This window comes from Salvia splendens, chromosome 14 (assembly GCF_004379255.2).
Source record: "Salvia splendens isolate huo1 chromosome 14, SspV2, whole genome shotgun sequence".
Classification (NCBI taxonomy): domain Eukaryota; kingdom Viridiplantae; phylum Streptophyta; class Magnoliopsida; order Lamiales; family Lamiaceae; genus Salvia; species Salvia splendens.
Window position 1 is genome coordinate 19946035 of NC_056045.1, and position 72089 is coordinate 20018123.

A 72089-nucleotide genomic window follows, 5' to 3' on the forward strand; every position below is an offset into this window, starting at 1 on the left:
ACTTATATAATGGTAATACTTGACATATTCATCGGCGACATAATACCGTAAGGCAGTTGATCACAAGTGACATTATCTCAGTTAGATAACTTAGCGGATCCGTTAACGAAAGGTTAAACCGTGATCAAATGCATAAATTGCTAAAAGGAATGGGACTGAAAACCACATCTTAAAAAGATGATTATATTGGTAACCCAACCATAGGATTGGAGATCCCATGGGCTTGGTTCAATGGGAAAACGAAGCTATATGAATCTAGCTATAACACTTGGAAGATTTTAATCTTTGCCCATTCTTTGGAAAGCACTGAGTGTTGTAACCTGTACGTGGTAAGAGGTCAAGTCTTTGACTTTTAATGATTCTTGAAATCTCAAGGAGATGTAGTATGACAGGATACTCATGAAAAAATCACCTATATCCGTGAGAAGTGGGGCCGATTCATGTGTGTGTCACTTATGCATTCCAAAGAGGTGTTCCAAGGCCGAAATGGACACAAACGTGAGAACTGATGGAGTTGAGACAATATTGTGTTGATGCTATTGACTAGGCATACACCAAGGAGGAATAGTTCAAGGCATCGTGTCCACTAGCCCGCCGGTATGTCCGATAGTGTTGACTATGGAAGGTTCAAAATCACAAGTTACCTCTCCAAATGTTGTATCGCTTCTCGAGAACTGAGCAAAAGAGTCTGCATGCATGCATACACGTCTTGTGTTGGTTTGAGCTTGCAGTGCTCTAACCAATGTGTGAGATTGTTCAAAACGTGTTAAAATAAGAGGCTTTTGGCCTTTCATGTGGCTAAGTCCTTTGGCCTTTCACTTTGAGTAACCCTCAAATTCTTTATGTAGTGTCTTAATGTCATGATCTTTCATGTCTCCATCTCTAGCCTATATAAGGCATGGATTTGTAGATGGAAAACATACCAACAACAAATATTCTCTCTACTCTCTCTAGTCTCTACATTCTAGTGTGCATCTTAGGAGCATTGCATTGCTCGGTTCTTGCTTCCAATTCAAGTTCGCCGGAGCCTACGAGTTTGAGGAGCTTCAACTAGATAGGAAGAAAGTCGTTTCATCTTTGGGGACATTACGTCAATCCGTGAGCATTAGCCAGGGCGTATTTCGTCTTGCGGAGAGAGGTTCACCTCGACTCGACTTGAAGAATACTATAGTTTGCATCTCTTTACGTTCGTTGTAATTTACATTGTTACATTTACCTTCCAGTTTTGTTCTTTTGTAATAGCAAGGGTTGTCCGTGTAAAGGCTGCAATATTTCCAACAAACACAGTGTCAACTGTGTGACACTGTGTTGACATCAAAATCTTGAAATTTTACAATATTTTGACACTGTGTTGAGGAGTTTGGAGTTTGTTCAATATATAGATTGCATTTTATCACTACCCTACACAAAATTAATTGATCTTTGATTTTGAATGATTTATAGATTCTACGTGGACGAGATTCCGATTAGGGTGTATAGAAACAAGATAGACATTGGGGTCCCGTACCCGAACCAGCCAATGAGCTTGCAGACCAGCTTGTGGAACGGAGAGGATTGGGAAACAGATGGAGGGTAAACAAAGATCAATTGGTCTAATTCACCTTTCATTGCCCATTTTAAAGGTTTTCATTTTGGTGCATGCCCATTGCCTAAAACCGCAGTAGATGTTGAGCCTTGCTATCAAGATATTTCAAATTATTGGTGGAATCGTAGCAAATATTGGAATTTGAGTGGGAGAGAGCAAAGACAATTCAATGAAGTGAGACAAAATATTTGAATTATGACTATTGTGATGACACAAGCAAGCATCCTATTCCTTCCCCGAGTGCCAATTCAATAAATAGTACTACTACTAGTAATTTGTATTTATATATATGTGTGTTTATCTTGAGAAGTTATTACCTTCTCATCTTGCATTTCACTCCTTGAACTCATTTTTATTATCAACAATCAACATGTAAATTTCTACCACTGTCCATACAAGAAGGAAGATACTTGTTACGAATTTGTTACCACCACATTTTGTAATAACTATCACATCATATGCTCCTACTTCGTTAATGACTCACTTTCCTTTTTTATTTGTCCCAACTAAGATAACTTATTAATTACTAAAATTAGAAATACATTTATCAACTTTATTCGTTCAGTCTTACTTTATTCTCTCCACTTAATACACAAAATAAAGCGGCGTAAAATCTTATTCCGCCCAAGAAATGAGCCATCTTCCTTGGGATGGATGGAAAACTAAATATACAATAGCCAAGGACGGACCTAGCGTAGGCCAAGCCACCGCTCCAGCGAGGGCTTGGCCGGCGCCGGACCAGTATTCCGCCATGGTTGCCCGTAAAGTGTGCGTGTGTCTGTGAAAGAATTGAAATGGAAATACACGATGAAGAAGAAGAGAAATGGAGAAGTTTTAGTGGGAAATGTGTAAAACTTACAAAAAGTAAAGCTAGATGATGTCAAATCATATATAGTCGGCAGCTAGCAGTACAACCTAATCAATCCAATAAATTTTCCTATTTTACTCTATTCAATTCAATTACATTGGTCACCATTTTCGATCAGTAATTCTAGTTATTCTAATTTACCAATCCAATTTTCATTAAATAAAACTATATAAATGCGCTTTCCCCTTTAATTAAATAATCAATTATTTAGGTATTATAAATTAAAGCTGAATATTTTATTTATTTATTCAATTTAGGATTGCATTTTTGTAATTATAATAATGATTTGTGATGCTTATTAATCCTATTTTTGGGAATAGAAAGTTAGAAATGTAGGTAGTAACTTGTGATTATAATTTATCATTAATTTCAAAATGGAGATTTATTGAATTTTTGTCCATTATCTAGCATTTCATAAAAAGTGTAAGACATTATTTATACAAATGAATAATTATTATTATTACTCCCCCGTTCTGTGGTAGTTGAGTTATTTCATTTTCTGCACTCGTTTTGCAAAAATGATACTCCCTCCGTCCCAACTAAGTTGAGTCGTATTCTTTTTGGGATATCCCAACAAAGTTGAGTCATTTCCCTTTTTGACTAAAAACAAAACATTCAATCACTCTTACTTTATTTTCTTTACCTACTTTACTCTTTCTTTATTTCTCCTAGTACTTTTTTCTCTTTCCTATTGTATTTTACTTTCATTTAATCTATTCTACACAATTTCTTAATCTCTGTGCCTAAAAGTTTTGTACCAATATAGTTGGGACGAAGGGAGTAATAAATAGTTTAAATGGAAAGAAAGTAAAGTAGGTGACAAAATAAGGTAGATAAGAGTCTTATCTACATTATTCTCTCTCTTAGTTTATTTTTTCTTCACTTTAACTATTTATTTTGATTTTGTTAAAACGAGTGCAGAAAAAAAATGACTCAACTAACGCGGAACGAAGGGAGTATTATTTTAAATTTCAGCATCGGCTTCTTAATATTATTTCTGGTTCCGTCCCTGACAACAGCTACACTCTATTAATTTTAAATTACAAAAATGCTGAAATGATAAAATGCAACTCGACAACCACGATAGATTGTCATTTCTTCTGAGTGAAATTTGTGTCTGAGTTTATTCTTTTTGAGTACTACATAAAAAGTCTCTGACGTTTCCATTTGTGACACTGCAAGCCCCTAACAAAAAAAAATATCGCCACAAGACTCTAACCTTAAACATAATCACATATCTTGTATTTGTAGCCAATTTTTGGACCAAAATACCCAAATGCCTTGAAGGGCATTTCAGTCATATTACCGCAACTTGCATGCCTACTTTGCACACACCTGCACTTTTGCAGACATTAGCTCTGCACTTTTGTCAAATCAAAGTTGGTCTTTATATTAGGTGTAAGTACATCAATTAACAGTTTATAAAGTTAGCTTCCAAGCTATTATAGTTTAATTGTTTGAGTTGATTTATTTGTTTTCAAAGTAAGGTTGTTATGGATGTCATTTATTGAAATAAACCTAATTTTTTTTATAATTTTTCATGACATATTACTTATCTTTTGTATGAAAATACCATAAAAAAATTGGTAAGATTTTGAATTTGATACACAATTAATCAATAGATATTATAAATAAATATAATAAACCTGCACAAATTAAATGTATTATACTCCTAACAGTTAAGAAATTAAATTAGGTGTTAAAATATTAAATGGTACTATATTGTTCATTACAGAAGGTAAACATTTTTTTTCTCCTCTAGTGATAATTAGATAATCAATGCAAGAGCTTCAAAACATTAAAAAAAACATGTTAGAGCAAGATTAGATAAATTGGGGAAGAAGACAAAAGTAAAGAAGACTATCTAGTACCTATAAAATTAAGTGGGAAACATATAAATAGGTTGTTGGAGAAATAAGTAATGTGAAGTTGGCATAAAATTTTGTGTGATATGACATAGGTCGGTTGGAATTTACCAAAAGGATAGACTAATATTGAGTATATAAAATTTAGAAGAATTATTTACAATAGTTTAGTTTACAATAAATTAAAGGTTATTAGGAAAAGAAATAATTATATAATGAACATGGAATTTAAACCAAGTCATGATGTTAAATTCAAAGTATCTGCCTTTTTAAATTCTTTTTAAAATCCATTATTAATAGTAGTAAAAACTACAACAACCTATTTTTTCACTTATTTATTAGGTACTTGCATGTATACGTACAGACCAAGTGGTATGGTCTCTGAATGTGAATCTGTACAGCTTGTCCTTCTACAAATATATATTTAAAATAATGTAAAACACTAATTATTTAATAGTACCATATGAATTATTATTCGACCTAACTCGTAAACATACGCATAAATCAAAATTGATCAGAGAAATACTAAATGCATACCACTGTTTAATGGAATGAAATCTGAAAACTGCTAAGTCTTTGGAAATGACAATTCATTAGGCCAAAAAATAAATGGGGCAAAATCATTTTTCCACTTAAAATTCAATTATTATTTTCCACTTAAAATAAATGGATTAAAATAATCATCACTTGTGCCAGGAACAGTAGAAGTCACATCATGCAGGTCGGCCGCCACTGTCAGAATATTCACTGAAATGACCAGAATGCCCTTTTAGGGGTTAAGAGCATCCACAACGCGTGCCTTCACGGTGCCGCGTTCCGTGTCTGCGGAACGAAACCGCGGAGACACGCGTTGCAGCCGCCCGTGTCGTCCCCATGTTGTGCCCATGCCATGCCGTGAGTCGTAGCTGCGAGACGCGGCACGACACGTCTTGCCACGCGCCGAGGCGACGTGGCGAGCTCCCAGCGCATGCGTGACGCCCACTCGCTGCCCCGCGAGTGGGTTTCATCACGGTGGCGCAATAATTCATTTTTTTTAAAAAAATGAATTTTTAAAAAAATATTTTTTATTTATAAAAAATTATTTTTATATTTAAAAATAATTTTTACAAATAAATGAATACAAGAAATTCGTAATAGCCCATATATATTTGATGGGCTTGCGAATTTATGAAACTCATTCTTGGTTGTTTCTCTTTTATAGAGGCATCCTTGAATGTTTTATGTTCCACTTTCGATGTGGGACAAACTCACTCTTGGTTGTTTCTCTTTTATAGAGACATCCTTGAATGTTTTATGTTTCACTTTCGATATGGGATAAACTCACTCTTGGTTGTTTCTCTTTTATAGAGACATCCTTGAATGTTTTATGTTCCACTTTCGATGTGGGACAAACTCATTCTTGATTGTTTCTCTTTTATAGAGACATCCTTGAATGTTTTATGTTCCACTTTCGACGTGGGACAAACTCATTCTTGATTGTTTCTCTTTTATAGAGACATCCTTGAATGTTTTATGTTCCACTTTCGACGTGGGACAAACTCACTCTTGGTTGTTTCTCTTTTATAGAGACATCCTTGAATGTTTTATGTTCCACTTTCGATGTGGGATTTTAATTATGTCTTTTTCTATTTTTTTAAATTATGTCATTTTTTTAGGATTTTAATTATGTCTTTTTCTATTTTTTTGAATTTTAAGTTGTAATGTTATTTTAATTTTAATGAAGTGTGTTTGTTTTAATTGAATTGGGTTGGAAATAAAAATAAAAAATGAAATTGAATGAATAGTAATTTAAGGAACGGATAAGGAACGGAGGGTTGCAGGTTCCGTTCCTTAGTTAAGGAATGAAGTAAAAAAGTACAGTGGGGTCGGCAAATAGTAGTTTAAGGAACGGTATAGCAACAGCGTTGTGGATGGCATAAGGACAATATAGCCAGAAAAAACACGATATGTGATTATGTTTAAGGTTATGGTTGTCTGGTGATATTTTTTTTGTTAGGGGCCTGCAGTATCATAAATGGAAAGAGACTTTTTAGGTAGTTCCCTCAATCTTTTTTACCTTTCCATGCTTTGTACATTTTGCTTTCTTGCTTGTACATATTCCATTCTCTAAGGCCATCCACAATAGGCGCCCAGCGACCGCCCAGCCGAGCGCCGGCGCTGGGCGGTTCGCTGGGTGATCTATTGCAGCCGCCCAGCGGGCGATTGGAGAGAGAAACCGCGCAGCGCTGGGCGGTCGCGTGGCGCTGGGCGGTGCGTTGGGCGGTCCGTTCGGCGCTATTGCAGCGCCCGGATCGCCCAGCGCACAGCCTAGCGCGAAAAAATAAAATTTTTTTTTTCGAAACACTATATATACGCGCTTTGTTCGTCATTTTCATTCGCACCACTTGTTTTAACGAGTATTCTCTCTATCTTAATTTCTGTTCAAGATCAACAACGGTAAATGGATCTCAACAACGAGCCTAGTTCCGGAAGTAGCCGGTCACAAACTCCGGCGACAGCGACGGAGGCGGCGACGACGGAGACGAGGAATGAATTGTCACTCCTTTTTATTATTGTATTTTTTAAAAAAATTATGTACTTTTTTTTATTATTGTATTTTTTTTAATTAATGTACTTTTTAAATTATTGTACTTTTTTTAAATTTTAATAGTATTATTAAACTTTTCCCGTATATGTCTCGTAAATTAAATTTCGCATATTGTGTGATTGTTAATTATTTCATTTTGTATATATTTGTTAATAGTGATGTGGATATTAGTGGCTAGGCTATGGCAGGGCTATTTGCTTGTTTTGATGATGTGGCAGGAGGATTTTTAGTGCTGCTGATGTGGCAGTGGCTGGGCTATGGCTGGGCTATTGCTGGGCTATTCCTATTGTGGATGGGCTAAGGGGTGTCAAAAGCACGTGCAGCAAATTGGCAGGAAGAAGGGTCTGCTGTTGTAGAAAAACACATCAGCATGTATTAAACTATTAATATACTCCTATTAAAATGACGTCAGATTAACATAAAATCTTGATTAGAATATTGCGCAAAATTACGTTTAATATAGTTGTGAATTGTGATTGATATATAAATGATTCACTTTTCACATACAAGAGTTTATAATACGTAGGTCTTAATTTTTTGAAATATGAACGTTTTTTAATTTTATGGAGATTCACACAATTATCATTGAAAACGTTATTACGCCTTCATTTATTTTTGGAATCTTAGTCATTGTTTAGGAGTTGACATGCTTATGGTCAATGGTAAAAGACAAAAATGGCCAGCCGGCAACTTTTTAATTTATTAATTAAATAAGTGCAACCAAATTTTATTAAATAAATAGGTACACCTAAAAATATTAAAAATGAAAATGAACTTTGAAATCTAGATCAAAACGCTCATCGTAATCAGACAAACACAAATACTATTGTCCATAAGCTTACAAATGATATAGTAGATGAAGATTGTTTGAGATAAATTTGTTTGACGACGATATGATCTTGATAATTACGAGTTTTTTGATACTAGTACTACATATAATTAAGACTCATAAATATACAAAACAAATAATGAATTCAAATTGCAGTTAAGTTGTACATATATGTTTTATTTTACCTAAAGAATATATCATGCATTTATGAACTCCTCGCATATGAATATATATTCCCTTCATTTAAGAAGCAAATGTTTTTAAAAAACAAAAACAATAATTTAAAAAAAACAAATAAGATTATTGTTTGAAATAGCAATCCAGCCACCAAAACAGTAATCATTAACCGGTCAAACCAATCACCGGTTGCTCAATTCAGCAACATTTCGCCTTACAAGTTACGACTAAAATAGCCAAATCAATGGAATTGTTTGGAAGCAAAATATTAAGTAAATTTCGTTTACCTCAAAATATTGATTCCAAAAGAAGACATCATTGTTTACTTCTAAAATAACTCATAAAAGAAATGAGCACGCAAAATTCCTCGAGCTTTGTTTGGTTAAAAGTTCAAAACGAAAAGTTCAATTTTGGAAAAAAGAGAATAGTGTGTAAATTTTCAATCTTAATTTGGTAATTTTAATTATTGAGAATGCATGCAAAAATAATTAGTCTTCACTTCAAATAATATTTAACTAAAATAGGGTCTAGGAATATGCATATGTTGGTTGAAAATTGATTGACTGTGATACAAATATACATTAATCGGGCGTAATACAACCCAATGAAGAACGGAGAAACTAAACGGAAATAAACTGAACTGAAATAACAAATTAGAAACTATAAACCGTAGATATAATTTGTAAGCCGAGTCGAGGAGTCCTTTTTCCGCAAGAAGAGATACGCCCTGGTAGTGCTCTTTGTTTGGCGTATCGTCCCCAAAGATAAAACGACTTCGTCTCTGTAGTAGCAGCACCGCTAGCAGCAGAGCTCCGGCGAACGGGAGTAAGGCGGGAGAAGAGCTTCGACGGGAAGACTATGCAAAGAGGGAGAGAGCTATGCAAATGATATGAGTTTGTTGTGTGTTCAATGATTTGCAATGCATGGAGTGACTGCCTATTTATAGGCCAAGTCCACCCATTGGGCATTGATGGAGTCAACAGTCATTATGTGTGTCATGATGGCTTTACTATAACCGCCGGGGGTTACTGACTGGTGCACTAGCCATTGGGAGCTGAAGAGACACGACGCATCTGGACACACTACACGACGGGATACACCATGGACCGTCGGGGTCTATCGGGGACCTTTTGTCTCCCGTTATGCGTCGGGGTCCAGCGGGGACCTTTTGTCTCCCGTTATGCGTCGGGATCCAGTGGGGACATGACGTGGACCAGGACCACCATGAGTCGGGGTCCGTCGGGGATAGCGTGGAGTTTGAGGTGGTCTAAAAAGAACAAGCGGGGCTTGAACCACGCTCAACGACCAGCTCTAAAGAGCAACCCAAAGACCAATTGCCAAGGCACAAGGACAAGACAAAAGGCACACGGCGCTTGGTGCACAGGGCACGGGTCATGGTGCGCGGCTCGCGGGCTGGCAGCGGCGCGTGCCATCTTATTCCACGATAATTATTACACATAATAATTCATCTTATTAAATACTTCATCAAAGAAGTTTATCATCCCCGATGTGGGATAATTAACACTCAGTTAATTAATCCCTTAGTTTTTCTCATAGCTCATTTCTAGTTTATTTCTCACTCACCGGGAATCGGATTTGAGAAAATGAATATACTACGGTCATCTACTCGGAACGTAGATCGACGCTATTGCATTTAATTTCACAAAATTAAATGTCTTGTAACATTTATTATTTGTCAAAGTCGTTTGACCAAGCACAATTCCAACAGCATAAATAATTGTAATTATAAGGCCATCAATAATGGGGCGGATGATAGCGCGCCCGATGCATCGGGCGCACTATCGTCCGCCACTGTGGCTCCGCGGACGACGGACGATGCGTTGTCTGCACCCGATGCTTAGTCCGCGGACGAAGCGCGGACGATGCAAGCGTTTTTTTTTAATTCAAAATTTGTCTATTTAAACCTCTATTGTCATTCCATTATTCATACGAACATTTCTCGCATCAGTTCTCTTATCTCTCACATCTCTCCAAATCTCACAAGCCAAAATGAACCACCACGACGACCGGAGTTCCTCGGAGGACGGTAGTCCGACCTTGACTCGAGCCTTAAATGCAGTCATGCACGACGCAATGGTGGAATGCTTAGACATAATTCAACGCGAGGAGGCGGCTGCGGCTGCGGCGACGGAGCAGATCTCCAGGCTTATTCGACGTCGGAATTCTGTCCGACGCGATCACACCGCAACTCATGAACGTCTATTTGCAGACTATTTTGCCGAGCAACCACGGTGGGGCCCGACTGTTTTCCGCCATCGGTTTAGAATGCGTCGTTACTTTTTTCTCAGCATTGTCCAGACGTTGCAGTCACGCGATGAATACTTCCAGTACAGGGAAGATTGCATCGGCAGACCCGAGCTTACGCCGTTGCAAAAGTGCACAGTTGCACTCCGGCAGTTGGCCTACGGCACTAGCGCTGACATGTTCGAGTATACAACAGGCCGCGAGTGCCTGAAGAGATTTTGTAGGGGAGTTGTCGAGGCCTACAGCGACACATATTTGTGAAAGCCGACGGCTGTAGATTGCCAGGGCCTAATGAGAATGCACGAGACGGCGCACGGCTTTCCTGGGATGCTAGGGAGCATCGACTGTATGCACTGGGAGTGGAAGAATTGTTCGGTGGCATGGAGAGGCCAATTTACTAGTGGATACAAGGGCATCCACCCGACGATGATCCTCGAAGCCGTCACTGACTATCGGCTCTGGATCTGGCATGCTTACTTTGGTGTAGCTGGGTCGAACAACGACATCAACGTCCTCAACTCATCCACCCTCTTCGCCGAGCAATGCAACGGCAACGGCCTGGCCATCGAGTTCACTGCCAACAGGCGCCAATATCACATGGGGTACTACGTGGCCGATGGCATATACCCACGGCGGCCTTTTTTTTAAGACGATCAGCTGCCCAATTGGTGATAAGAGAGTTTTCTTTGCGCAAAAGCAGGAGGCGGCGCTCAAGGATGTGCAGCGGGCATTTGGTGTGCTCCAATCACGGTGGGCAATAGTGAAAGGGCCGGGGTGTCTCTGGTTCAAGCAAATCCTCGCCGATGTCATGTATGCGTGCATAATCTTGCACAACATGATAATCGAACATGAAGGTGGGAGCATCATCGATTGGACCAATGACGAAATTGCATCTAGCTCCTCCAGCACGGCGACCGCGCCCCCCTGCTCGAGGATTACCGATGGGCTTCAATGAGGTTCTATCTAGACAGGCCTCAATGCGCAACCAACACAACCATGCGCAGCTCATGAACGACATGATTGAAGAAGTGTAGGCCCGTAACCGCCGTCGCTGAGGTTGCGTATTTTTTTGTAATCCGTATTGTAATGTATTAATTTTGTAAATGAAATGAAGTTTTTTCACAATTTTTGTAGTTATTTAAATATTCAAATAGAAGAAAATGCTTAGGGCGCCCCACTGCTGGTGGAAGGGCATGAGGATAAAATGCTGACGTGGCGGTGCATAGGGCGGGCTTTAGGACGTGCCTTAGAGCATGCGCAGCGGTGGCGTCCGTCGCCACCGCCGTCCGCGCCGCTGGCACGGACGCCATCCGCCGCCGCTGCGCTCGCGCCGCTGGCACGGCGCTGCTTGATGTATCGAGCACGTCCGTGCCAGCGGACGCACACGTGGCGCGCTCCCATTCGTCAACGGCATAGCCATTGTGTTTAAATATTTTTTATTTTATTTTTTTAAAAATCGGTTTTTTTATTAAAAAACTGATAAAAAATAAAAAAAAAATCACTTCCCCAAAAAAATATATCCGTTTATAACCGTTTTTTACACCTTTTTAATTTTTTTTCATTTTTTTTACCCCAAAAATACACACTTTCATCTATAAATACCCCCAATTTCACCCCAAAAATTCACATCAAACTACACAACTCTCATCATCATTCTCCAATATCCATTCTCATCTCCATTCTCTCATATCCATTTTCATCTTTATTCTCTCATACCCTACAACATCACTATGTCTGGCCAAGACGATAACCCTTCGGGCTCCCACGGTTGGAACCCCGAATGGTTCGGTTCACAACCGTTTCCTAGTCCGGAAACGGAATATTCGGCCCCTCCTCTCACCCAAGATTCGGGCGTTCCGGGTGGCTACCGGCCATACCCAATCGACGATCAAGGTGCCTCCGATGGGCGCTACGGGTGGACACCGGAGCCTAGGCCTCGCGCCCCTTCCCAAATGCCGACTCCTTCATCTCGCGCCGGTGTCCGCACACCGTACTCACTGGCGGAGATGGAAAGATTGTTCAAGGCGTACTTGGAAATCTCCGAAGATGCGGTGGTTGGAACGAACCAATCCGGCGATCACTTTTGGTGGCGCGTCTCTAGCCGGGACAATGCAAACCGGCCGCCGGGAACGATCGAGCGCAACGAGAGTATTGTGCGCAACTGCATCGGCCGAGCCAACGAAGAAATTGGCAAGTTCAACGGCTATTTCATCCAGGAGTCCCAGAATGCCGGGAGCGGCCGAAGCGAGGTAGACATCATCACCGCCGCGCTGAGCACCTACCAATCCATGAACGGTAAGTCGTTCAAATATCTTAATGTTTGGCAGGAGACGCGGACGCACCCGAAGTATAAGGGAGGCATAACATCCTCCTCTAGCGGCTCTTCCAAACGATCAAGGTCGGTAGCCCTATCCGACTCCGGCTCGGAAGAAGTGGCTAGCCAACTCGCCGGAGCTAACTTGGGTAGCCCCGACGCCGGACCGAGCGGTTCCCAACGCCGCCCCCAAGGAAGGAAGAAGGCGGCGGCCGACCGTCGTCGCGGCTCGACTCCCGAAGCCGCTCCCGCTCCCTATGTGCCACCTCCACCCCCGAACAACTCGCTGTGGATGCTCTTAAGCCAACTCAATATGGCCGATAGGTCATCTATGACCCCCACGCAACTTGAAACACACGAGACCATGATAAAAGGTCTCCAAAAACAATTGGGGTTGATCCCGCCGGATGCGTAGTCTTATTAGGAGTTTAATTATGTAATTTTTAATTTTTAGGATTTTAATTATGTAATTTTTAATTTTAAGGAGTTTAATTATGTAATTTTTAATTTTTAGGATTTTAATTATGTATTTTTTAATTTTATTTGTAATTTGTAATATTTATTGTGGTTTTTAAATGGATTTTAATATTATGGAAATGTTTTTGTTTAATTGAATTTTATATTAATTGTGCTCGTCCTTGCGGAAGAGCACAGTTGTGGGTGTTGTGCTCTTGCCAGAGAGCAGGCATGAATAGTACCGCCCGGGTCCACAACCGTGCCGCTGACAAGAGCACGGTTGTGGATGCTCTTAGGGCGCCCCATTGTGGATGGCCTAAGGACTCCTATTCCATGTTAATTGAGTTATTTCTATTTTTATCAAAAACTATTCTTTTTGTTACTACTACTTAATTATCTCTACATCTCTTTTGTATTATTTACTATTCATTTAACACACTATTTGTAATCTATGGGCCAAAAAGAAGCGTTTTATTAATAAGAAACATCTCTATTGTTATTGCTATCTTTTTAAACAAATTAATATTTGATTTTGCTTTAATATAATTGGCTCCACCAATATTTTGATATCGCGACGAGTGCAACAATTCAAAGACGAGTGAGAGAAGAAAACAGTGAGGAGAATAGTCAAATTAATAACCGGTGGCGCCGGTTGTTGGTCGATAGACCCCTCTGCTTCCATCATTAACTCATCATCACTGCAATTCCATCTCTCTCTCTCTCTCTCTTCTCCCCTCTCTGTTCTGCGCCTGCAAATTAGACGCTGAAGAAAATTTTCTGCCTTTTGTGGATTTCCGCGAGCTAAATTGATCTAAAACTCGCCCAATTTCACTTCTGCTTCTCCACCGTTTCGAATGGCTGTAAGTTCACGATTTTGTTTTCCTCCCCATACGAAATTTCAATGTTTTGGAGATGAATTTTTGTCATATGCTTTGGTAATTGAATTTGCTTTTTGTAGTTTTTAATTTCAATTAGCAGCTTCATCCTCAGTGGATTTAGCTTCGATTGATAAATCCAGTTTGTTATGTCGTTTATAGTGAATCGGTTTGGTTAGTTTGATTTTGATGTGATGATTTTTGTAGAGGGAAAAGCTAATAATTTGGTAATCAGATCTGATTCATGTGAATCAGTATTTTTCATGTATTCTTTTGATTACATGTACATATATACGTATTGTAGCCTTTTCTTTAATCTTATTATTATCAAGTTTTTAGCGAAGTCGTATTGATGTTATAAATACGAACTATTGCAAAATATAGTTAAAATTCAATAATAAATATCCCATTCATAATGATAAATATTCATATTTTGGTTGAGGATTTGATTGGTGTTGAAAATGTTCATTGTAAACCAAACAAAAAAAAATAAAAAATTACTTCTAATTGAGTGATGTAGTTTCCCTTTTTGTCACTAAGCAGCGCTCGAATGTGCCAAAATTTGGTAACTGGGAAAACGACGACAACGTTCCCTACACCGTATACTTCGAAAAGGCAAGGAAAAACAAAGGTGGGAAAATTATAAATCCGAACGATCCCACGGAAAATCCGGACATGTTCCCGGACGCTGTTGCTCCGCCTCCAGCAAACCCCCGGCCCCAGCCAGACGAGGCTAACGGGAGTGGAGCAGCCGGGGTGAGGCCCCAACGCAGAGTGAGCAAAGAGGAAGACGTTGATTCGCACAACTCTAGTGAAAATCCAGGTACAAGGGCTGCAACTGAGTCGAGCTATGCTGGGCGTGGGCAGAGGGCTGCACGCCCTGCCCGACCCAGTGCGGGATCCGAGCAGAGCTTCGACCGCTCACCTCTTCACCCCCATCATCAGGCGAAGCTTGCGGGAGGACGAGGCAGCGGGTCGCCCGCTTGGGAAGGGAAGAGCCATGATAGTGCCCATGGCACCCCGGGAAGATCCAAGCTGAGGCCCACTAGTCGAGGCGACGAGAGTGTAAGTCTTATAAATGGCATGTTTTCGATGAATATCAGTTTATACTAATGGAATTGTGTTGCAATGGCAGCCCGATAAAGGTGCAGCCGTGCCAAGATTTGGCGAGTGGGACGAAAATGACCCCCAGTCAGCTGAAAACTTCACGCACATTTTCAACAAAGTGCGTGAAGAGAGGAACACCGGACCAGGGAACGTCACTGGGACTCCCAGGCATAACACTTACGGCACGCCTGGGAGACAGAATGACCAACCCAAGGTTTGTCGTGCATCCGTTTCATCTTCATCTAAGTACTTCCGTTCGATCTCTTTCTTAACTTTTTATTCCAACGCAGAAATGTTGCTGCGGGTGGTGGTAGGCGAGGGAGGAGGAAGAAAACTGAAGAGTTCAAAGTGAATCGGTATTGATTGGAACATATGTGTGGATTGGATGGATGATGCATTATTTGATTTTATATTGGTGTGAAAAATAAAAGACGAGGTCTAATTTGTTTTCTGCATCATCTATAGTCGTCGTTGTTGCCTTAGTTTTGGCCTTTCTAGTGTCCAGTTTCTTCTCCCACTTCTGTAGTTATGCTATAGATTATTTCATTCTGATTCTCTCTTGTTGTAATGAAATGTATTTTTGAGTTTGTAAGCACATAATTCAATTATATGCCTCCTCTGCACTCTGCATAATTTATCTCTGAATTATTGTCGTCTCCCAAGAGTAGCATAAAATTACAAGAGTAGCAGCGATAGAAGGAAAGGAGGACAACGATAGAAAACTCATCTCTTTGCGGGTTTCTTCCTCCATTCAGTGCGACCCCGGTTGATCTCAGAGCCGTCGTTAGATAATCTCAGGAGATGCAGAAACTGAAGGCGGTCGTTCTCGTCTCTTGCAGCAGCAACCGGAGTGCCGTTAGTTCGATGCCCTGAGACCATGTCGCCTATGGCCGGCTCAGAGCTCGTGAGCGAGTCGACTACATCATCTTGCTGACATTCGCGCCTGTAATCCAACGTTATAGTCTGCAGCTCGTGACTGTCTATGATCTCTTGAGGCATGCTCTGTTGTAAAACCTTTCACTATTTCAGCAAAAACATCTAATTTCTAAGCAAGAAACGCCATTTAATTTAATGTTCTCAAACATTTTCTTTTTCCGAATATTCATCACACATCCAAGAAATTGATGAAATGTGACTAACCTCAAGAACCCATCCGATGTAGGTGACATTGTTTACATGCTGGTTCATGTCCAAATCAGCTCGTCTAGGCTGAAAAAACAGTGGCATCCTCATTAATACAGAAGAAAAAAAAGTTCGATTTATTTGTCGAAACCAGATGATCTTACCACAAGCCCGACTTTGGAATGATCAGCAGGGTCATCAAGTTTAGCTATTTTCTTCAAGCTAGCATTATTCTCTTCTGGAAAAGCTAGTCCGCCATCAACAACAAATTAACAGATATACAACAGTTAGTTATTGCAGCAACCGTGGCAAGTTCTAGATGTAAAACCCAAGTTAGGGAAATATGTAATTCGGCGCTAGGGACTGTATAAATCCATGTCATATGTATGTTCGAGATTCGCCTTATATAGTGCTGGTGTATTGGAGCAACCAAGAAATTCAATTACCAATGTCCTTTATAGATAATACAAAGATTTTTTTTATCAAATTATTCCTTTAAACATGCTATATTATATGGCCGTTTAGGCAGAACCACCAAGTGAAGGAGTAAATCGGAAAGAAAGAATTACCTAAGCGATTTGGGGCAATAAACTAGATATTCATCACGCACTTCATCAGTGACTTTTTGCAGCCGCCTCGTATCTTGGTTCATCATCACCCACTTGCTGCAATAAAACGCGTATAGATGGTAAAAGGCTCATCAATTACTCTCAAAGTCTTGAAAGTACTTGTCACTACTGCACTATATCTTTAAATTAACGATGGAAGTATGGAGACGAGAAAAGTTTAAGATTGCAACCCCATGTTGATCACAAATTTTTAAAATAAAATTTGCAGCGCACCTGGTCGCCCGACCAATGACTTCACCAGTAGAATAATCTTTGAGAATCCAATCGCGTCTTGTGCCTATCCTTCCCTCGCTTTGGCACCATGTCTCGATCTCAACCACGTCACTCCTGTTTCATCATGAATATGCAAAAGCATGTCTAAGACTAAGAGCATAGCAACTAAGATCTTCCACTATTAGGCAACAGTTAAAATTCTCAAATTATAATACCAGGCAGGGTATTTGTAGATCTCGATGTGCATTCGAGCAGTCACCCATATGAGATGATATTTTCTCATGGAAAGCGTAGTAGCAAATCCATCAGTCGAGAACCCAACATATTGAGCATGGTTGCAACCAACCTCCTGCTTGATAGAAAGGGGAAATACAACCCTTATAAAATGTGAGCAGGCAACTTTTTCTACTAAAAATTAATTACTAGATCAAGAAGAAAGCCTCGAGTTGAAGGCCAAGTTCTCTACTAAAGATTTTTCGGATGCAGACATAAAAGAAGAAAACACAAGACTTATAAGAAAATGAAGAGCAAGATTACATACTATAACTTAAGTTTATTCTACTCTAAATTTCAAAACAAACACGAATTCACACAAATTCATGAAATTACAGAGAGAAAAATGCAGTACACAAACTATTCACCCACATTCAATGTGCAAGAGGAGGAAAAGATTATATGAAAACATCAACTTTTCAAAACTAAGCAAACCTTTTTAACCAAGTAGTATAATTTTCCTAACCAATCTCCTTCACATCATCATTTGCTAACCCAATGTAAAAAAAAGACAAGCAAAAATTAGGCCAAATTATACATCAACACCAAAACATCAATAAAAATGCAATCTTTATTGAAAAGAAACACCCAAATTCCAAATGTTACCAAATCGGCTAAAATTGCAGAAATCTTCAGCCAAAAAAAAAACTAAAGCAAAAAAGAATGAATTGAAGCACCTGCAAGAGATTGGCTATGGTTTCAACGGTGGCGGTTTTGTTAATCCCAACCTCATAGCATCGCACTATGAACTTCTCCTTATACGACAAGCCGTCTTCATTCAAGCTGCCGAGCCGCAGCCGGTCGGCGAGGCTCGGGTGGCAGCTCGGCTCCTGCGGCTTACTCATCGGCTCGCCTGTCGCCACCGACGCCACATGCAGCGACTCCGGCCGCGGCAGCCGAATGACGCCGGGAAAACGGCATTTTCCGCTAACGTCGGCGGCGGCGTTGCATGCCGAAAAGGCCCCTCCCCTCAGCAGCATTGCAATTGGGGATTTATCTAGGATTTTATAGTGTGCGTGCGTGTGTGTGTGTGTGTGTGTGTGTGTGTGTGTGTTTGTGAGCTCTTAAATAGTGGGAGTCGATATGAACGATGTGTTTGGAGGGGTACTTAATTTTTTTTAGGGAAATTGGATGTGTCTGATTCCGAACTGAATCTAGTCTCACTGACCACACAACACAAAATCAATACATCTTCTGGGGATATTCATCACTCTTTGTTTTGTTTGGGTTCTAATTTGTTTACCTATTTATATGTAGCTTCCTCCCGTTTTATATACTCCTTCGTTCTTACTATATGACCCGTTTTAACTCCCAATATAATTATACTCCCTCCGTTTCACAAGAATACGCAATTTCTAATTTTAAAAAGTTTTTTCTCTCTAATAAGGTAAGACTCATTCTCCATTAATAATACTTTATTTACTTTTCATCTCTACGTCTCACTTACTTTACCAATTTTATATTAAAATATGTATCGTCTTCAAAGTGCATATTCTTTGGGGACGGAGTGAGTAAAATTTAATTTGATTTTGAGAAGTAAAGTGAATGAGAAAAATTAAGTGTGGAATATGATAAAAAAAAAGCATCCACAATCGCCATAGGCTAGCAATACAATAGTCTGGCCAAAAACTCCTTCTACCACACTATCACGCCCTTCCCACAGTCTAGTCACAGGCTAACCAAAGTCTAGCCACAGCCTAACCAAACAACAATATAGTAATAGCCTAGCCAACGCCCTAGTCCAACAAATAAACTGACAAATACAAAATTAAAATTGGACAAAATGCGGAGAAAGTGCAAACATAATTCCATAAAGTAAAAATAAGAAATAAAAAATCATCTCAAAGCTTGCGCACACGGCCATCCCTGTCTCACTCGTCGGAGTCCTCTTGGCCATCCCCGGTGTCATCGGCATCCCCAGCAGCATCTCCAACTGCGGGCTCGTCGTCGTCGATGACGCTCATCCCCAAATTGCGCCTCATTTCATTCATGAGGCTCTCCAGATATTTCTTGTATTTGGGGGGGGTCCGTTGCCGCGTTCCACTTCTCTATGACGTCGAACACGTGCTTGGTCGCTTGGATACGACCGACATCAGTTATCCCCGCACCGAGAGCTACAGATTGGACCTCAGAGTACCCACTTGAAGCACCTCTAGACATTTGCATTGCCAATTTTTGCCTAACCGGCCGACGGCGGCGGGGAACTGCTGGAGGCGTCTCTTCAACATCGCCTTTGAGGTCGTGGAAACCGGCACTGCTGCTGTAATCGCTGGAGACATTGAGTCTCGTCCGCTTCGGCACGTTAGCCCGTCCCGCTAGCTGTAAGCAGTAGTGGACTAATGCCATGCCCAAGCCGCTAGCCAGTGGCTAGGGCGGACGTTAGTCCACTATTGTGGATGCTCTAATAATGAATTACTGGAGTGTGTACCGATAATGTGAGAAGAGTGTTAAATCAGTTATTTGCCGGCGAATATTTAGAAATGGTAAAACGAATCACTTAATCGTGGACGGGCAGAGTATTATTTTTATTATTGAATAAATATAATGGTTTAATAGAATGTGAACTCCTCTAAATAATAAATAAATTAATTAATATTTATATTTTAGATATATATCCCAGAATTTTACATGACACTATTTATGTGGATCGGCAGAATATTACTTTTATTATTGAATATGAGTATAATGATTTAATAAAACGTGAACTCCTCTAAATAATAAATTAATTAATTAATATTTATATTCTAGATATATATCCCAGAATGACACTATTTATGTGGATGGTAGACAATTCAGTATTTATCATGATCCTAGATTACCAATAGGAAGTATTCTGAATTTTAAAGTATCTTTAATTTAAGATTCCAGATTCAATGATATTTTTAAAGTGACTTCAATTTTGTGAAAAAGGTTCAAATATTTTAACTTTCTCATATATTTGCATTAAAGTTCACATGCTAAGTATTTATGGTACGGGTACCCCATACTCCTTGTCACCTTGTGTAGTTTCTTTAATAGGAGTATTAATAAAAGTTGACTTAAAACTTATTGAAATTCGAGCTTAATAAATTGTTGTTCTGTCCCTCAAAAAATTGACTTTAATCAAGACATTTAATATAATCAAATTGTATCAAATCAAATATACACTCGGCGTCCTAGATAATAGTGTGATCCCCACATACTTGAAAGCAATTTTAATATGGCCAGAGTCTATAGGTTATAGTAGTATTTATAAGTTTTGGAAACAAAGGTGTAGCATTGAATTTGATTTGGTTATACATTAAATAGTGAAAATCTCATAATATCAATATATTAGGCTGAAAGAAATGGTGGTTGGCCTTCCGCAAAATTTATTAGGCATTATGATGGACTCTGTTCAAATGGAAAAGACATTGTTTGTGTGACGATTTTGATAAAGTTTGTATTTTGCGGTCCTTATAAGGAAATCGTATCAATTTTTTTTATATTTAGAGAATTTGTTTTGGGTGGCTCAGCTTGGTGGTATTAAAAGGAAACCCATTCAATAAAATACTACTACTACTATTGAATATCACATGCTAGTGTGATTGCTCCAACATTTAAAATGGGGTTACCTTTGGAAGGGATACCTGGACTCCAATGGTAGATAAAAAATTGTATACTACAAGTAATTAAATGTTGATTTTTGAAATTACAATATTTGAGGGTGAGTCTTTATATATCAATGGAAAATTGAATTTGTACATAGTCTAAGTCTGAAAATGACTTGGAGACTAGAGTCGACAAAAAAACTAGACCCACAATCCGAGTACTACCATGAAGTCAACAACTGCGAAAAAACAAAAGCCAAGCTGGAGAAGAAGAAGCAAATTACGATGATGGACAATGTCTCAATGGACTACCCATCTCTACGACAAAATTTGAAGTTAGGATAGTCTAGTTGATCTTTAGAAAACGAGACTGCATAATCAACATCAAATATAGAGGCCATATATATGTATGGACCTCCTACTTTCCATAATGTAAGCTGCACAGTTTCCTTTCTCTAAGGATGTGGGATAAGCAAACTTAGCACCGAAAGAATGTTGCGAATACAAACCATGAAGTGTCTGATATCCCCAGCTTTCAAACGTCCAAACGAAAAGTAAGGACACTATAGCAGCCACTTCCAACTCCATAGCAACGACAAGCCTTGAAGAAGATCAAGAAGATATGCCTCGAAACTTGAAGTTGTACTAAGAGGAGTACAAATAGCATTCACGAAGCCCCCATCAGGTTCACGAACAATACCACCACCACCGGCCTTTAATGTCACGATACAAAATGCACCATATAAGTGTTCTGCTTTGCCCAAGGGGTATCATTGGGATGTCAGAGAACTGTTGACAATCTTCGACATAATAAGAAAACCTGACCCAAACACGCACAAAATTAATAAGTTTTGGTAAAGCCTTATTGAATTCGTGTCCTTATCGAGTTGACATATTAGGAAATTTTTGGTTGGATTCGGGTAACCCATTAAAAAAATATTATTAGTTTAACTATTTATTCTTTTTAAATATTATACTTTAGTTTTATTCTATAAGTTCGTATAAATCAAGTTCAAATCACGTAATTAGTTTTAATCATATAATATCAGGTTTTAATCGTATAAATCTTGTTCTATGTCCTTATCATGTTGCTATCCACTATCAACTCCAACAAGATCTAACCTAACACATTTAGCAAAATTTAGCTAAAACGACTTATAAATTGAATTTAAATTATGTAGTAGTATATTTTATTGCTTCCAATAAAATATATTTTTAGTATTTTAATTATGCACTTCAATAAAATGTAAAAGCATAGTACTGGAAATAGTATTTTACTAATTAGAATATTTAAAAAATAAATTATTAAGACATTATCTTGTCATTTGTTGAATAAATGAGATTGAGAAAAAGTAAATAGAGAAGAATGAGATATTAAATAGAGGGAAATAATGGGAGGAAGAGATTATGTGAGAGAGAAATATGGGGAGGAAGAGAGATGACTAAAATATCCTAGAAAGTAAAAAATGTTTAAAATTGTAAAAAAAGTTCAGAAACAGTGCAAAAATACCTTAAACGAAATCAAATCTTTATCTAGAGTCTAGAGACATTCGGTGTTATTTATCTCCATAATGTAGCACAAATATGCAAGTACAATTTTGTAGAGATCCATTTTACAGCTCACTCTTTTAATTATAAAATCACTTCGTTTATTTGACAATTTTACGAAACCAACATTCATATTCCAGCAAAATAAAAACAAATATGTTAAGCAGAATCATGACACAAATATGTGAGGATTCCTCGTTATTCATATTTTTGTCCGCGAGCGTGTTTTGCAGCAAGAGCCTCTTCATCGAGTATCTCAATTGGCGACCATTCGGGTTGTATAAGCCAGTCGGCCTTCTGCAAAATCTTAGAAGTAGCATAATCGACTGCAGTCCCGACAACAGCGAACATCACAGAATGACGAGCAGCACCAACTGGTCTTAAAGATGGTAATCGAGAGTTAGGCGATTAAGGCTCATAGTGAAAGAGTTTGGGAGAAGATGATTTTATTCTTTTTCAATATATTTGTAGCTCTCGGCCCTTCCTCCTTAAGTAGGAGATGATACAATGTAAGTTAGGTAAGATATCAACCTATTCTAGGACAATGTATACAAATTAATTCTGTATCAATTACACATCTTTCTCCTCTAATTAAGCTCTCCAATTTCGGTATGTTTGACTTCTCTAATTTCAGCATGTTTGACACTCCCCCTCAAGTTGAGCAATGGTATCTCCAATGCTTAACTTGGCTAATGTTTCCTTGAAGACTTTTGGTAGAACCGCTTTGGTTAGTATGTCCGCGAGTTGTTCTTCCGAACGGACAAATGGGAACTCGATAATACCGCAGTCTAGCTTTTCTTTGATGAAATGCCGATCAACTTCCACGTGCTTCGTTCTGTCGTGTTGCACTGGGTTTTCTGAAATGCTGATGGCGGCCTTATTGTCACATAACAGTCGACTCTTTCGAGTAGGTGGGAACCCGATTTCTGTGAGCAACCTTCTTAGCCAGAGGATTTCCATGAGTCCACTCTTCATTCCACGGAACTCTGCTTCAGCACTCGATAGTGCTACAACCTTTTGTTTCTTACTTCTCCATGTCACCAAGTTTCCCCCTATGAAAGTAAAGTAGCCTCCCGTAGATTTTCTATCCACCGGGTTGCTTGCCCAGTCAGCATCGGTGTATCCATCAATCTCCAAGTCTTCTCTCTTTGCTAGGAAAACCCCATATCCTATAGTTCCTTTTAAATAACGCACGATCCTCAATGCAGCTTCCATGTGATTAGCTTGAGGTAGGTGCATGAACTGACTTACAATACCCACAGCGTATGCAATGTCGGGTCTGGTGTGTGAGAGATAGATGAGTTTTCCGACAAGTCGTTGGTACCTTTCTCTGTCTGCGAGCTCTGCTCCATCCTCTATCTTCAAACCATGGTTAGGAACCATTGGAGTGTCTGCGGGCTTACATTCAAGGAGACCTGTTTCAGCCAATAGATCTAGAACATACTTTTTCTGCCTTAGGAATATTCCGTGTTTAGATCGCAACACTTCTATCCCCAAGAAGTATTTTAGTGCTCCTAGATCTTTCATCGCGAATTCTTTGAACAGATTCTCCTTCAGCCTCTGGATTTCCTCTACGTCATCTCCCGTGATAATCATATCATCAACGTAGATAAGAAGGCAAGTTACCTTGTTGTCTCTTCTTTTTGTGAAGAGTGTGTGATCGGACTGGCTTTGTTGAAATCCGTGCTTGAACATAGCTTGGCAAAACCTGCCAAACCAGACCCGTGGAGACTGTTTTAAACCGTACAAGGTTTTCCGTAACCGGCAAACTTCTCCTTCTCCGAATTCCCCGGAAAAACCTTGTGGGACTTCCATGTATACTTCCTTGTTCTCTTCTAGTTCTCCATGGAGGAATGCGTTAGTCACATCGAACTGGTGTAGATTCCAGTCTTTGCAAGCTGCTACAGATAATAGTGTACGCACAGTCTCCATCTTTGCCACTGGAGAGAATGTCTCTTCATAATCCACTCCATATACTTGGGTGTATCCTTTAGCCACAAGTCTCGCCTTGTATCTCTCGATTGAACCATCTGCCCTTCTTTTTATGGTGAATATCCACCGGCATCCAACTGGCTTCTTTCCTGTTGGCAATGTACATTTCTCCCATGTACCATTTTTTACTAAGGCGTCTATCTCCTTCTTCATGGCTTCCCTCCAGTGTTTATGTTTACTTGCCTCCTCAAATGTTTGCGGAATGTCTTCTTCTTCATATAGAGCAGTTTCGAAGGCTCGGGCCATTTCTGATAGGTGACTTTGCGCAATGTTGGAGACTGCATATTTGGCCTTTCTCCCTTTCCAGTCTGGTGAGTACCTTCGAGGAGGCACTCCTCTTGTTCTTCTTGGAGGTAACTCGTATGGGTCTGTTGAATCGACATTTTGTCCACTTGTTCCACACTCCTCTCCATTGCCCCTATGAATGTTAGTGCTGTCCGGAGCTATATTATCAAAATCTGAACTGTTTACCTCAGGAATCGAAGGCGGGGTTGACGACTGGTCAGTGTCACTTTGTTCGACATTCTGTATTACCGGAGGTGACGGCCCGGCGGTGTTGCTAACTTCCTCAGGTGGACCAACGTCTATGACAGGACTTGGCTGTGACTCTTCCCCTGTTTGTAGTTCCCCTGGTGGCTCTCCCCCTGTTTGTAATTCCCCTGGTGGCACTCCCCCTAATTGGTTGTTTAGAGTATCTGGTAGCCAATCTAGGAGGTCATTATTCGGGCCATTGGCTGAAGTTTGTGTCTCCCCCTGACTACTAGATTGGGCATAGAAGTATTCCCCTTCCACAAAATCACAATTCATTGTGGTGTGTATCCTACGAGTCTTAGGGTCATAGCATCTGTAACCTTTTTGATTTTTTCCATAGCCTAGGAAAACACATTTGAGCGCGCAGGGATCAAATTTGGACCGCTCGTGTTTAGGAATGTGGACAAAGACCGAGCATCCAAACACTTTAGGTTCTAGGGATAGGGATGATGGGATGTCGAAGTGTTGGGAAAAAATATCTAATGGAGTTTTGAAGTTGAGAATGCCAGTAGGTAGACGATTTAGGAGGTACACAGCGGTTGCTACAGCTTCTGGCCAAAACGACTTTGGTACTTTAGATTCAATTAAGAGAGCTCGGGTAATTTCGAGTATGTACCTGTTTTTCCTTTCGGCTACCCCGTTTTGTTCCGGATTGTACGCACACGAGGTTTGATGGACTAATCCCTTATTCCTAAAAAATTCTCGCATTTTATTGTTAACAAATTCCCCCCCATTGTCTGATCTAAGGATCTGGATGGTGTGTTGAAACTGAGTTTGAATAAGATTATAGAAATCTACAAACCTATCAAACACGTCATGTTTATTTTTCAAGAAATAGATCCAAGTCATGCGGGAGTAGTCATCAATAAAAAGCACAAAATAACGAAAACCTTGTCCCCCCGGGATAGGAGCGGGACCCCAAACATCCGAATGTACTAAAGCAAACGGGGATTTTACTCTAGTGTTGTTCAATTTGAAGGAATGTCTATGGTTCTTAGCCAACACACAAGTATCACAGTGAAAGGAGTTCAAGGATCTAGCTAATTCAGGAAAAAGAAGACGAAAGTACCCCAAAGATGGGTGCCCTAACCGACGATGCCAAAGCCAAGCCTGTCTGTCTGTCGGTCCGGGAGTCAGCATCATTGCAACACTCTGTTGGGCTATCTCGTCCACATAGTACAGTCCGTCTCGCTCCGTGCCACGCCCAACTATCGTCCCCGTCTTGATATCCTGTAACATGCAGAAGCGAGGTTGCATCAGTAATTTGCAATTCAGTTCTCTAGTCACGTGACTTATGGATAACAGTTTATGTGATAAAGACGGAACAAAAAGACAATTCGAGAGGCATAGAGTCGGCGAGATATTGATTGTGCCTGCCCCCATAACTTGTGCTAGGTCCCCACTGGCAGTTTGGACATAGGATTTCTTCGATTTGGCTATGGAAACAAAATCCGAGGCTTCAAACGATATCGTGTCCGTTGCCCCACAGTCAAAAATCCATTGAGGGTCTTTTGGGCCCGAAACAGATGTAGAGGAACAGGCTAAGGCATCAAAGGAGTTCCGGAAGGATATGGTTGGCCCGAAATAATATTTAGGGGAGGGTGCAATTTGCAAAGTTTTTGCAAGTGGGGGGTCAGTTTGGAATTTTTCGGAAGTTTGGGGGGTGTTTTTTGCGTTTTTCTTTCGGTGGGGGTGAAACTGGGATTTTCGAGAATTCAGGGGATGGCTTTGGGATTTTCGGGAATTTTGGGGTGTAATTGGATAGATAACTCTTGGGTGGGGGTTAATTTGGAGTATTTGGGATTTTTGGGGTATATTCTGAATGGTTTTTTTTGGCTGGGGTCGGTTATTGCATTTAGAATTTGTGGGAGATAGTTTTGGAATGTAGAAGTGTTGGGCATATGTATGTTTGCGATTTGGTATTCTGGCCGCCTCCCTCAATTCTGACGTGGGAACCCTAGCTTCACCCCCTTCGCCGCCGCCACTGCTGCCGCCCGCTGGAGGATCGGTGTTGGTGGCGTGGTCATGTGCGGCGGCCGTTGGAGCCATAGCTTCACCAGGTAACCCTTCGTCGCCGCTATCGGGGATGCCGCCGCCACTACTGCTGCCCGCCGGAGGATCGGTGTTGGTGGCGTGGTCATGTGCGGCGGCCGCTGCGGCTCTCTCGCCTCCTCGGCCTCCACCGTTTCGGCCCTCTTCTCCGATAGCGTGCTCCATCCGATTTGCCCAGAAGGAGTAATTGTCTCCATTTATTCTGGATTGTAGGTGAACCAACTCTGGTTTAGGGGAGATTTGGCTTGGTTGGTGTTGGTTTGATGGCTTTAATTGTTGGTTGTTTTGCCATTTCACAATTTCAGCAAATTGTGCAGTAAGCTCTGTAATTGAAGTCACAAATTCTGCAAATTGTGCAGTAAGCTTTGTGATTGATTTCACATTGGATAGTTGGAAGTTTTCTGTGGATTCGGCTTTGATTGTGTCAAATTCTGACATCTTGGTGGGTTTGCAGGGGTTCTAGGAAAGGTCGGGAAAGGTATGCCCGGGACGGTGATGAATCTGTTCTGAGTCCCGAACCTGCTTTGATACCATCTTAAAGATGGTAATCGAGAGTTAGGCGATTAAGGCTCATAGTGAAAGAGTTTGGGAGAAGATGATTTTATTCTTTTTCAATATATTTGTAGCTCTCGGCCCTTCCTCCTTAAGTAGGAGATGATACAATGTAAGTTAGGTAAGATATCAACCTATTCTAGGACAATGTATACAAATTAATTCTGTATCAATTACACATCTTTCTCCTCTAATTAAGCTCTCCAATTTCGGTATGTTTGACTTCTCTAATTTCAGCATGTTTGACAACTGGGGCGGCTGAGATGCCATCATAAGACAAGAAATGAAACAAAACCCAATTCTAATTACAAGAAACACCTAAACCTGACCTTGAAGACGACCAAGAATAGCTCCGCTACCAATCCCTCCAAAAACTGAGTTTAGAAGGTCGTCTGGTTTACCTTCTATGCTCACCCTTGCAAATTCACGCACACATGTAACCCCGTGAGATCGATATATACTCTGCACTACACCCTCCATGCCCCATACAAATGAAGCTGGATATATAAATAAAAATTTCCTACCGCAAATCATCTATCAAACTACTGCAGTAATAATAGATAGGAATGCATCTAACCCTCAGCTTGAGCATCGAAGTGTCTCTCACAAAAATGAAAACGTAGACATATGCATTGCAATTGTATATAAAAGAGAGCTGCATATTAATCAACATTATCACAACAGAGACATAGTGACGTTGGGTTATGAGATTATAACTTAGATCTCTACCTAGACTGATACAGAGTGAAAGACGGAACCACTAAATGCATTCGATAAAATATCAGCATATGAAACATAGATAGGCATAGTAAATGATTGAACATAATGAAGTATAAAAACTGAAATAGATAAAGACGAAAGGGACGAACCCTAACCAAAAAAAAAGGAATGAGCCCGCAGCACTTGCCGGACACAAACGAATTGATCCCTTGGATGCCTATCTTCAATTGTTTGAGATGTATTTATTGAGAACGTAGAAGATTAAACCCTACTAGAGCTAAAGGTTATCTCCTAAATATTAGACAATGAAAGATCAAATCAAACCCCACAAATGCATCTAATTTTCTTTATCATGTATGTTATATTTGATCACTACATGATACAGAATGTAGTGATTACCAGATACAATGAACAAACATCCATAGCATAAGTAGAAATACAAAACACATTTCCTATAGTCAACATAGAAAATGGGGAAATCCACAAAATAAATAGAATATTGTGTTATGAAATTCCGTAAAAAACTGTCAATTTCAAAAGAGTACCTTTACCGCAGTAACAACCGGTGATGAGAGCGAAATTGGAAGCGTATGTTGCTGAAATCGCTGATTGGCCGTGAACTTTTCTGTGTTTTGACACAAATCCCTAATTTTTGCACATAAAATAATCTCGAAACTAAGCGAAGATCTACAACAAAAGCAATTCAGAAATTTTTTTGAGGAAGAAGATGATGGGAAATTGGGGTTAATTTGATCGTCGGAAACAATGTGAGTGCTTTCGGGCGGTGAGGGTGTTACGACCTTATCCCGTGATTTCCCAATTGTAGATCGCAACGTTAATCAACAAACCACAATCGATGAAATTAACACAGCAAGGAACAATCGAAGAGGAATTATATTAATGCAAACGTAAAAGATCAACAAATATAATGCAACGTTAGGAAACAACGGATATCGCTTCAGATCCACGATCTAAGCTCATGAACAAACACACAACATAACATGACATGAAGATGGTGTTGTGGTCCCTTTTATATGTATCCGATCACATGCCCCACACCTTCTTTGCTACCTCACTCCGCCACCTCAGCCTGCCTACCTCAGCTCGGTTGAACCATGTGCTACTTATTGATCCACATAAGCTTATTCATATCTGTAAACAATTGGGTAATAGAATCATTCTTATTTAATATATTCAATGTGTAGAGATTGTACAACTTATATAGGCTACACGAATACACAAAAAAGGTAAACCTAATTACATTGAATGCATTCTATAATTTGGTAAATATTCTCGCCTATCAATTCCATATATCCTCCTTGATTTCTTCCTTAATTCTCGTTAATCTTGCTAACACTTCCCCTCAAGTTAAGTAACGGGATTTCCGATACTCAACTTGCACAATACGTCTCGGAACGACTTTGAGTTCACGGCCTTTGTTAGAATGTCTGCCAGCTGATCTTCAGATTTGACAAATGGCATTTCCACCACCTTAGCTTCAATGTTCTCCTTGATGAAATGTCTATCAACTTCTACGTGCTTGGTTCGATCATGTTGGACGGGGTTCTCGGATATACTGATTGCCGCCTTGTTATCACAAAATAGCCTACACGGCTGTATCGGGCGCATGTCCAATTCTGTCATAAGTCTTCTCAGCCACAATATCTCGGTCAACCCACTTTTAATTCCTCGGAACTCTGCCTCTGCACTGGACAATGCCACTACCTTCTGCTTCTTACTTCTCCATGTCACAAGGTTTCCCCCTACAAACGTAAAGTAGCATGCAGTCGATTTTCTGTCATTCGGATTCTCAGCCCAATCAGCGTCAGTGAAACCATGGACCTCCATGTGACCATGTTTCTCGAACATAATCCCGTGCTCCGCTGTCCCTTTCAAGTATCGAACGATTCGGAGCACTGCCTCCCAATGCTCTTCTTGGGGTGCATGCATGAATTGACTTACCACTCCCACTGCATATGCTATATCTGGTCTTGTGTGTGAAAGATAGATCAATTTTCCGACTAACCTCTGATATCTCCCCCTGTCCGTTTGTTTTGCTCCTTTCTTTAACTGCAGCCCGTGATTTTGAATTATGGGGGTATCTGCTGGTTTGCAATCTATCATCCCAATTTCTGCCAATAGGTCTAATATGTACTTCCTTTGGTTGATGAAGATTCCCTTCTTCGACCGTAGCACCTCTATTCCCAAGAAGTACTTGAGCAGTCCCAAATCTTTCATCTCAAACTCTTTGAACAAGTTCTTCCTTAGTTCGCCAATTTCCTCTTCATCATCTCCTGTAATGATCATGTCATCCACATATATAATCAGACATGTAATCTTATCTTCTTTCTTCTTGAGAAACAAAGTGTGATCTGAGTTGTTCTGCTTGTATCCATATTTCTTCATTACTTCCGTAAATCTTCCAAACCAAGCCCGTGGAGACTGTTTTAATCCGTAGAGAGTTTTCTTCAACCGACAGACTTCACCATTCTGGAATTCTTGAGCAAATCCTGGATGAGGTTCCATGAATACAGGTTTTGGCAACTCTCCATGGAGGAACGCATTAGTTACATCGAACTGATGAAGTGGCCAGTCCTTGTTAGCTGCAATGGAAAACAGGACCCTCACTGTGTTGATTTTGGCTACGGGGGAGAACGTCTCTGCATAATCTACACCATACGTCTGAGTATACCCCTTTGCCACGAGTCGAGCTTTGTACCTTTCTATCGACCCGTCCGGTCTTCTCTTGATTGTGAATACCCATCTGCATCCAACGGTTCTTGCCCCTGCAGGTAATTTACCTTTTTCCCACGTGTTGCTCTTCATCAGGGCCTTCATTTCGGTTAACATTGCTTCTCTCCAGTGTTTATGTTCCATTGCTTCTTCGGCCGTTCTAGGAATCTCTTCCTCCTGGTACAACGCAGCGGAAAAAGCCCTTGCCATTTTGGACAGATTTCCCTGCGCAAAATTTGCCACTCCATATCGGCTTTTCTTCCCTATCTTCTCGGGGGAATATCTTTTCGGCGGTATCCCCCTGGTACTCCGTTCAGGAAGTATATATCGTCCTGTGTCCACGTCGATTACATTATCCTCCACTTGAGTTTCTGTATCAACTTGGTCAGTGGGAATAGGTATAGAAGATTGTTCTGAGTCGGGTGTTACCTCGGATATCGTCGGAGGGGGGTCTTGGGTTAGTGGTTGAGATGACTCTTGCGGCAAGACCTGCTCGGCGGTAGTGTCAACTGGTTCTGTTGAGTCCTCAATCGAAGAGCTTGACAATGGCACAACCCAACTTAGGTAGTCATTGTGACCTGGATCACTCTCCCCCTGGCTACGAAGGTGGGTTTGGTAAAAGAATTCGGTCTCCAAGAAGTTACAATTCATAGAAGTGATGACCTTTTCGGTGTGGGGATCAAAGCATCGGTACCCTTTTTGGTTTATCCCATACCCCACGAAGACACATTTAGTTGCACAGGGGGACAATTTAGTTCTTTCATATTTTGGAATGTGTACATAAACACTACAACCGAAGACTTTGGGTGCGAGGTTTAGGTGTTCTGGGATATTGGCAATTTTGGACAAGGTATCAAGTGGTGTTTTCATTCGGAGGATTTTGGTAGGGAGACGGTTCATGAGGAAAACAGAAGTGGAGATTGCCTCAGGCCAGAAAGAGGTCGGGACTTTGGATTCTATCATCAGGGCTCGGGTCATTTCAAGGATTGTTCTGTTTTTTCTTTCGGCTACTCCATTTTGTTCGGGAGTATAGGGACAGGAGGTTTGGTGGATAATGCCTTTTTCAGTGCAGAATTGGGTCATAACACTATTTACGAATTCCCTCCCATTGTCAGATCTAAGAGTTTTAATGGTAGTGTGGAACTGTGTTTGGATAAGTTTGAAAAAAGATGTGAACCTATCGAATACTTCAGACTTATGTTTCAGAAAATAAACCCACGTCATTCTAGTGCAATCATCAACAAATATCACGAAATACTTAAAACCATTTCCACCAATAATCGGTGCTGGACCCCATACATCAGAATGCACTAAGGAAAACATGGAATTCATTCTAGTATTCGTAGGTTTAAAAGACTGTCTGTGGCTCTTACCCAAAACACAAGTTGCACAAGAAAAATCAACAGGAATAGAGAGTTTCGGAAAAAGTAGTTTAAAATAACCCGGGGAGGGGTGTCCCAGTCTTCGGTGCCAAAGCCAAGTTTCTTGTTTCGTGGACCCGTGAGCCAGCATCGCACTACCATGTTGAGCTATCTCGTCCACGTAGTAGAGGCCTTGCTTCTCAGTGCCACGCCCAAGAATCCTCCTCGTCTGAATATCCTGCAAGATACAAAAGTCGGGGTGCATCAGGAGGGTGCAGTTCAATTCCTTAGTAACATGACTAATAGACATCAGCCTCTGAGACAGTGTAGGGACATATAAGCAGTTCTTTAGACGAAGAGTAGGAGAAATCTCAATAGTTCCAGATCCCACTACAGTAATCAATTCCCCATTAGCCGTTCTGATATAAGATTTACCCACTTCACAACTTAGATCAACAAAATCATTTTTCTCGGGGGTCATTGTATCAGTTGCCCCACAGTCAAAAATCCACCCTTTCGCATGTGTATCAGTCATACTATCAACATGAAATGCAGCGGAAATTTTTTCAAGTGGTGAAAACGGGTTTTCAGAAATATAATCACACAAAACAGGGGTGGATTCGCGAATTCCGGAAGTATAGGGGTCCATATAACACTTATTACTACAGCTGGGGTCAGATTCGAATTTATATGGATCAGGAGGGTCAATATAAATTTTCCGGGGTCTATTCCGCAAATTCTGAAACTTATGTGGGTGAAATTGAGAATTAGGCAAATAACTAGGGTTTGGCTCGGTGCCAAACCCTTTACCTCCATTTGTGATTCCGCCTCTCTTCTCGTCCGATCCACCCGCCGATTCTGTGCGTCCGGCGAAATTGCCGCTCCCCCGCACGCTGCCGCCTCCAGGTTGAGCCCCTGAGCTCACGGCTTGTCCCTGTCCACCGTTTCCCCCTTGGTTGTTGGACCCGCCTTGCTTCGGTACTCCTTCATCATTCACTTCGATGGCCAATTTGGCCTGAAATTGGGGGGTTCTGGCCTTCTGTCGTTCTTCCCACCACTCTGGATAGCCCAATCTTTTGAAGCACGTCTCGTACGTGTGCTTCTGCTTGCCACAGTGCGAGCACCACAACTTCGACGTGTCTTGTCGGTGGCTCCCCGGTCGGCTGGTAGCGGTGGGTCTTGGTGGTGGTCCTTGTCGCGGATGTTGATTATGGGCAGCGAACCCACTTCCGATTCCCCCAGGTGATGCATCCCCGGTGTAATTGCCGATGGCTTCGGGTGGAGGGGACGATGCCGGTGGCATGAGATTTCTTCAAGCCGCCTCCGTCTTCACCCACCCGTAAGCAGCTTCGACTGATGGGTACGGGTCCTCCTTGAGGATTTCCCGTTTGATGGAATCATATTCCGGGTTTAGTCCGGTCAGAAATTTGATCAGCCTCTTCTCGTTCGAATGGATTCTGTATTGGTTTACACCCTTATCGCAGCAGGTGATGGGTTGTTTCTGGCATCGGTCAATGTTGATCCATAGCCCATTGATCCTTCGGTAATATGTTTCCAAATCAAGCTCTCCCTGTCTAATGGTTATTGCCTTTTCCTCCAAATCATATATTAGATACTCCCTCCGTCCAGCAATAGGAGTCCCGTTTTTCCGTTTTGGGATGTCCGGGAATAAGAGTCCCGGTTCTACTTACCATATTTGGATAATTAAATTAGCCTCCCTCTTCCCACTAATTTACTCAAATGCCATTAAAAAAATAACCCCCCCCCCCAATATTCTCTCACTCTCTTCATTACCCTCCCTTGACTCTCTCACTTCTATGCTCTCACTCTCTGACTCTCGCTTTCACTTATCTTCATCCGTCGAAACCCTAAACTCCGCCGCCTCCTATTCCTCCTCCAAATCTCCACCTCCTCCTCCCCCCACGTCGACCGTCGATGGAAAATGCACCCTCTCCACCCCGATCCCCCATCTATGGGTTAGATTCGGCTGGAAATCGCATTGAACTTCCACGTTGGCCTCGGCTGAATCCGGCGCCGGAGTGGACGTTCGACCCGTCGGAGGGGTCGATCCCGACTCCTATTGCAACCCACCTGTCGCCTATTCCTACATACTCCTGGGAGGCGGGTGATTCGATGTCTACCGTTGTTCCTGAAACTCCGACGGTCGACATCCCTCCCTGGACCGATTCCCAGCCCCCTATGTACCTTGAAACTCCAGATCTGGAAGCTATACCATCGACCATGCTCGAATCTGAGCTTATTGTCCCTGATACGCCGGCGACCATGCTCGAATCTGAGCTTATTGTCCCTGATACGCCGGGTTACGAGAGATCGGAGTCCAATTTGGACCCTGAAGCTCCGCGAGTGAAGAGGCGGAGGCGACCTGTTGAGGAAGAGGATTGGTTCAAGGAGATCCTCCTGATTCTCTTACCCGGCATGAAAGATCTCCTCTAAACTTGTGAGTTGTGTAAGAATCACCCCCTGTGTAGGGTTTGGAGATTCTGGATTTTAGGGTTTAAATTTGGCTATTTTGTTTTGTTGATTTAGCCACCCCCTTATGGGTTAGGAGGTTTAATCTGTGCCTATTTGATGACATTTGTGGTTGGAATATGATGAAATATGTTGTGTTTGGCTGATTACAATACTACATTATCTGATGGAATATGTATGTGGAATATGATGAAATATGCACTATTTGGCCGATTACACTACTGCATTATCTGATGGAATATGTTTGTGGTGATTATCTGTTGATGTAATTGATGGATTATGATGAAATTGGAATTCGGTTGCTGCATTATCTGTTGGGATATGGTTGTGGTGTCTGTTGTGTGTGAAATAGCCACCCCTTGTTTCTGGTTTGGAGGCTTTTTCACAATGCCTATGATGACATTTTTCTGAGGTGATTGCATAATGCTTCATTGTTGATATACTTGATGGAATGGAATTTGGTTGCTGCATTATCTGTTGGGATATGGTTGTGGTGCCTGTTGTGTGTGAAATAGCCACCCCTTAATTCTGGTTTGGAGGCTTTTCACTATGCATATGATGACATTTTTCTGAGGTGATTGCATAATGCTTCATTGTTGCTCAAGTACTTATGGAATATGTTTGTAGTTGCTACATTATCTGCTGGGATATGATTGTAGTTCCTGTTGTGTGTGAAATAGCCACCCCAATTTCTGGTTTGGAGGCTAGAGCCAATGGCCTATGATGAAACTTTTCTGAGGGTCTCATATTCATTGTCCTGAATCTGTGCATTACACTGGGCTTGCACTATGTATGTATACCAAAAACACCAAAAAATTCAGACCCTAACCCAAAAAACATAGGGGCTGACCAAACACACCCAAAAAAATCAGCCTACCCTATTCACTAAACACTATGGCCTGACCAAACACACCAAAAAGATCAGACCAATATCCCATACCCAATCTGATGCTGACCTAGAAGCCAAATGCATTTGACAGAGGCTCAATATCATATATTGCCCCAACACTGTTCTCTGGCATTTGTAAGTAGTGCAACACATCTCTCACAACAACCTCCTCCACTTCCAGCACATTGGGGAGTTCTCCATTTCTTTGTAGTCTGTCCTTGTTGATGTGTGGGACTTTGTATCCATTTCCACCTCTACACTGTAGGATTTCATTGAGGCAAGCTTGCAAGCTTAGGAAAACTTTGTTGAGAGTTTGTGGTGACAGCTCTTCAAATGAGCTACACACATTCCACACAAGTTCATCCACAGTCTTGCAAGGTTTCTCATGTTGCAGTGATTGAATTGCTCTAAAAAATCCAAGGTCTAAGATGTTTGTGTCAGGGGAATTAGGTGGTTGACAAATCAGTTGGATTCTAAATCCATCTGAATTGGCAACAGCCTGAAAATCTGCATCCATGGCAGTTATGTGTGGGGTTGCATTGTCTTGCTGAATGTAAATGTCTTTACTTGCCCCAACAGGCCACTTGGCCTTAATTGCAGGTATAATCTGACATCAAGAACAATAACATAACTAGATGATGATCTTTTTAGAATTATTAAGATCTGATAGAATGAAAAATGTTGCATACCTGTTGGATAAGGCAGTCCTTCATTACTGACTTTGTGACTGAATTGATTGCTTTGGTTTCCATGGTGCCTCTTGCCCTGTTCTTTGACCTCCTCTGTGCTGGCAGAAATTCAGTGAAGGGAAATATTCCCACCTTACCATCATAAGTGGACTGCCCATTTATACCAAAGTGTGGTCTACTGACAGCACACATAAACATGACTTTGGTGATGTATCTCTTGGATTTGCATGTCCTATATGGCTCATCCTCATCCGGCAAGAGGTAGTACCTGTCTGATACCTTGGTCATATAGAACCATTTTTCATCTATATGAACTACATTATGCATGCTCTGAAACTTAACTCTACCTTGAGTAATCTGTGGCTCAAGTTGACTAAGACTCCATCTAGCTCTTGCTATTTTATTCATATTGGTGAGGGCAGGTTTGATTGCATTTGTATGTGGCCTTAGTTTACCTTGCTTCACCCAATGACCTAATGTGCTCTTACTCACATTCAATTTTACTGCCATTTTCCTCAGGGATGATCTTTCAAGAGTAGATAAGTTTCTAACCTTTTCTTGATCAAGTTCTAATCTGTCAACATGTTGATAACCTTTAACCTTTCCTTCCATCAATGCAGGTTCTCCCCTTTGCATCTGCTCCTTGGCTGCCTTCCACAGCCTGTATACTGTCTTCCTACTGATGCCATGAGCTTCTGCTGCCTCCATTACAGCCCCTCTTGATAGTACTCCATCATGGCTATGCTTGAGTAGAAACTGCACCACATTATTCTTGATATTGCTGCTCAAGTGCAGGGTTTGCCTCTGCCCATTATCCATCCCAATGATGAAAATTTTCTGAGGGAATTAAATTTACTTGATGATTGGGAGTGTTTTTGGTAGATTTTCAGATTTTGAGTTGGTGTGAGGTGGATTAAATGAGTGTAGTTGATGCATTTATAGCAGCCATCAATGTAACTGTACTTTTTGAAGAGGGAAATTTGAAAATTTGCCTTCCCTCAATTTCTTTGTAGAGGGAAATTTCCCTCAAACTCTATGTAGTTGGTGCATTTATAGCAACCAGCTGGAGCAGCTTTATTGAGGTGATTTCACCTAATTTTGATCAAGTTGTAATGAAATGGATATTTTTATATATTGAGTGTTCTTTTTAAATTCAGTTGTCCATGTCTTATTCCCAATTTAAATTTTGGCAGCCATTAAGGTACAATTGCATTCCATGGAGTCAGCCGAAACGTGCTGCATTATTACATGCAATCAAACAAAAATTGAAGAATTCTTCCTACTGTTATAAAGGCACGTAAATTACCCTTTTGGCAGTCATCAATTTAATTGGCTGCCATTCAACTTTGGTAAACATCAATTTAATTGGCTTTCTTGAATTCCATAGGTTATGCTCAATTTTAATTTAAACTAAAATTGGTGGGTCCCAAATTCCACTACCACACACCATTTATTATACACTCTAACAACTTTCTTAAAACCCGTGCCCGGGAGAATTGGGACTCCTATTGCTGGACGGAGGGAGTACTTATCTGCTATTCTCGAATGTGATTGCGAGGCTGTCCCATAATGCTTTGGCTGTCAAGTGGTGTGCGAAGTCGGCAATTATCCCGTCTTCGATGTTGTCGACGATCCACGAAAACACCACCAAGTCGTCTTCCTCCCAATCGTCATAACCCTTGCTCCCGGGTTCTGGCGATTCGTTCCGGATATGTGGGTAGGCCCCTCGGCCTCCGATCTTGACTTTCATAAGTCGAGACCACAACGGGTAGTTCTTTCCATTGAGCTTGAATGCCACGGTGACATTCTTGCTGTTCTTTAATCTTCCTGGCTGATCTGGTTAAGGGTTCTTCTTCACGTCCTCTGTTTCTGACATGATTTGTTTGTAGGTTTCTGGTTCGGTTTCTTCTGGTTCGGGTAAGTTCGGTCTTATGCCGGGGTCGGGTTTGGTGTATTGGCTATGATGAGGAAATTTCTGAGCCGCCTAAGAGCTTCTTCCTGCTCTGGTACCATGTAAACAATTGGGTAATAGAATCATTCTTATTTAATATATTCAATGTGTAGAGATTGTACAACTTATATAGGCTACACGAATACACAAAAAAGGTAAACCTAATTACATTGAATACATTCTATAATTTGGTAAATATTCTCGCCTATCAATTCCATATATCCTCCTTGATTTCTTCCTTAATTCTCGTTAATCTTGCTAACAATATCTAGTAATTAACTACGCCACGTGTACCGCACCACGCAGCTAGCTATGTTGCATGCACATACAAATATTGCTCGAGATAATTGTGCAAGCAACAATACCCCCTCCTTAAGGTTCCTTGTCCTCAAGGAACCAAGGGAACCTCTCCTTAATAACCTCTGCAAATTCCCATGAGGCATCAGCCGGCGACATACCCGCCCAATGAATCTACCATTTCGTGGCCGCTTGATTGTGTCTCTTCACCATTTTTCGTTCCAGAATAGCCTGTGGTATAACATCATTGATGTGTGATATTGGAGGAAGATCAGCCACTGGGCCAGTAGGTGGAGCAGCCGGTTTCAACAGAGAAACATAGAACACATCATGAATGTTGGCCGTCGAGGGCAAGTTGAGTCTATAAGAAACCTTCCCAATCTTGTCAACCACCTGATAAGGGCCAAAATACTTCGGCTCAAACTTTTGATGATGCCCTCGAATAGACTTCTGCCTGTAGTTCTGCAGCTTCAACCAAACTCAATCTCCCACCGCGTACTCCTTATCACTTCTATGCTGATCAACCTGCTTCTTCATCCTATCAACGGCCTTTTGCACGCTCTTTTTTAGTATTGTTATCATCTCCTCTCTATCTCGGAGTGCAATGTCTACAGCCTCCACATTTGAATCTCCCGGTAGGTAAGGGACATGCAGGGGAGGAGCAAAGCCATACAAGGCCTCAAAAGGAGTCATCTTAATGCTAGAATGATACGAGGTATTGTACCAATACTCAGTCAATCCCAACCAATGAGCCCAAGAATGCGGTTTCTCTCCCACAACACATCTTTAATAGCATTGCAGACACCTATTTACCACTTCTGATTGCCCATCAGTTTCTGGGTGATAAGCGGTTGAGTATAACAAATCTACTCCCAAGAGTGTGAAGAATTTCTGCCAAAAAGCTCCCGTAAATATGGATCCTCGGTCACTCACAACCTTAGTTGGCATTGCATGAAGTTTAAAAATCGAATCCATAAACACTTCAGCTACTTTTTTTGCTGTAAAGAGATGTGATAATGCCATGAAATGGGCATACTTACTCAATCTATCCACCACCACCATAATTGTATCTTTTCCTTGTGAATTTGGAAGAGCTTCAATGAAATCCATAGTCAAGTCTGTAAATATTGCAACAGCCAACAGGCATAGACAGAGGCTACAATAAACCAGCTGGGGAGGAGTTCCCTGGTTTGTATCTCTCACAAGTAACACACACCCTCACAAACTCCCTTACTTCCTTCCTCATCTTAGGCCAGTACTATAGGGCAGAAATTCGCTTGTAAGTGCCCAATACTCCAGAATGTCCAGCCAAGACAGATTCATGGAAGATAGATAGGATTTGAGCCTTCAATTGTAAGTCATTTCCTACTACCAGTTTACCCTTTCTTCTCAGTTCCCCATTGCACCAAGTATACTGAGGGTGTGAATCTGCATCCTGTTGCTTTTCCTTCAATATTTTCTGAATTTGTGAATCAACCTCCCATGTTGCTTTGATCTTTGCAATCAACTCCAAGGGAATAATAAAGGAAGTTAAAGCATAAGTCAAGGCCTTGGTACTCGAGATAAGGCATCTGCTACTGCATTCTCACTGCCCTTCTTGTGTCTGATCTCATAATCAAAATGCATAAGCTTAGACATCCAAGCTTGCTAAGTAGGAGTAGTCAATTTATGCTCTATCAAGTACTTCAGACTTTGGTGATCAGTTAAAATAATAAACTTCTTACACTGAAGATAATGGTACTATTTTTTAACTGCCATAAGAATTGTCAACAACTCCTCATATACTGACAGAGACTGATATTTTGGAGATAAGGACTTACTGATAAAGGCTATTGGGTGTTTCTCTTGCATCAGAACTACCCCTATTCCCACTCCAGAGGCATCTGTTTCAACCACAAAGTCTATAGAAAAATCTGGCAAAGCAAGCACCGGAGCTGTTGTCATAGCAAGCTTTAATTTATCAAAGGCTTCTTGAGCTGCAAGTGGCCAGCTGAACACTGTACCCTTAATTACTTCCACCAGAGGTCTAGCTATCACCCCTTAATTGTGCACAAATCTCCTATAATAACCAGTTAATCCCAGAAAGCTTCTGACCTGCTTGAGAGTTCTAGGTTGAGGCCAATTTTTAACAGCCTTTATTTTACCTTCATCTGTAGCTACTCCCTCTTCAAAGATCACATGCCCCAGATATTCAACCTTCCTGCACCCAAAATTGCATTTGGATCTCTTGGCCAGGAGGCAATGCTCCTTCATCAGCTTCATCACTATAGTTAAGTGTTGTTCATGCTCTCCTTTACTCTTGCTATACATGAGAATATCATAAGAAAAGACTAGTATAAATTTCCTCAGATGCTCTCTGAAAATAATATTCATCAGATTTTGAAATGTAGTCGGGGCATTGGTAAAGCCAAATGGCATCACTAAGAACTCATAGTGACTAGAGTGTGTTTTGAAGGCAGTCTTGTATACATCCTCGGGCTTCATTCTCACCTGCCAGTATCCACACCTTAAGTCTATCTTTGAAAACCAAGCAGCATTTCCCAACTCATCAAACAACTCTTCAATCGCTGAAATGGGGTTAAGTCACAATTGATCTTCCCAGCTGTTTTAGCACTCAAGAAATTATGAGTACTGCATGTGTCTATCAGTATTTTGAGAGCTCTCTTCTGACAAATTCCCTTGATTCTCATTACTTGAGGCCCATCTTTCCCCCACACTGCATGCAGTGATAGTTGTAGGTCAGTTTCCTCTCTCTCTCTCTCCCTCCTCCCCATTTTCTTCCGGCTCATCATTCTCCACTATCTTCTCCCTCTGTATCAGCTATATGACATAGGATTTCCTAGGCATGCACACGGGTCGGAAACCGCTTTTTCCGGTTCATGAACCGACGGTTCACGGTTCATCATTCCCATTAACCGGAACCGACCCGCCAAGGGTCCCGGCGGTTCTGGTTCAAAAAACCGCCGGTTCACGAGGCAGTTCAAAACCGCCGGTTTTTGGCCTAAACCGCCGGTTCCGGGCAGGTTCGGCAGTTCGTAAATTTTTTTTTTGCATTTCTTCTTGTTTTAGTATTTATTTCAACGAGACTACAAGTCACAAGTCACAACTTATAAGTTACAATTTACACTTAATATTGGACTTGAGCTTTTGGGTTGAAAGATATTGTATTGGATGATTCTCTTTTATAGCTACATGTTCTTGGATGTGTTGCCCTTTCTTTCAATGTGGGATAAAACTCCTTATTTATAACTACATGATACATCTCCATCATCTTAGTTTATATTAGTTTATATCTTAACTATCTTCTATTATTATAACTTAACAACAAATATAATTATATAAAGTATTATTCTTTAATTCTTTATCATTATCGATTTGTTTGTGTACAAGTTTATGTGTATATTAACTAATAAATTCCATTATAATTTATACACATTAAGAGAATAATTATTATATAAATTGTATTAATCTAGTGATAACTATAATATGAATAATTATTTATCTATATACAAATCATATTACTCAATAATTGTTTATTGTTATCTATCAAGAATATATTCACAAATAATAATTTTATTTATATAAATTATACTACATCTATTAGAATAACAACTATTATACAAAATCATACTATTAGTCTACTACTAATATATAAACTATATTATACCACTAAACAAATCATTCTTTAGTTATCTATTTTTATCATTATTGTACCAATTATATTAATTGTTATTTTTTTCACTAATTAATCAATATATTGAGAAAAAATAACAACATACTTACATTTAAATCCAATTATTTGAACACGTCCACATTCTATAAATATATAAATTATTACAACATTCAAATTTAATTAAACTATTCTAGTTGATGCTATTATTATCTATAAATTTGTCTTAGAAAAAGAATCATAACAAAAATAAAGATAAAGTTAGTGAATAATAAAATGTAGTAAAAAATAAAGAACAGTAGAAAACAATAAAAGTTTTGTATCCCACATTGGAAAAAGATGAATGAATGATCTAAGCATGTAGTTATAAAAGAAAATACTTCAACATATTTTGTTCCACATTGAAAGTGAAACAAAAAATATTCAAGGATGTCTCTATAAAAGAGAAACAACCAAGAATGGTTTCTTAGAATTCTTAAAAGTGAGCACATTTAAATCCAATTATTATTATTATTTGAACACATCCACATTCTATAAATATAGAAATTATGAGCAACATGCAACATTCAAATTTAATTGAACTATTCTATTTGATTCTATTATTATCTATAAATTTGTCTTAGAAAATGAATCATAACAAAAATAAAGATAAAGTTAGTGAATAATAAAATGTAGTAAAAATAAAGAAAAGTAGAAAACAAATGAAAGTTTTGTATCCCACATTGGAAAAAGATGAATGAATGATCTAAACATGTACTTATAAGAGAAAATAATTCAACATATTTTGTCCCACATCGAAAGTAAAACACAAAATATTAAATGATGTCTCTATAAAAGAGAAACAACCAAGAATGGTTTCTTAGAATCATAGGCCCAACAAATAAATATGGCCTATTATGAAATTATTGTATTTATTTATTTGTGAAAATTGATTTTTATATATAAAAATTGATTTTATAAAAAATAGTATATTTTTTTTAAAATTTTATTGAACCGGCGGCTCGAACCGGTGAACCGCCGGTTATGGTTCGTGATATTTCCGAACCTGAACCGGCTCGCTTGAACCGCCGCCGGTTTCGGTTTCGGTTCATGAACCGGCGGTTCCGAACCGCTGGTTAACAGACAGTCCAGTTCGGTTTGTGCATGCCTTCCTATTCCAACATTGGTGATTTGGAGTGAATTTCTCGGGACACTAAAAGCACTCATTCTTTGCCCTTTTCTCGTCCATCTTCTTAGGTGATAAATTTGCACTTGCCCTGATTCTCCCAAAATGGCCATTATCTTTGTTATTCCCATTCCAATTGCTCACATTTCCTACTGGCTTGCTTGTGGCTGTGACTGTTAAGGGTTTGCTATTCGAATAGTAGATGCTACCCGTAGGCACACCCCTCTGAACTCCCATCGATTTACCCCCTAAAGCTCTCACAGTCAACTCCTGCAGCTTGGCTAATGAATACGCCTCTGCTAAGCCTTTAGGCCTAAACATTCTCACTAGCATCTGCAACTCATCAATAATCCCAGATAAGAAGAAACTCAGCGTCTGATCCTCTCTAATACCCGCTCTCTGGTACAGCTCATCAAATGAATCCATATACGCCTGAAGCATGCCCTTTTTCTTAAAGTTCCTAAGATCTGCCAACGGATCTTCATATGCATGAGCTCCAAAACGAGCTGCTAAGGCCGAAGCATAGCAAGGCCAACTCGCAAAAGCCATGTCTCCATGCAAACTCTCGAATCCACGGTGCCATTGTAGAGCCTTCTCTTCGAGGTGGATCGCTGCAACGCGCACCCGTTCTTCCTCCGGCACCTTCGCCACCTTAAAAAAATACTCAGCTCTCATCACCCACCCTTCAAATCCATATCCGTCGAATTTAGGAAATTCGTAGCGTGTGGATCTTCCCTATTCGCTTCTCCCTTCACCCCAATTACCGCAGCTACTACCTTCGCCATCCATCACTGATTTATTTTTCTGGTTTTGCAAATTAATCGCAGCGATTGCCTGCGCTAACTACTCAATTCTCCCTCCTTGAGCTTGCATCACCCGCTCAACGATCTCGCCCACTCTCTGCTCCGTCGCTTCCATCACTTTCTTCTCCATTTCCGTCCCTCGCGTCACCATTCCAACGTCCGGAGATCGAACTCTCTGAATACCATTTGTTACGACCTTACCCCGTGATTTCCCAATTGTAGATCACAATGTAAATCAACAAACCACAATCGATGAAATTAACATAGCAAGGAACAATCGAAGAGGAATTATATTAATGCAAACGTAAACGATCAACAGATACAATGCAACGTAAGGAAACAGAGGATATAGCTTCAGATCCACGATCTAAGCTCATGAACAATCACACAACATAACATGACATGAAGATGGTGTTGTGGTCCCTTTTATATGCATCCGATCACATGCCCCACGCCTTCTTTGCTACCTCACTCCGCCACCTCAGCCTGCCTACCTCAGCTCGGTTGAACCATGTGCTACTTATTGATCCACATAAGCTTATTCATATCTAGTAATTAACTACACCACGTGCACCACACCACGCAGCTAGCTATGTTGCATGCACATACGAATATTGCTCGAGATAATTGTGCATGCAACAGAGGGGTCGACGGTGGCTCATAGCGGCGATAATCAGCTAATGAGGAGGATACCTTATACGGACCGGATTCGTTTTGATTTTGTCAGCTCAACGGGTTTAATTTTTTTACAACGTCCGACTTTGTTGGCTGATTTTAACCCAAATTACAAGTTTAAATTGGATTATACATCTACGAAAAAATTTCACAAGTTTTTTATTTCGGATTATCAACTTTGAGATCAACGGTGTTTTAAACGTGGAATGATGTTGCCATACGATTGGATTTATCTGCAAGCCTGGAACCCACCAATCATTTTTATAACGTTTAAATATCCTTTATATATACTCCATCCGTCCCTGACATTTCTTTTCGGTACGAGATTTATGAAAAATTGTGTTAAGTGAATTAAGTAAAATGAATAATAAAGTAGAAAAGGAGAAAAGATAGATAGATAAATAGAAAATAAAATAAGAGTGGGTAGAGTAAGAGAGAAGCAAAGTTGTTGTTTTTTGCCAGAAAAAGGAAACGACTCAGGTATAGTGGGGTAATCTAAAAAGAAATACGACACAACTACAGTAGAACAAACCTAATCATAAATTTATGTTTGATAAAATCATGTTAACCTTTTTTAGACAAAAATACCTAAGTCTAAATTTATTTTGATCAAAATTACGATTTTAATTGATAGTATATTCCAAATATATATTATAATGTATGTATATGGCGAGATGAATTGATCACTACAAAATTATCATTTGAAATAGTAACAATGTCAATGATGCTAATTTATTTTATTTATATAGTACTAATGTATTATACTTAAAAGAAATTTTATCTGTGTTAATTTATATTAATATTCTTTCCATTCGATAAAAATATGTGCACATTTCATTAGTGTAAGTCCCACAAAAATATGGGCATTTCCATTTATGGAAAGTTATCACATACTCAGTATCCATGTACGTATATAATTTATTTACAACGTATACCACTATGACCTACCATTACAACTCATTAAATATTAATAATAATATGAGTCACACTATCCACTAACACACTTTGACTACACTTCTCCTCCCCGGTCTTATTTTTTCCAATTGTGTATTAATTCTCATGCCATTTTAAATGTATATATTTTTATGGTATGAAGGGAATATATATTCGTATGATATTTAGATTTATGAATATTGTAATTGTTTGGATATGTAAATTGGTTGACACAATATATATTTGGACGTTAATTATAAAAAAATTTTTGGACTTTTTCATTTTTTATATATTTGTGCAATTATGATTATTCGCATTCGTTGGATATATTTGTATAATTTTGGTTCTTTGGTTTTGCAGTAATTTTGGTTCTTTGGTTTTGCAGTTTGAGTTTTGTTTTGTTTTGTTTTTTCGAACAATTATGTTTGGTTCAATTTTATTTTCAAAAAAAATTCAATTTTTTATTCAATTGATTTGAATAAAAAATCAAATTTTAAAACTAAATACTCACCCTACCTGTAATAACTTTTAACTTGTTTTTTTTTATAAGAGAACTAACCAATAAATTACTTGTTGTTTTTGGAATATTTGAGAAAAGTGAATATAAATTGATCATTTTTTCCTAAAAAATTATAATTTTTTTTAAAAATATACAACAATGTCTATAAATTCGGCTTTTTGGCTAGAAAGAAGATCAAATGTTGCTACTTCAAAAATGAAAAAAAATAAATATCGGAGTAATAAAAATATCACATCGAATTGTTTATAATTAAACTATGTTAGGTACGAGGCATTTTTTCTTTAGAAAACACAATAATTGAAATAGAAAAATAGATCCGGCTTTTTCACCAACCTTAAATTACAATCCCAAAAACTCTCTCTCTTATAATATACTAATAAAAAAAACCTCTTTCTCTTAGTATAATAATATAAAAAAGAGTGAACTACAAAAAATACTCCTATGTATGGATGTTCGAACGCTGGAGGTACCTATGTTTTAAAAAATGCAACAGAGGCCTCTATGTATGAATCTAATATCACTTGAGGTCCTTTTGAACTATTTCCGGTCTTCCATGCCCTTTTAACTCTCATTTTTTTACCAAAATGCCACCTAGGGCATTTCAGTCTTTTCAATTAGAGTAAATTGCAAATTTGGGACCAATGTATGGGGCTTCGAAGTTAGACATCCCTATGTTTCAAAAATATTGCCACACCCCTCTATGTATGGACCTAATATCATTTGAAAGACTTTTTCACTAATCACAGAATTTTAAGCTATTTCTCCACTCATATTTAACTAAAATGCCAGTAGAAGGGTTTTTAGTCTTTAAAATGAACCATTTTCTTTTCCACTCTGCCCTTCTGCTTGTTGTCTTTTCTGTTTGAATTTCACTCTCAATAAAAAAGACCGTTCACTTCTTCTCTTCTCTCTCAATGGAGGGCTTAAGCCCCTTTCGAAAACCTTTTTTTTTCTACTTCATTTTTTCTTTCTTCAGCCCTCACCAAGTTAATATTGTTGGAGAGTAAATAACCAAAATTGGAATGGTAGAAGAGCTTGAACTGCATTTTTGTATCAAAATTGCAGAGGTAAAAAATGGATGTCCTCGTTGGAGAGGATGAAGAAGACTAAACTTTTTAAAAAAATGATAATATAATGTTATTATATTAGCTTTAGTGTTAAACACGTAGACATGAAGACAAGTTATTTCCTTGAAAGTTGTAAGTGTTAAATTTTATATCGTTTGAAGTATCAATAGTATTAAAATTTCATTTGAGGTACCCCAAACATTAAAATATCATAAATGGTACCTCTTAGTTTTAGAAAGGCCATAATGTCCTTAGTGGCATTCTGGTTAAATTCAAATGGAAAAAGGGTTTAAAAGTCCGTGAATAGTGAAAAAATCCTTGAAATAATATTAAGTCCATACATAGAGGTGTGTAGCGATATTTTTGAAACATAGAGGTGTCTGGCGTTCGAATCCCCATAGATACCAAATTTGCAGTTCACTCTAAAAAAACTATTTCTCTACTCCAATAAAAAAACTAAATGTTAGAGGAGTGACGAATGGCTTGATCAACCAAGCAGGTGACTCGATCAAGTGTGATGTCTTGATCAAGTCATCGGTGATCAAGCGCGATGACTTGATCAAGCAAGCCGATGACTTGATCAAGCGCGATGAATTGATCGAACACGATGACTTGATCAAGTCATCGGTGATCAAGCGCGATGACTTGATCAAGCGTGTTGAAGGAGATGGCTTGATCAACCAAGCCTTATCGCATGGAAGTCGTACACGAGGAAAAGCAAGTGACAGCTCCCAACAAGCTGCCATCGCACGAGCCAACACCTCACGAGCTCAGCTCGTGACTGTACCCATGCTCACAGCTAAGATGCAGGACCATGAATGTACTTGGAGAGACGTGGTGCTAAAGGGATTAAAGAAGGAAGTAGATTAGCAGAGTTTGTTATGATTAACTTTGTAATCTTGCTTTAACTTGTACTAGATGGATTATGGTAGAGTTCTAGATGTTTCCTATGCTACACATATGTAACCACACTTTGAGCATTGGGGACTCAATGAATAAAAGAGTGAATTCGGCTCTCACCATCTTCCATATCAAGTTATGTTTTGCCTTGCTTTAGCTTTCATGCTTTATTGTTGTTCTTATCATGGTATCAGAGCGGGATCTTTTTGATCTTGTCTCCATACTTTTTTTTATTCTTCTTGTTTTATTTCCAAGAATGGCAAGCTCCAACACTTCATTTGGAGACATTGCTCAGAGCCAAGGGACTCAGCCTGCCTATGCGCAGCTGCCCCCCATTTCAGTAAAATTGACTGATGGGAACTTCCTAATGTGGCAACAACAACAAGTTGATGTCACTGCTTACGGGTACGGGCTAGAAGGATACCTAAATGGTGAGAAGAAACCTCCATCTCAAATAATAGTTATTGCAGAAGAAGAATGAGGATTAGCCATAAATGGAGATTTCATTTCATGGCAGAGACAAGATAGAAGAGTGGTTGCGTGGCTGCTCTCATCTCTATCAGAAAGAGACCTAGGTCTTGTTGTGGGACTGAGATCAGCTAGAGACATCTGGAGGGCTCTCGAGACAAATTTTGCTAGCAGATCTACTGCAAAAGATCATGCAATATCGGCAACAAATGCAAAATTTGAAGAAGGATTCATTGAGCATGAGTGAATACATTGGAAAGATGAGAAACTTTTTTGATCTTCTTGGATCTGTTGGGTGCAGGGTTTATGAAGATGAACAGGTCATGCATATCCTTGGAGGACTTGGGCAAGAGTATGATCCTGCGATTTGTGCCATCAGCTCCAGATCTGATTCATGGAGTCTAGGAGATGCCACTGCTTTCTTGCTCACTTTTGAGTCTAGGATGGAGACCATGGGATCTCACTTTTCCAGTGCAGAAGGCTCACAACCTGCTCTCAACTTGATGCATTAGACAAATCAGAAAAGAGAGTTCACTCCATACAATCAAACAAGGTTTGATTCAACTGCAAGATGAGGCTCAAGAAACCAGAGAGGAGGTAGAAGAGGAAGAGGCTTTGGAAGAGGAAACAAAGTGATTTGTCAACTGTGTGTCAAACCGGGACACACAGCAGCCAAATGTTGGCACAGATTTGAGCAAAATTATGCTCCTCATCGGTCTCAGCTGCAATTCAGGAATCCGTCCAATCAGCATCAAAGTTTCTCCAATCCATCAGCACATCTGGTGCATACGGCCTCTGCAAGACCTTCTCCATCTCCCAGCTCTTCTAGTGTTTCTGAGTTTTGATATGATTCTGCTGCATCAACAAGCTGGTATCCAGACTCTGGTGCTACTCATCATGTCTCTGGAGATTTGAGCAATCTCAACACAAGCTTAGAATACACTGGAGGTAAAAGTCTTTTACTTGGAAATGGATCTGCAGTTATGATTTCTAATGTTGGAGAATCAGAATTAAAGTCCCATTCTGCTAGTTTTTTCCAGGAAACTCACCTTAAAGAAACTTTTACATGTCCCTAGCATAACCAAAAACCTCCTTAGTGTGTCTAAGTTTGCTAGGGATAACTCTGTCCTTTTTTAATTCCATCATGACTTTTGTTTTGTCAAGGACCTGGGAACCAAGGAGGTCGTGCTCAAGGGAACTTTTGACAAGGGACTATACCATTTCCTAGTTGATCACTCACCAATCAAGAGAAGCTCTAGCTCCACCATTCCCTTTCCTGTTTCATTCAATCAAGGATGTCCGACTATCCATTCTGTCAGCACAACAGTTTCTGCAGCTAGTGCTAGTTCTAAATCTGTTTCTACTCTTGACTTGGCCTTGTGACACAATAGACTAGGACATCCTACCTTAGACATTGTCAAGAGTGCACTCAAATGCTGTAATATCCCTTTTAATTCAATAAATGGTTCACAACTTTGTCATTCTTGTTGCATATCTAAGGCTCATAGGCTTCCCTATAATTCCTCGGAATTTGTGGTTTCATCTCCTCTTGAATTGCTACATAGTGATATATGGGGACCATCCCAGTTGTTTCAAGAAATGGATATAGATACTATGTTTCATTTGTTGATCATTATTCAATGTTCACATGGATTTATCTGTTGAAGAATAAGAGTGATGTTTCTGATATCTTCAAAAATTTTAAGTCATTAACAGAAAATCTGTTTCAGAGGAAGATTAAGTGTTTTCAATCTGATTGGGGAGGAGAGTTTCAAGGTTTAACTTCATATTTTAAGGAGAATGTGATAATGCACAAGCTTTCTTGTCACTATACTCCGCAGCAAAATGGATTGATTGAAAGGAAGCATAGGCATATAGTGGAGACATGCCTCACTTTTCTCACTCAATCATCTCTTCCAGTTGAATTCTGGGATGATGCTTTTGTCTCTGCGGTTTTTCTCATCAACAGAATGCCTTCCAAGATCATTGCTGGGATCTCTCCATTTCAGAAATTATTTCTCAAGAAACCTGATTATTATGCATTGAGGGTGTTTGGTTGTTTGTGTTTTCCCCTGGTTCAGCCGTATAACAAGCATAAGCTTGATCACAGGTCATTGAGGTCTATGTCTCTAGGTTATAGTGCATCTCATAAGAGGTACAAGACTCTTCTCCCAGATGGAAGAGTTATAGTTTCTAGAGATGTTATCTTTGATGAACATGTATTCCCCAATCCAACTCTTTTTTTATCTGATGACACAGATGCCTCCATTGTATCTCCATCTGTGTTGCTTCCATCTCCACCTTCACAGACCATCCTTGTTACTGCAACACAACAACCATCTCATGTAATTCCTTCTGCTACACCCTTTTCTTCACATTCTCCTATCTATACTCCCACGTCTCCACACATTTCTCCTCCACCTCACCATTCTGGTTCTGATTCATCTGCTAGAGATCAGTCCACTTCAGCCTCAGATGCCTCTCTTGCCCCCCTGTTGCCTCTGAAACTAACACTTCTAGCTCACACCACATGACTACTAGATCCAAGTCTGGAATCTTCAAACCTAAGCTCTACATTCTACTTGTCTGTCCACCTCCAACTCCTAAATCTGCCACTGAGGCTTTGCTCATTCCAGTTTGGAAAGCAGCCATGATGGCTGAGTATGTTGCCTTACTCAAGAATAACACTTGGATCCTTACTACATTGCCTCCTTGAAAGAATCTAGTGGGGTGCACTTGGATTTTCAAATTGAAACTTCATCTTTCTGGAGAGATTGCCAGGCACAAGGCCAGGCTTGTTGCTCAAGGTTTCTCACAACAACCAGGGTTTGATTTTACTGAGACCTTCAGCCCAGTGGTTAAACCTGCAACAATTAGAATGATCCTCACTATTGCTATGTCTTTTGGCTGGCAAATAACACATCTTGATGTCAACAATGCTTTCTGATAAGGCTAATTTCATGCATTGGTTAAAGGGTAAAATTCATGTGTTTGCGGAACGCATATTTTAAGCTAGGTGTGTAGAAGGTTTTCGCCAGATCCAGGAAAGAAGAGGACAATTACATGGTCCAAGGAACTGTCGAATAAGTGAGCAATTTGGAGGGAAAACGACTAGACGGAGGAGATAACGAAGCTGAAGGGTAGAATGGAGATTTCTACGAAGGCTTCTAGAATATCAACTCCGCACCTATATAAGGAGGAGAGCATGCAAAAAGGAAAAAAAACTTCGGAGGGTGGAGGACTTGTGACCAGATTGTGGCTCGTAGCTTACTCACTTTTACACACTTGGGGGGGGGGGGGGGGGGGGGGGGGAATGCTCGGGAGATCGTAGGGTAGTTTTCGGGTTACTTTGTGCTATTTCGTAGTTGGGCAACACCGTCCTCACAGAGGGCGAAGAAACAATTTAATCGCTTTCATTTTAATCTCCGTCGTGAATTTCTCCGAGCTTCGTTGTTCGAAGCTCGGCTTTGTTTTCCGTTGAATTTCTATTGGTTTACGAAGTTTCTGTTTTCGTATTTGAGTTACTGTTGATTTCGAGCATGGATGCAATTGGTTTTAAGTTTGTCGATGTACTTTGATTTTTGCGATGTTCTACTGAGTTTGCGCAGAATTGTTGAAGGCTTGTGTTGACCGGGATAGATCGGTTGAATCAGAAGTTATGGAGTTGAATTTGTTGATTGATGGGTTCGGAATGCTTGGATCCGGAGTGGATTAAGCATCCGACGTTTGGATCTGAAACAGGGTGATCGGAGTTGATGCCGAATTTTCGTGTTTTCATTTCATTCCGTCTAGCGTATGTATAGGCATGCACAATCCGGCCCGGCCCGCCGGTTAACCGCCGGTTCGGGCCTGCCGGTTCATGAACCGGAACCGGGCCTGGAACCGGCGGGTTGAACCGGCTGAAGGGTCGGAGGGTCATAAGGGCCGGTTCAGGTTCGGGCATAACTTGAACCGTGAACCGGCGGTTCAAAACCGGCGGTTCGGCGGTTCGAACCGCCGGTTCAAAGGGTCGAACGGCTAGGGTTCGTAAGGGTTCGTAGGGGTTCAAAGTAGGGATAGGTATGAACCGGCGGTTCGCCGGTTTTGGGCGAAAACCGCCGGTTTTGGAGGAAAACTGCCGGTTTGAACCGGCGGTTCCGACCGGTTTCCTCCGGTTCCGGAAGCTTTTCAGGCGTAGGGGGCTAGGTGAGGTCAGAAACCGGCGGTTTGTGTCGGAAAACCGTGGACCAACCCGCCGGTTTCGTGGAAAAACCGCCGGTTTTGAGGTTGAACCGCCGGTTCAGGCGGTAAACCGGCGGTTCGGCCGAAAATTTGAAAGTTTGAAATTTGAATTTTTTTTTTTATTTCTTCCAATTTTACTCCTATAAATACCTCACTTCTCCTTCATATTTCCTTACCCCATTCTTGTGTTAACAAGGATTTCATTCTCAATCTCCATTTCTCTATTCTCTCATCATTCTCTCTAATTGCGCAAGTTTAATTCTACACTTTCTACTCACTACTATATTTGTTGTGCTCATAATTTACCACTTCTTTTATACTTCATACATATTTTATTCCAAGTCCATATTACTTTTCATTTATCAATATATTCAATATGTCTTCTTCTCGTGGTGGATCGGGACGTGGTGATCGGGGCAAGGGAATAGCCCAAGATCAAAGCACTACGCGTCCCTCAAAATCTCGACGACCTAGTCGTCGAGATGTTATGGACGAGGTTTCCCGATTGGCAGCCGAACGCATGCAAGTAAGTAATGAAAAATTTGTTTTCCAATTCACATGCACAAAATTTCATTAATTTTTTTTGCGTTCATACTTTTAACTTCTACGTACATAATATTTGTAGATGGAAGAAGATCATAGGACCGTCATGCTACTTGCTGAAATGCAACAAGGCGGGGGTAGGGGAGATGAGGAGTTCGACGTTACTATATCGTCGGACTCGGACAACAACGAGGATAGATCGCATTCTCGTATTCCTTCTAGCACCGGCGGAAATGAGGAGATGCCTCCCCCTGCACCCACTAACACGGCAAAACCTTTGAAATCGGACATTTTTATCAAACACTACAAGAAGGTGGCGGTGGTGATTCCAAGTCCTCACGATCCGAACTCTCAAGAAGAGACTTCGGACTTTCATGTTTATTGCAACTATTGCGATAAAGTGTACAAATGGTCCGCCGGTGGTGGATATGGCACCCTCCGTCGCCATTTAGTGGCAAAGCATCCGGTAGAATGCGGCACTGCCTCTACCCAAAGCCAACTAAACTTCCAACCCGCCGGCGCCGGCTCGGGTTCGTCAGGTGCGCCTCTATTTAAATATGATAAAAAGAATTTTGATGATACAATGACTAGATGGGCGGCTATGAAGCATATGCCCTTTAATGTTTTTTATGACAAAAGTTTTGAGGTTACTATGCAAAGTGGGTTGAATGTAGCAATCAAAAGAATAGGTCGAATGACCGTGCAACGATCTACCGTTCGGCAGTGCTTGGAGAAAAAGGTAGAATTATCACGTTATTTAGTTAACATGGGCCACAGGGTGAACATTTGCTCAGATGTTTGGACGGATTGTTTTAACCGTCATTCATACATGGGTATTACGGTTCACTTTGTGGACAACAGTTGGACTTTGAACAAGCGTTTAATTGGTTTTAGAGAATTTGAAAGTCCACACACTGCACCAGAAATTGCTTCTTTGATTATACAAGTGTTGAATGAGTTTCAGCTATGCAACAAGATATTTTCTATTGGTTTTGATAATGCAACTGCCAACACCGCAAGTATTGCCGATTTGATTGCGGCTTGTACACCGGTAATTGGAGGTAAGTATTTTCATCAAAGATGCATTTGCCATATTTTAAATTTATGTGTACAGGATGCGCTTGAATTATGGCAAAAGCATGTCTCTCCTATTAGAAATGCAGTTAGATTAATCCATCAAAAGCCAGCTATTGGCAAAGCATGGAAGAAATATTGCCATCAAAAGAATGTCAGGTACACGAATTTTACTATGGATGTGTCTCATAGATGGAATTCGACATATGATTGTCTGAATTCTACCTTGACACATAAAGATGCTTTATGTGATTTTTATAGAACTAACCCCTACCGTGATTTATATCTTTCGCATAGTTGTTGGGATAACAGTTTGGCTTTATTTAAATTGTTCAAATATTTCAAAAATGCTACTGTTGAATTGTCGGGTGTTTATTATTGCACTGCTGTTCGTGTTTTGGAGCATTGCATGTACATATCCCTTGGTTTTAAAACTTCAATGAAAAATGCTTCCTCTTCTCCCGAGTTAATGTGCGTTTTGTATTATATGATTGAAAAATGGCTCAAGTATTTCAGTGAGATTCCTAACGTGTTTTTGATTGCAAAGGTATTGGATCCAAAATGGAAATTAGCAGGTACCTCTAGAATTTTAGATTTTTATTATAACAATTTGAGTTCAATTGATCTTGGTCCCCTTCAAGCAATCCAATCCGATACCAGTGACGAATTTGGAGTCGACCTCTCAGAAACCTTTCAAATAAACCTCCCGGACCGGTCAGTTGTGCAACAAAACCTCGAGTATAACTTGCGCTTTCTCTACACCGAATATGAAACCAAGTATAACACCACTCACCAAGTCAGAAGACCCCCTCCTCCACAACATAACTATGGCTTTGCATTTCAAGCCGATTATGATGACCTCGACGCGCAATCCCAACTAGCCGACCTATACAACTACAGCACCGGCGGAAGGTCCTCAGGTATGGTCAGTGAATTAGATTTATATTTTGAATCACTCTTTTCCTTTGGTGATGAAGGTCCTACTCCTCCCGCCCAAATCGACGTCCTCGATTGGTGGGGAACCCACGAGAAAGATTTTCCCATCCTTGCTTCAATGGCCAAGGAGATTTTTTCTGTTCCGGCTTCCACCGTCGCCGTCGAGTCCGCTTTTAGTGTTGGCTCGCGCGTTTTGGATGAATCAAGAAGTAAGCTCTCGGCGAAAAATATGGAAGCCGTGATGTTACTTGATGATTGGGCCAAAGCTGACGTCCGAGAACAAGAAAATGATTGGAATGATCGTCAAGAGGGATCACAAGATGAATTCACCGGGGATGAAGATTAGGCCAACCGTCAACCGCCGCCGGCCAAGCCAAATAGGTATGTAAGGTAAGAGAACTACGTGGACTTTGATTCCCTAATGCAAATGAGCAATTGGGATACGTAGGCACCTCAACTTAAATTTTTAATTTAAGTTGAGCTCAAGTCCTTTTTCTTTTATTTCTTTTTTTTTCCCATTAATTCCTACTTTAAAAATATGCAAATACAATTGCATAATTGTATTTGTATATACTCTAGTCGATGAAGTATATTTCTCTATACGGCTTAATGAGGGAAACTTTTGACAATTCTACTATAATTGTTGATTGTTAGACGAAACTCAACATTTAAAGTTGAATTGCTAAAGGTGTCCTTAATTTAGTTATGTAGAAAGATCTTCTTCGCCGGTTAAGAGTATATATATAATACACTTATACGTTTAAGAACTTCAACGTCGTTTCTTGTCATTTGTAATTAGTTCTTCACTAGTAGTCTCATTTGTATTTAAATTTTGTTTAAGACTTCAAGACCGCCATATGTTTTCAATTTGTAATTGTTGTAACTTGTAACGTGTAATTTGTAAATATGCAATTTCAATAAAATTGCAACTTTAGCCGTATTTTTTTCAATTTTATTTACTCACATTGCATACAAAAGCAAACTTGAAAAGTGTAATGTAATTTGATTAAAATTGAAAAGTTGAAAAATGCAAAAAAATAAAAATAAAAAAAATCGTCAACCCGCCGGTTCGGGCCCGGAACCGGCGGTTCGAGCCGAAAACCGCCGGTTTTGAACCGGCGCGTAACCCGCCGGTTTTTTGAACCTGAACCGGAACCGCCGGGAGCTAGGCGGGCCGGTTCAGGTTCGCGAATTTTCCGACCCTTGACCCGCCGGTTCGGGCCCGGAACCGGCGGGTTCCGACCCTTGTGCAAGCCTACGTATGTAGATCTATTTTATTTCCGGCTAATTGCAAGTTTCCGACGTCCACACTTTTACATTCTGTTTGAATCTGGGTTTGTGCTCTGTTTTCTTCATGTTCGCATTTGATACAGGTAATGAGATGTACGACAGTGTTGGTTAATCCTTTAGTTGTTATTTGCAGCTTTAATACTGCACTTTTTGTTTGCAGAAAATAGTCTCCACCGTTTTCCTGGTTTCTGTCTAGTCAAATTAGGAAGTTGATAGCTCAGTCTAATAAGTTAGTTTAATGTTCGCAGTTATGAGAAAGTTTAATGTCAGCATGATGTTTTCAGTTTCCTAGGTTCGGTGTTTACTTCGTTCCTAGGTCTAGTAGTAGTTACACCTCAACCCAAATTTGCGTGGCAGCAGCCGCTTTCTAATCTTGAATCTTCTAAATGCTTTCTTACGCATCCATCTTAGTGGGATCTACCCCTTGCTTCTCTATACTAGTCTATAGTATAACGGGTTGAGGGATCTTTGAAACGTGAGAGTTGTGTGTCCAACGACCGAGTCTTCTATATTCCCTTGAGTTCCTAGACCGAGTGATCTAGTGGGTTCATTGGACTTAGTAGCTCGACCTAGAACAGTAGAACGCCCACACACTCTACTCCCGCACACTTCACTTTCCTCAATGGTGAGTTGAAAGAGGATATCTACATGAGGCAGCCTCAAGGTTTTGAACAAGGTGGTCCTCATCTGGTCTGCAAGCTCAAGAAGGCTATCTATGGTCTCAAACAGGCTTCAAGAGCCTGGTTCTTTACTATTCACTCAGTGCTCATTTCACTTGGTTTCAAGCAATCCAGAGCTGATGTTTCTATGTTTGTCAGAAGTTCAGGTTCAGAGACCATCTTTCTCCTAATCTATGTTGATGATATGCTTGTTACAGGGAACTGCCCAGCTGCAATCCAGAAGGTGATCAGTGAATTACATGCTCAGTTCTCTCTTAAGGTTCTTGGTGAAGTCAATCTCTTCCTTGGAGTAGAAGTTGTCAAAACTGAGCATGGTCTTCATCTTTGTCAATCTTCTTACATTAAAGATTTACTAAAGAAAGCTAACATGACTGGAGCTAAGGGCTGCCCCACACCCATGGTTTCAAGTTGTGAACTTAACAAAAATGTTGGTGAACCAGTCTCAGATGCCAAGTTTTACAGAAGCATTGTAGGCGCTCTTCAATATGCTGCTATAACTCGGCCAGACATCAACTATGCAGTCAATAAAGTTAGCCAATACATGGCCTCTCTTCTTGTTACTCACTGGAGGGCAGTTAAACGGATTCTAAGATACCTATCTGGTTCATTGGACTATGGTATACAAATTCACAGGTCCAATGGTGTTCTATTTGCTTTCTCTGATTCGGATTGGGAGTCTGATTTGGATGATAAGAGGTCTACCACTGGTTTTTGCACTTATTTTGGTAGAAGCTTGATTTCATGGTGTGTCAAGAAGCAAACGGTTGTAGCTCTAGCACTGAAGCTGAATACAGAAGCCTCGCTCACACTACATCTGAGGTAGCTCAGCTTGCTTCCTTACTTGATGAGTTAAGAATGTCACTCAAATCGCCTCCTGTGGTGGGGGTTAATAATTTAAGTGCCATTGCTCTGGCTTCTAATCCAGTTCTACATGCTAGAACCAAACACATTGAGCTTGATGTTCATTTTGTTAGAGATAAGGTTCTCAACAAGAAGCTTGAGCTACGCCATGTCCCCACTCAAGACCAGATTGCGGACATCTTCACCAAACCTCTGGGCCAACAACCTTTCGTGAAGCTCCGTAACAGACTTGGTGTTGTTTCCTTAGCTTCCCTCAGGTTGAGGGGGATGTTAGAGGAGTGACGAATGGCTTGATCAACCAAGCCGATGACTTGATCAAGTACGATGTCTTGATCAAGTCATCGGTGATCAAGCAAGCCAATGACTTGATCAAGCGCGATGAATTGATCAAGTCATCGATGATCAAGCGCGATGACTTGATCAAGCGTGTTGAAGGAGATGGCTTGATCAACCAAGCCTTATCGCATGGAAGTCGTACACGAGGAAAAGCAAGTGACAACTCCCAACAAGCTGTCATCGCACGAGCCAACACCTCACCTGCTCAGATCGTGACTGTACCCATGCTCACAGCTAAGATGCAGGACCATGTATGTACTTGGAGAGACGTGGTGCTAAAGGGACTAAAGAAGGAAGTAGATTAGCAGAGTTTGTTATGATTAACTTTGTAATCTTACTTTAACTTGTACTAGATGGATTATGGTAGAGTACTAGATGTTTCCTATGCTACACATATGTAACCACACTTTGACTATTGATGATTCAATAAATAAAAGAGTGAATCTTACCATATTCCATATCAAGTTATGTTTTATCTTGCTTTAGCTTTTATGCTTTATTGTTGTTCTTTTCACTAAACTCTTTCTCTCTCCAACATGTATACAGATTGATTAAATCTTAAAGAAATCCCTTTTTCCTCCCTCCAACCCCATTCGAGATCCACCAATCCCACACCTCATTCGCCTCTTAAACCCTAGAAACCACCGCCGGTGCTGCGGGAATCACTCGTCGGAGCTTTCACAGATTCCGACCTGAATCCAGTAGTAGAGGGAGAAATAACCGAGCTCCGGTTTCTCTCTCCGCGCTCTTTCATTCGGATCCGCTTTGTATCCAGGTTCGATCCGATCGGAGATCATTAAAGCTCCAATCATTTTTGTCCTCTTGTCCTATTAATATGACGAATTTGATTGTTACTCCATTTGTTAAAGCTCTAGGGTTTTTCATTTATTCACGGCCGCGGAAGTGATTTACCTGATTTTTTTTAAAAAAATTGATTTCATGTGGTTTGGGATTTCGCAGGGCTATTTTTTGGATTGTCGATTAGTGATGGAAGCACCAGCGGCAGAGGTGGGGGCGGCGGCGGCGGAGACTCAGCCACCAGTTACTGCACAAGTTGTGAGTTCGCTTCTTAGTTTCCCTTCTATTAAATGTTAATGATGTAGCGTTTTCTTCTCGAAGAATTGAACTTTTTATCGATTTTGTTCGTGCGATAGGTCGGGAACGCATTTGTGTCGCAGTATTATCACATATTGCATCAGTCACCAGAGCTTGTTCACAAGTTTTATCAGGATAGCAGTAAGCTTGGTCGTTCTGAGGAGGATGGCTCCATGAGCGTAACCACCACTATGCAAGTAATCTCTCTCTCTCTCTCTGGATGTGTGTAATGTAAAGTATGTAATAGCTGTGCTGAACATAACATAACTTAATTGTCAATGTGAAAATATATACTCCCTCCGTCCTATTAGAATGAAAACATTTGTTTTTCGGCACGTAATTTTATGTCGCTTTGTTTTGTGAGTTAATGAGGAGGGAATAAAGTAAGGAGAGATGAAAAAATAGGGTTGATGTTGTTTCTATGTTAGGAGACATTTCATTTTTAATGGGACAATCCCAAAAGGAAAGCGTTTCATTTTTAATGGGACAGGAGTATATTCTAGGGCCTATGTGCTAACGAAGTATTGTTGAGATTGTAAAATGTTGGTTTTCCATGTGCTTTAGCTGATGATGTGGTCTGACTATTCAGGCCATCAATAGCAAAATCGTTTCGCTCAACTACGAGGAGTTGAAACCTGAGATTAAGTCCGTAGATTCTCAAGAATCATTTAATGGTGGAGTTCACGTTCTTGTGACTGGCTATTTAACAGGAAAAGGCATCAAAGTTAGGCACTTTGCTCAATCTTTCTTCCTTGCTCCGCAAGACCGGGGTTACTTTGTTTTGAATGACATGTTTCGTTATGTGAATAACGACGGTGTTAGTCCAGCATTGGTTCCTGATGTCGCTGTTCCTGTCCCTGAAGAGCCAGGTTATTTACTTGTTCAGGATTTTTTTGTTGTCTTGTCTTTCTTGACAAGGTTGAGTTCATATATTTCTTGTTTCCTGTCAACAGCTCCCATCCCAGTTCAGGAGAATCATGTTTCTGAGCAGATTGCGCCATCTGCAGAAGAAGCTGTTTCTGGAGAAGTGTACAACCCACCAGAGAATGGGGACCTGCCAGTTACTGAAGAAGAAGAAGTTCCTGTGCCGGAGGTTGTTGATGAGGTTCAGGACAATACAGAGCCGGTGGTTGAAATCCCCACCAAAATTGATGAAGCGCCAAAGAAGTCTTATGCTTCTATTGTAAGTGTGACCATTAGCAGTTCCAAGGAATAAGCCAGCTCATGTTGTCTTCCTTTCTAGTTGCTTGCATTACTTACTTACTTTCATACCTTGTTTGATCTGTTGTGATCTGACTCTGGTTCATCTTGTTCCTTCCTATTGCTTGCAATTTTGTAGAAGTATAACAGGAGTGTGTTTCTATTTTCCAATTATCCTGCGTTTATCTATCCTGGCTCATGATTTCAGGTGATGCATCTCAAGGCAACTGCTGCAACTTTCTCACCGCCTCCTGCTGCTGCCCGAAAAGCTGTCCCACAGAGCTTGGACCAAGTGAAGCCTAATCCTGCTCCGACGCCTGATGGTCCAGTTACCAATTCGGATGTTTTTGATCATGAACATAACCAAGATGGTGAAGGCATGTCTTTGGCTGCAGTCCTTGCATCTCGGTTGGATCATCTTTCTAGAATGTACAAACTGACATGTCTATCTGATTTATGCAGCTGATGGGTTCTCCATATACATAAAGGGCCTTCCTATGAATGCTACCGAAGCTTTACTTGAGGACATATTCAACAAATTCGGGGCCATAAAGAATGATGGAATTCAAGTTAGAAGCAACAGAGTATGTTCTAATATATTAATTCTCATTAACTATGGATGGATAAATAATAGATATTTCTATTGTACAATTTCTTATATTTACATCATTATATGTTTGCTGCAGCAACAAGGATTTTGTTTTGGCTTTGTGGAGTTTGAGGAGGAAACTTCTATGCAAAAAGCCCTTGAGGTATGGTTTCTACTTTCTATTTTATGGTTCAAGATAAGAGCAAAATATATGTTTTCTATACCTTTATAGTTTGTGGAAGGCTATTGATTGGTTACTGTAGAAGACTATTGATTGGATAAAGATTTTCATAGTTTATGTCATGCTTGTAGTGCTTTTACTGTTCTGTTTTTTTTCCTTCTGATTGCAGCATGCCTTATTGTTTGTTTGATATAGTTTTGGCATGACAGATTTATTCAGGTATCATTGTCTCATGAGTCATGTCAGATTAGCTTAGGAACTTCTATATTAGGTCGTTGGCTTTCTATTTATATACTACTAATTTATGATTTTTTTCTTTGAGAGTTCCTTATCATATCTTTCCAAAGAAATGTTTGGATGCAATATCTGAAACATAATTTTTTTGCATCCACTCAAGCACTTGGTCAGGTATCTTTATGGGAATAACAATGAGTTTGGTTGATAGGATTGATGGCAATCTGATTTGAATTGGTTAGTGGTGGTCAAGTGTCAATGATAAACTGTAATTGTTAACTTTTGTTTGGATCCCACATAGCATAAATCATCAACGCTAATGTTTCCTCCGTATTCCACTTCCTAATTCTACGGACACCACCGAACCACCCTTATTTTTTCATTATGTTACTGTAGCCTTCATTTCTTTTTCTTTTTAAATTTTATACTATGATTCATTGGTTATTTTTGCTGTTCTGCATTCTCATACCATCTTCACATTACAGGCTTCTCCAGTAACAATTGGTGGGCGTCAAGCCTTTGTTGAGGAAAAGAGGTCTACAAATTCTCGTGGTAAGTGTATTCTGTTCCAAAACCCCCCTGAAAAAACTCCTGTTCTTTGCTTGCACTTTCACATTCGTTAGTTATTTGGTTGATGTTTTGCGTAATGTACTGTGGTTTTAGTTTCTCATTTGTCTTGCCTTCTGTTGAACTTCTGAAGATGTGTACTCATCTTGGACTTTTATTGAGCTACTGCTAGATCAACGTCTAACTTGAAAATGATTATGAACATTCATATCTGATCATTGCTCATCTTTGTGACGGTTTATATTCTGTGGGGCAGGAAGCAACAGGGGAAGGTTCCCACCAGGAAGGGGCTCGGGGTTCAGAAACGATGGAGTTAGAGGACGAGGTGGCTATGGTGGTGGTAGGGGATATAATAGGGGTGATTTCAGTGGCAGGAGTGAGTTTGGCAACAGGGGTGGAAACCGGGGAGGATCCGCAAACCGTGATGGATATCAGAGGTCGGAAAGCATCAATAGCAACGGGGGTGGCCGTGCCAACCGAGCTGCTGGGATGGCCAACGGCAACACAAAGAATACAACCCCTCATGTCTCCGCCACTGCTTGAAGAGCCGTATATTCAAGTTAGGTTCTGTTATTCCCTTCTTCTTCTTCCCATTTCAAGTTATAGTTTTTACCTCGTCGGAATCTTCGTTTCTGGCAGTTCAATTGCGACGTCGACGTGTGCAACTGAATTATTCGTCGGCCATTCTTCTAACTCATTTGTTTCTGAGTTTCCTCAGTGTGGGTATAAATTTATGGGTAGACGAGATTGGGTAGGGTTTTGTTTTAGTAGATTTACTGTCAATGGCCCAACGAGAAGTAACTTCAAACAATTTTTTCTCCTTTTTTGGGTATTTGAAGGTATCATTTTTCTGTCTCTAAATGAGGAACTATTTTGGCTATTATTTACCTGATCTTTGGCTGCGTTGCACCACAGGTAGAGATGCCCACCGGTTCCGGTTCCGGCGGTTAACCGGCGAACCGGAACCGGTTCCGAACCGGAACCGTGGCAATTTTTCCGAACCGGAACCGTCGCAATTCGGGTCGCGGTCCGGTTCAGGTTCATGATTTTTCGAACCGGAACCGTCACCGAACCGGCGGTTCGGGACGGTTCGGAACCGCCGGTTAACCGGCGGAACCGCCGGTTCGGGCGCGTAAATCAAGGCGTCAGGGATGGGGCTGACGGCGGCAGCTTTTCAGCGGCAAAACCGGCCGGTTCCGGCGGTTTTTGGACCGGAAACCGGCGGTTAACCGTGAAAACCGGCGGTTCCGGCGGTTTTCCGCCAAAACCGCCGGTTTTTTCGGCGGTTTAGGCGGTTCCGGTTCGGAACCGGCGGTTTCGCGGTTCGGTTGTATTTTTTTTTTTTAATTTGAAATTTGGATTTATACAACAAATTGGAACAAGACAATGTTTAATTCAAATAGAAATACGGCGAATAAGGAAGAAATGATATCTATTTTATTGAGTTTGAGTTGTAAGTTGTAACGGACAACGATACATTACAATTTACAATATGTATACAAGTATACAACATACAATAATGTAATATAAATTTGAAATTTGGACTTATACAATAAATTGGAACAAGATAATGGATAATTTAAATTGAAATAAGACGAATATGATGAAAATGATATCAATTTTATTGAATTTGAGTTGTAACGGACAACGATACATTACAATTTACAATACATATACAAGTATACAACATACAATAATGTAATATAAATTTGAAATTTGGACTTATACAATAAATTGGAACAAGAGTACAATTATCCATTGTCTTGTACTCTTGTTCCAATTTATTGTATAAGTCCAAATTTCAAATTTATATTACATTATTGTATGTTGTATACTTGTATATGTATTGTAAATTGTAATGTATCGTTGTCCGTTACAACTCAAACTCAATAAAATAGATATAATTTCTTCCTTATTCGCCGTATTTCTATTTGAAGTATACATTGTCTTGTTCCAATTTGTTGTATAAATCCAAATTTCAAATTAAAAAAAAAAAATACGACCGAACCGCGAAACCGCCGGTTCCGAACCGGAACCGCCTAAACCGCCGGAAAAACCGGCGGTTCCGAACCGGAACCGAAACCGCCGGTTTTCGAACCGGAACCGGAACCGTGAAATAGCCTCACGGTTCGGTTCCGGTTCCGCCTTCGACCGAACCGGAACCGGCGGTTCCGAACCGGAACCGCCGGTTCGTGAACCGTGGGCAACACTAACCACAGGTGATTAATTCATCCTAAATCGTTATTGACGTGACTATCCTAAATCGTTATTGACGTGACTAGTATTTTTCATGAATTTGGTTAGGTGTGCCATTCAATTAATAATTTAGAATCTCGTCCAAATTTTAAGGAATATGTCAAATTGAATTGTTGTGCTTTAATCTACTGCTCCTCTATCTAACTTACTTGAGTTGAGTTGTATTCCAATTTGGAGTCTCTCAAGATATTTGAGTTTTTTTTTCTAAAAACAAAACATCAAATTTCGTTTACTCTATTCTTTCTTTTACTTTATTCTCTCTTCTTTTTATTATTTTATTTCTCTCATCTATTTTATTTAATTTACTAAATACAACTTTCTTAAATAATTTGCTGAAAATAAATGTCTAAATAAATGTCTCAAGTAACGTGGGATGGACCGACGGAGGGAGTATTAAAGTACAATGAATAAATTCGGGCGGCATTAATATTGGGTGTTTATGTTGTCCAAGATTTGATTAAACGCACAAGCCCGATACCACTAAATTTGTCTAGTGAAATCCAAAAATACAACACTAGTTATGATCTTCACTTTTGAACTTGTGATATCAGTTGACACTCTAATGGAGTTGCGTTTGATATGAATTGATACGTAAAACTATAGAATCAATTATACAAAAATTCATAGAGATCTTAGAATTATATGGTTAAACATTTAGATCCTAGAATTCATTTTCTGCATTTATGTATACTCAAAATTACTAAATAAATATTATTCGTCTCTTCAATATTATTTAAAAAATGAAATCCAAGATGGTCAATTCATTTTCTGCATTTATGTATACTCAAAAATACTAAATAAATATTATTCGTCTCTCTCTCATCAATATTATTTAAATTTTTTTTTCCAAGACGGTCTGTCTCCTACCCTGCTAAGAAAAAAGACCACTTGATTTTTCTCTATCTTCTATACATTCACCATTAATATTGTGCTATTTGGCACAATTTTATTGTTGCTTGAATAATTTTCGTGATATTCATTATCTTTAATACTCTCTTTGTTTCACTCAATATATCCACATTTTTTAGTAATACGAGGTTTTTAACGAGAATTATTAGGTGGAGTAAGTAGAGAAAAAATTGTTGGTGAATATTTTAATGAAAAAATAAGATAGAAATTTATTTCCAAATATAGAAAGTGTGTGACACTAAAAAATGTGGATATTTTGAATATGGAATGTGACGGAGGGAGTATATTATATAATCCTACTAAATATTCACTGCCAAAATTAATAATTTTTCATTCTTCATATATAGAGATCAAATTGCTAAACTTTTACATCAAAAAAAAAATCCTTTTCTTTTATCCTATATAATCCTTTTTTCTGGGCTACAAAATTTTATTTCTATAGTATCTTTTGTTGTTTAATATGGATAGTGAGAATAACATATTTTCAATTCTCAAAATTTAATTCAACCCAAAATTTCTCATTCACAAAATTATTTTTTAAATTTTAATAATTTTTTTAAATTCTAGCAAAAATCGTATTTCAATTATTGTAATTTAATATTTTCGATATATTTTTACAACTTGTCATTTTCGTGTGTTTTTTTAATAATTTACAGTAAAAAATGTTTTAATATAAATATTATAATAATAATAATTATTATTATTATTAAAAATAATATAAAAGATAGTACGCTATATTAGTGGTTGTGTGTTAATTGAAAAATTGGCAAAAATTACTCTCTTCGTCCATTAAATATTTTCCACATTTTAATTCGGTGTAGGTTTTAAGAAATTTAAAGAGAAAAGGTTGGAAATTTTTTTGTCGATTTTGGGTTCTACTTTCAGTTATTAGTTTTATACCCCTCGTCCTTAATAACTTGTCACCATTTGACTCGACGCGAGTTTTAAGAAATGTAATCGAAATTGGCTGAAAAAGTTAGTGGTGTGTGAGTCATATTTTTATATATTAGTTTTATACTAAAATGTGAGTGAGAATGAGTTAGTGGAATATGAAGTCCACTACCAAAAATGAGAAAAGTGAAAGATGATAAATTTTTAGGAACTGGGAAGTATTAGAATGCTAGTGTAATGAGTTTGTGGAAAATGAGGTTCGCTTACCAATAATGTAAAAAGTAAATATGGACAATATATTATGGAATCACTAAAATAACAAATATGGATAACATTTGGTAAAAGTAGAGGATTATTGTGGATATGAACGAAAGAGATTAATTAAATTTTATAAAATGTGGTTTATTATACTTTTCATTTAAGATTTAACCACTACAACTCTAAACACCACTATCTAAAAACTTGTATCCAAAAAAATGTATCATATGTAATGGAACATACTGTAGGAAGTATTATTTATAGTAAAAACGAAATAAGACTTGTAATGAAGGATAAATTGAAATGACAAAATAAGACTATTAGAGCATCCACAATAGGGTGGACGAACCAATAGCCTAACACTAGGACTAACCAAAAACACCTTCTGCCACATCACTAGGACTAACAACAACCTGCCATATCACTAGGACTAACCACACCTCCGTAGGACGTATAAGCCCGCAACTCTTCGTTAATTCACTGCGAGTCGTCAGCATCCCCACCACTAGCCATTTTTTGATCCACAGATCAAATGAGAAATATAGAGAGAAGGAAGAGAAACTCGTTAATACAAGTGGTGCGAATGAAATAAAATGTAACGAGGCGTATATATAGAGTTTAAAAAAAACTGAAAAAATGCGTTAGCCGATCGCGTCACCACAATAGCGGACGAGCGATCGGCTAACGCCCGACCCCAGCGGACGACCGCTCGTCCTACCCGTTCGTCCGTCCCGCTTTCGCCGACTCCAATAGCAGACGAACGGGACGCCCGAGCCGCTTGGAGGGTGCTCGTCCGCCCGTTCGTCCGCTATTGCGGATGGTCTTAGTAGATACGGAAGGAGTAGCCATTTGTACTAACTAGAGCTGTTTGAATTCTTTTACTATAAAAATCAATTTTCGCATTCATATTTAGAGAAATACTAAAATTACGATTTACATAAATAAAATCATGTGAGCTGCGTGGCAGGCCATGATTGGCTCACCTTCGGTGTTTGCACGTGTAGTACTGTTTATTCAAATTTCTGCCCCACTATTTATTTTACATTTAAACCTTTTTTTATCAATACAAAATTCAGCCCCACTATTTATTTTACATTTAAACCTTTTTTTATCAATACAAAATTCAGCCCCACTATTTATTTTACATTTAAACCTAGTATTTTTTTTTCATTTTTCTTCTAATTCAAATCCCCATTTCCACATTACCAAACAAAACACAATGTCACGAATTAAAACTTCAGATTGAAATCTGGTCAAACATCTCGCCGGCCTAGCAAAAGTAAAATCCTAACCCTAACACAAAAAGTAAAAACTCATTACGTGACGACGGTGATGTGGCGGAGCGGGTGAGACACATCTCGGCAGCCGGCATGCTCCACGAACTCCGCCGGAGAAAACGAGCTCCCATGGCACACACACATGATGCTCACTTCCCTCTTATCGTACTTGTACAAGAACCCCATCACCGTCCTCCCATTCGGTCCTTCTCCCGTGGCCGACACACACCGCATGCGTCGCTCGCCCTTCCGAGCTTCACCACCACTCTCAGACGCAGAAGCAGAAGAGCTGCTGCTCTCCTGCTTAAGCTCTGCTTGCCACGGCTGCCTGCCTGCACCACCTACAAAATGCATCAGCAAATAACGCTGAATGTGTATCAAATAAGACAGACGATCACATAAGGTAACATATACTCCCTCCGTCTGCCATTAAATATTCAATATATAAACCTACTGTTTTCTTTTATAAACTCAAACAATTTCTTAAAACACCGATAAAAAATATGGGACATGTAAAGAGTCGGAGGGAGTATTTCTCTAAGATGTGCAAAATTTAATTAACAAACATAAAATTCTCACCTATGCTGTAAAAATCAGGACATTGACCCACGGATTTCACCCATCGCTATTTTCCGAATCACTCTTAGGGTATCCATTATAGGGGCGGTGCGCCGGCCGCTCCCAATCTGCCGTCGCCGCACCGCGCTATAGTGTAGGAAGCGTCCGCTCCGAGGCGGACGCATTTTTTGGGGCGGACGGCCATTCGGCGAGAAGGGGGCGAGGACGCGCCGGGCGTGCCTCGCCGCGCCTATAGGCGCGCCGGCAGCGTCCGACCAATTTTTTTTTTAATTATTTTCGAAAATTTTATTATAAATACCACTCCTCCACCACTCATTTCACTCTCTCTCCATTAATTCACTCTCTACTTTTTCACTCTCTAAAAATGCACGGTGGAGACGACGAATCACCTGGAACTGACGAATCGGGAAATGGCGGATATCCTTCCCAGCCGTGGGGTTCGAGTCCAGCTACTCCTCTATCTCAACCGTGGAGGTCGAGTCCCACGCCCCCTCCAGGCCACACGTGGTCGCCGACCTCCCCGCTGTGGCAACAGGCCCAATTTCAAGGTCAGGCCCCATTTCAGAGGAATTTGGGTCGTTCGGCGTTTGGAGATTATAGACCCAACCTGGACGCGCTTAGCCATCCGTGGCCGGAGACCCCTTTCCAATCCAGTCTATCTCATTTCACCAAAGTGGATCGGGACGCACTGGAGACGATGATGGGTCTGCTCAGTCCGGGCATACCGGATACGCCCGTTCCGACAAGAGTCGGCGGGCTCGGTGGGGCTGGTGGAAGCAGAGGTGGCGACGAGGGCAGCGGCGAGGGCGGTGAGGCAACAATGGCCGGCGGTAAACGGGCCACGCACTACACCAAAGCGGAGTCCATTGCTGTGGCGAGGGCGTGTGATGCCGTCACATCGGACCCCATAATGGGCACCGATCATACCGAGCTGAGCTTATGGAAGCGCGTCCTGTTGGAATACAAGGAGTTCAAGCCGAGAGGCGCCAAACCGCGTGACGGGGAACAGCTCCGCAAAAACTGGTCTAGGATTCTGAGGGCCACCAAGAGGTTTGCGGGCATATACGAGAACAACCTGCTCACTGTGGAGAGTGGCCGAAGCGAAGCCGACGTCAAGGCGTTGTCGATGACCCAATTCAACACTGAAGGCTGGCCGAAGTTCACAATGTGGGAGGAGTATCTCATTCTCGAGCACTATCCGAAATACAGGTCCATCTGTGCGCAAGAGCGGGGCGGAGCTCCTGGGGCGAAGCGTACTAGACACAACATAACCGGGGACTACAGCAGCGGCAGTTGCTCGCAATCAATCGACCTCAACGACGCCCAAACCGAAGAGCCCTCCGCTACACACTCTAGGCGCCCACGCCCTCCCGGCCAACAAGCCTCTATCCAAAGCTCTAGAGGGGCTGCAGGTGCCTCCGGCCTCTCGTCGGCTGCGTCTAGATCGCGCATCTTACAGCCCGCCCCTATACCGCCATCCATGGGCACTGGTTCCCACAAAGTCTTGAGGGCAAATCTAGATGTGCAGTTGATGAAACAACTGCAAGACAACTACCGTTTCTACGAGACCGCAACCGACCCGATCACCAAGGGTATATACTACAAGCTCATGTGTAGGATCCAGAATCAGCTAGGGTTGTCTGAGGATGTGGCGCGGGGTGGGGGGGAGGGGGGAGCGCCAGCGGGGAGGCGGCGGAGAAGAGGAGGAGGAATCCGATTCCGCCACCGAGTAGACGATGGCGGTGTTTTTATTTGTTGTTTTTTAAATGTTCGTTGTATAATTTTCCCCGTTCGATAATACAACGAATATTTAGTCTCAATACTTTTTTTATATTTCAGTATTACCTCGGTTTCTAATTATTTAGATTCCGATAATTTTAATTACAATTGATTTAAAATAAACAAAAAAATGAAATAAAAATGAAAAGTGGCGGGGTTATTGGAATTGTCCGGCTTATAGCTGCGGACACTTTTTTTTGGGCGCTGACAAATAAACTGGGGCTGTGGATAAAAAAAAGTGGCAGGGTTATTGGAAGTGTCCGGCTTATAGTGGACACCCTTAGCTTCGACGAGTTGTACCATGGGGAACAAGCTCTCCTTTTTCTCACTGAACAAGGACAGCCCCAGCTCATCTGCAGCTTCGCCACGGCCATTTTTCCTCTCAAAATTGAATTCATTATGTAGGGATCAGATCACTTAGGTTCACTAATTACCGAGACCTCTTTTTATTAGGCAATGTCTGAGATGACTAATCTCAGAAGTACAAGCCAAGTTACAACACCAAATATCACAAACAAGAACCAAACAGAGAATACAAGAATTTACAGAGAACCCTAATCTATTACAAGATTATAACCACTAGCAATAGCACCAGACTTCTCACCGCAATTCACCTGCACACTCACCAAACTCGTTAGTAATAAAAGGAAACAGATCCTAAACGGATCTAAACAAGAACACACTGTAAACAATGAAACATGGAACACCAAGTACAGAGGATGGCTCAGGTCGCAACCACGACTTCACAAGGGCCAAAGACCTCCTCCGTCTTATCCAACAAGTCACAAGGGAGCACCGTGGACAGAACCTAACCCCGAGCTAGGGTTACCCGATTACTACCACACAGAGTCACCCCACACGACCAATCACTCGCAAACACAACCACAAGACCTCCAGAACCCTCAGGAGTCACGGATCTAAGAAAACCACCGAAGATCTTCCCAGAAACAACAAGGAGACGAACTCAACCGTTCGAACTCACACAAATCTCCAGAGAAAAGAAAATCGGCCAGAGTTTCAGAGAGAGAGATGTTTCTAGAGAGAAGTCGGAGAACTGGCGCAGGAGAGAGAGAGAGAGAGTGGATAGGCTTGGAATTAGATAGTGAAGAGTCGAAGAGTCGAATATAGACTCAAGAGAAAGCACACCTAAAATCCAAAGGCTCAGTGCCATGATCCTCGTGAAAGTGACACGTGGCAGCCATCGGGTAACTCACTTAAGTAACGGGCCAAGTCCAGAATGGATCAAGCCAACACACGTAATTGGGCCATCAATAAATCAGCCCAACCAATTTAAGCAGCAAGCCCAAATGGTCAGTCCATCATTCCACATTCTCCACCTTGGACTACATTTGGTAAACAGATGAGAGCCTTGGTCATCGTGTTGCTTCATCACAGCCTACAAGGTCAGAACAAGACACCAAAGAGACAGAGCTCATTAGTCTAGAACCAACCAGGTTGCCTAACAAGACACCAAAGAGACAGAGCTCATTAGTCAAGTAGGACTTTGTCTTGCCTTGAGATTTCAGTAGACTAAAATCCAGAGAATCAACAAGGTCTTCCCCCGGGACATGCATATGCACATGCTAACCACAA

General features: G+C 40.4%; 4 protein-coding genes across 5 annotated transcripts; 2 read left to right on the top strand and 2 right to left on the bottom strand.

Moving 5' to 3' along the window:
• Positions 1–13536: 13536 nt before the first annotated feature.
• LOC121766165 (RPM1-interacting protein 4-like) lies at positions 13537–15536 on the top strand. The gene is made up of 4 exons (XM_042162517.1): positions 13537–13806; positions 14365–14886; positions 14957–15142; positions 15219–15536. The coding sequence occupies exons 1-4, from the start codon at positions 13801–13803 to the stop codon at positions 15240–15242; spliced, it is 738 nt and encodes a 245-aa protein (XP_042018451.1). The 5' UTR covers positions 13537–13800; the 3' UTR covers positions 15243–15536.
• Positions 15537–15547: 11 nt separating this feature from the next.
• Positions 15548–18376, bottom strand: LOC121766166 (oleoyl-acyl carrier protein thioesterase 1, chloroplastic-like). The gene is made up of 7 exons (XM_042162518.1): positions 17843–18376; positions 17108–17241; positions 16893–17006; positions 16621–16715; positions 16215–16303; positions 16069–16137; positions 15548–15930 (listed from the first exon to the last, which is right to left on the bottom strand). The coding sequence occupies exons 1-7, from the start codon at positions 18143–18145 to the stop codon at positions 15652–15654; spliced, it is 1083 nt and encodes a 360-aa protein (XP_042018452.1). The 5' UTR covers positions 18146–18376; the 3' UTR covers positions 15548–15651.
• Positions 18377–35669: 17293 nt separating this feature from the next.
• On the bottom strand, positions 35670–37110 carry LOC121764314. The gene is made up of 2 exons (XM_042160356.1): positions 36292–37110; positions 35670–36209 (listed from the first exon to the last, which is right to left on the bottom strand). The coding sequence occupies exons 1-2, from the start codon at positions 37108–37110 to the stop codon at positions 35670–35672; spliced, it is 1359 nt and encodes a 452-aa protein (XP_042016290.1).
• A 22038-nt stretch (positions 37111–59148) lies between these two features.
• On the top strand, positions 59149–63408 carry LOC121763649 (nuclear transport factor 2-like). Of its 2 annotated transcripts, XM_042159714.1 has the most exons (11): positions 59149–59456; positions 59642–59737; positions 59836–59973; positions 60366–60645; positions 60730–60959; positions 61185–61353; positions 61439–61560; positions 61663–61728; positions 62466–62532; positions 62804–63106; positions 63187–63408. In XM_042159714.1, exons 2-10 carry the CDS (start codon positions 59669–59671, stop codon positions 63088–63090), a joined length of 1428 nt encoding a protein of 475 aa, XP_042015648.1. In that variant the 5' UTR covers positions 59149–59456; positions 59642–59668; the 3' UTR covers positions 63091–63106; positions 63187–63408. The 2 variants fall into 2 exon arrangements, with proteins under 2 accessions (XP_042015648.1, XP_042015647.1); XM_042159713.1 differs by having other exon boundaries at positions 59150–59456; positions 62804–63408.
• The last annotated feature ends 8681 nt before the right edge of the window (positions 63409–72089 follow it).

Coding starts and splice junctions, on each gene's coding strand:
- LOC121766165 (XM_042162517.1), top strand. Junction 14,887..14,956: donor CTAGTCGAGGCGACGAGAGT/GTAAGTCTTATA, acceptor TTGCAATGGCAG/CCCGATAAAGGTGCAGCCGT. Junction 15,143..15,218: donor GACAGAATGACCAACCCAAG/GTTTGTCGTGCA, acceptor ATTCCAACGCAG/AAATGTTGCTGCGGGTGGTG.
- LOC121766166 (XM_042162518.1), bottom strand. CDS start 18,145: ATGCTGCTGAGGGGAGGGGCCTTTTCGGCATGCAACGCCGCCGCCGAC. Junction 16,716..16,892: donor GTCATTGGTCGGGCGACCAG/GTGCGCTGCAAA, acceptor GTTTTATTGCAG/CAAGTGGGTGATGATGAACC. Junction 15,931..16,068: donor ACATCGGATGGGTTCTTGAG/GTTAGTCACATT, acceptor GTTTTACAACAG/AGCATGCCTCAAGAGATCAT.
- LOC121764314 (XM_042160356.1), bottom strand. CDS start 37,110: ATGGATAATGGGCAGAGGCAAACCCTGCACTTGAGCAGCAATATCAAG. Junction 36,210..36,291: donor AGGACTGCCTTATCCAACAG/GTATGCAACATT, acceptor TCTTGATGTCAG/ATTATACCTGCAATTAAGGC.
- LOC121763649 (XM_042159714.1), top strand. CDS start 59,669: ATGGAAGCACCAGCGGCAGAGGTGGGGGCGGCGGCGGCGGAGACTCAG. Junction 59,974..60,365: donor GCGTAACCACCACTATGCAA/GTAATCTCTCTC, acceptor CTGACTATTCAG/GCCATCAATAGCAAAATCGT. Junction 61,729..62,465: donor CTATGCAAAAAGCCCTTGAG/GTATGGTTTCTA, acceptor TTCACATTACAG/GCTTCTCCAGTAACAATTGG.